We start from the raw sequence: 72,089 nt of genomic DNA, 5'->3' as shown, positions 1-72,089 counted from the left end.
TCAAAACAGAAATTTCACAATAATGCACATATTGGAATAAAAAAATCATCCAATTTCATCAATTGATGTTTACCCTAAACCTTGCAAACCCTCAAACATGATGGAAAACATTTTACAACTCAAAACAGAAAATAATGCACATATAATAGGAACAAAATTCACACCAAATTAATCATACAACAACAATTATAACAACAAATTCACAATCAAGCATTAGAACACCCAATTCTATTAGAGGTCAAGGACTCATTCTTCCACCCCCATGCTTAAACACCCATTAAAGAAGCGATCTCCCTCATTATCTTAGATTTTCAGCAATTGATGATGATTGTACAACTTCTATAAGTCCTCTCTTTAATTTTCTAGCTTGATCTTCGTCTCCTCTTTTTCCCCTTTTCTACGTACATGATGTTTGTCTAAAAACCTAGCTCTTTCCTTACTTTTAGAATATATACTCCCCTAACACTTTGCTTAATTGTGAACTTTGTCCATCTCATTACTAACTTATCTATTTTTATCATTTATTTTTTCCAATTATCACCAATGGCCCAATTCCACTTTTTTACTAATTAAATAATTAATTCAAATAAAATACTATTTATTCTAGCAATTAATTATAAACAACTATACCAAACTCTTACTCTCTATATACCTCAATTATTGTGTTATATAGTAGACAATTGTAGAAGGTGTGGATGATAAGCCATTGTTCTAATATGTGATGACTGATGAGGACATAGTCTTATCATATCTTTATATATTTCCCATGCATCAAAAAGCGATTATCTTTTGACTTGTTTAAACATAGTTATATGACTTCTCATTACTTGCGTCTTGCTTGGTGGGAAATATCTAGCTAAGAATACTCTTTTTAGTTCATTCCAAGTAGTGATTGAGTTTGCAGGTAGAGACAGTAGCCATGCTCTGGCTCTATCTCTCAGGAAAAATAGAAATAGATGTAATCGAAGGGCTTCTGAATTGGCACCATTATTCTTTAACTGCATATTGTATAAACACTGATAAATGAAGATTTGGATCCTCAGTGGGATTTCCAGAGAACTGGTTCTGTTGCACAATATACAGCAGAGACGATTTCAATTCGAAGTTGTTCACCTGTATTGCAGGTGGAATAATGCTTGAGTGTGGTTTATCTTGAGACAGAATGACATAATCTTTAAGAGGTTTTGTATCTGGTTCAGCCATAAAAGTAAATATGGATATAAGTTCACTGTATTCTAAGTTTTAGGTGAATGTAACACTCAACTTCAAGGATCGGTTGTGCTAACTTGTCTTCGACTGAGCGAGTGTTGGGCATACAACTGATGAATAAAAATAAAAATATTGCATTAATCTATTCAACGCAACAATGGAGTTTCGATATTGACTAAATTGGTACCCTGACAACGGCGCCAAAAGAATTGATGTGTTCCTTCTCGTTGATGCTTTCCGCAAGTGCACAAAATGTATCGGGGTAATATAAAAGGTTGTCGAACCCACAGAGAATAATAATCAATCTTATCGCTAATAATTGTTGTTATGTAAATTTAAGGCTAATCGGTTTTAAATGAGAAGGAAAATTAAAGCAGAAGGCAAAGCAAACTGGTTTAAAATATTTAATGGAAGCGAGACCAGAATATGACTCACATATATCAATAGTACTCACAGCTAAGTTGGATTGATTAATTAAATTCGGACAATATTTTTCTTTAATAGGAAGAAACTTAATTTAAATGATCCATTTTCTTTAGCTAAACATGAACCGGGCTTTATTCTAAAATCTATATTTTCGATGTCGCGGTTCAGTGTGTTAAAGTATAAAACGTATGTATTTGAAAATCAAGAACTTCTAATTAATTAAAAAGTCGTTTAAGGTGAAAAACAAGTTTAAAGGCGATATCGGCATGCACATGTAATTTCTTTAAAATAACATATTTAGAATTCAATTGGATATATCTATGCAAGTGATACTAGTAGACAATTATGCATGTAAAACTTGTGATCAAAATAGTAGGAATTGAATTATCAAAACAATGAAGACCAACAATTATAATACTAAATAAAATGCAGAATTAAAATAATAAAGGAATACGTACTGTAAATAGACAACTGCGGAATTGGAAACGGAAAACTTGTAAATCAAATTCTGAAATTAATATGGCGACACGATTACAAAATGAATGATCCAAACAAAGTTTGCAAATCTTCAAATCCTAACTCTAGGGTGCACTTATCACTCAATTCGAGCAAATAAGTGCTTTTTAATAAGTACTTTTTCTTCCTACTTGAATTCTAAAAACTTAGATGTCAAAAACCTAAAAACTAAGATTATATATATATAACGTTGCAACTACTGAAAAGTGAGTCAGACCGTGTGGGAGTAGTGGAGAAAATCCTGTTGAAGTGGAAGGAGTCTAGAAAAAATTATTTCTATTTTTCAGGCCACGAAGCCCATGGCGGACGCCATGGCCTCATGGCAGACACCATGAGTGTAGAATGGTGAACGTGGTTGGTTAGGGGTCATGGCGAATGCCATTAACTTCAGTGCCCATTTTCTTTGTATTTCTCTCAAGGTGGGTGGCGCCCCGTGGCTGCCACGTCATGGTGAGCCCCATGAAGGTCGCCACTAATGCATTTTCTTCATTTCTTCTCCGTTTTTGGCCATTTTCGTCATGTTTTATCATGTATCAACTCATACCTGTAAAGTATTTGAAATAGACACAAACTACCAGCATAACACTACAAAAGGTGACAAAATAAAATAAAATGCTAAGTGAATCGAGTCGGAAAATGTGGTATATTATATGGTTATCAACAATCACTTCTCTCTCATGTGTATATCGTCCCCTTGAATCACATGATACAGATCCAGAATGTATCTCCTAAATTGAGACACATGAAACACGTCATAAAGATTATCGCAATACTGGATGGAATCCCATGCAAACTGACAATTGTCTCAATATACAACTCTAATAACTTTTCCAATGGATGGTTAAGTCAACTCAAAATTAAATAAGCCGATTTAGTCAAACTATCCACAACAACCCAAATAGTATCACAACCTTTCGCTGTCCTCAGCAATCCAGACACAAAGTCTATTGAAATAATGTCCCATTTCCACTCAGGAGTAGACAACGACTGCATTAAACTTAATGACTTTTGATGCTCAACTTTTGACTTTCGACAAATAAAAAATGCACACATTAATTCATTGACGTGCTTATTCATTCCAGACCACCAAAAGATCTTTCATCTTCGTAGCACCGTGATGAATACTGAAACCACTTCAGTATCCTTCCTCAAGAATACTCTTCTTAAGTTCAGGCTCATCAGGAACACAAATCCTATCTCTGAATCTGATCACACCATTCTCATCGATTATGAATTCACCACCTTGGTCTTAGTCGATTAAAGCTAATCGACCAACCAACCTCAAATCAGTCTTTTGACCTTCTTTAATCTCTTCGAGAACTTTTGGTAAGCTTTAACATGCTAAGTTTCACACTTTGCGGCGTTACTTCACTAACCAAACTCAAATCTCTAAATTCTTCTATCAGCTCTAACTCTCTAGCCATCAATGTCGACATATGCAATGTCTTTCTGCACAATGCATCGACCACGACATTGGCTTTACCATAATGGTAGTTCAAATCAAAATTATAGTCCTTCAACAACTCAAGTCGTCTCCTCTGTCTCGTATTCAACTCTTTCTGGTCGAAAAGAAACTTCAGACTCTTGTGATCACTGTACACATCGAATCTCGAACAAAACAAATAATGTCTCTAAATATTCAAAACAAACACAACTGCAGCCAACTCTAAGTCATGTGTAAGATGATTCCTCTTATGCACTTTGAGTTTCCTTGAAGCATAAGCTACAATTTGACAATTGTGCATCGACACACCTCTAAGACCATCAAATAAGCATCACAATACACATCAAAAGACTCAGTCAGACTCAGCAAAATCAAAACAGGAGCCTACGTCAACTTCTTCTTTAGCTCTTGAAAACTTTCTTCCCGACTAACAAAACAGGCACACCCCACGGTGACACACTCGAACGAATAAACTTCTAATCAAGCAAATCCTCTAATTGCTTCTTCAACCCACTCAATTCTGAAGCAGACATTAGATAAGGAGCCATTGACAATGGACTCGTACCTGGTACCAAATCTATAACAAACTCAACTTTGAGCTCTAGCGATAATTAGCTGATATCCTCAGGGAATACATCCGGAAAATCAAATACAACAGGTAGATCAACAATTGTAGCTTTACTATCATCTTGCAAAGATACAAACATTACAAACATCTTAGCTTAGTCTTACAATAGTTCTTCTACTTGTTTAGTAGATAGAAACACCAGTTCTCCATTATCGCTAACTCTGGAAACATCACAGTCTTGTTATAGCAGTTGATATGAACATTAAATCTTCATCTTCAACAAACTCAAGAAATAACACTGACTTATCCAACAATCCATATTGTTGCACCTCGAAAAATTAGAACACGACTTAGCGAAGCGCAATCGCACGCTCGCATGATGCACTAAATAGAGTCGCCACCGAACTTTATTTATTCCTAAAAAGGAAAGGGGAAATATCGATAAAACCCAAGAAAGAACGATAATGATTATGGTCATCGCAACCAAATCAGGGTTCGAGAGTCGATTACGCAAGGGGAAGATACTAACACCCCTCACGTCCGTTGTACTCAACGGGAACCATTAGGTTAATTGTGCGCGTTAGTGTTAGCTTGAAATGTTAGGCTTCTCAAGATATTAGGTAGGAAAGAAAGATAGGATCAAAAGAAAAGAGAATATGTTTTTGGATTTTTGGCAACGAAGGGGACTAAACCTAAGTTTTTTATTAATGGGCCTGACAAGATTTACAAATCCTGCTCCTACGTATCTCAATAGAAAACTCAAGGCTTAAGTAGTTCTGGGTAGAAAATGTTTGTGTTGGTCGATTTTAGCGAAAGCTATATTGTATTAATCGACGAAAAACATTGTTTTACCCAAAACAGATGAGGAGCGGACGTATACCACACATCGAATGGATTTACAAATCAACATCCAGAAAGACGTCACTTATCTGAACTCAACAATTATGGACGAAGCATTGGTTTACATCACCTTAAGACAAGATGTCTTTCGTTTATGAAAATGCTTTTTTGATCAATTGCACGGCAGCGAAAAAAAAGGAGTTTGATTGGTTGGATGTATTTTTGGGCTTGAAAGACGAGTATTTATGACTCACAAGCTCTTACAACTTGGGTCTAATACTCGGGACTACATCTGGACCTTTCACCCAGGTAATCTCTTTCTTTCAATTTTATTGAGAAAAGGTTTGAATATTTACAAGTATTTTAAAGAGAAGACGAATACTTATGGCTTGCAAGCTCTTACAACTTGTGCCTAATATTCGGGATTACGACTGGATATTTCATTCAGATAATCTTTTTCTTCGGATTCACTTATGAAAATGATTTGAATATTGGAGTGTTTTGAAGAGAAGACGAATACTTATGGCTTGCAAGCTCTTACAGCTTGGGCCTAATATTCGGGATTACGATTGGATATTCCATCCAGGGTAATCTTTTTCTTCAGATTAATGAGAAAAAAGATTTGAATATTTGAGTGTTTTGAAGAGAAGACGAATACATAGGGTTTGCAAGCTCTTACAACTTGGGCCTAGTATTCGGGATTACGATTGGATATTCCATCCAGGATAATATTTTTCTTCAGATTTTATTTAAGAAAATAGTCTGAAATTAAATTAAAAATGATTAATGTACAAAGGTTTGAAATTATTGAAAATTAAGTTGATATTGTTTAAAAGTTCATCGTAAAAAGACCCAAAAAATAAGTCAAGTGTAAATAAACAAATAAGTAAAAAGGTATTTACAACACACTTAAAAATTTAAAATGGAAAAAATAAAATCTACAAATATTTTTAAAAAATGGATTAAATAAAAGAGTATAAAAATAATTAATAAAATCAGAAGAAGTTATAAAAAGAGAATCAATAGAATGAAAATTATAAAAAATAAAAACAAGTGAATTTAAAAATTTGCTAACATCAAGGATTGAACCCATGACATAGTGGAAAGCAAAGAATGCATCAACCACCCAGCCATGAATGACTAGCTAGAAGGTAAATGTACTAATTAATATAAGTAACAAAATTCACTGAAAGTTTAAAAAAAAGAAAAAAAAAGTTGGACCGGGCCTAGAGCGCCCACTCACACTCTGTCTCTTCCAAACAACATTCCGACATTCCAAAAGAAAGAAAGAAACAACCGTCCACTCTCTATCTCTTCCTCACGACCTATTTCAATAAATCCAACCACAATCCTTCCTCTCAATCGATTTTGGCCCTCATACAAACTCAATCGTCCGCTCACACGCTCATGCTTCCGGCCACTTCAACGGACACACAATGATCCGGCCTTACCCAACCGTGATTCTGGCCGTCTTACCGATAATGGCCATCTCATCCAAACGCGATTACGATGGCCAACACTCAACCGCGTTCGGACAACCAACACTCAACCACAACATTTATATCGATTGCAATTTTTTTTATTAAAATGCAAAACATAATGGAATAGGTACATAGTGGTTTTAAGCGCACAAGAGGACTACCTTCTATCGGAAAGGAGGAAAGGAAGCGACTTTGTCTTGCTTTAAGGTAAAATAATTTGTCTCTTAAATTTCCTTATTTCACAATCCCTTCCTTGAGCTTCAGTGTGAAGCTTAATGAATTCAGAAATTTTAGATGATGTTTGGGTAAGAAAATTATGCAGTAGTGTCTTAGTTTTTTTTTATGTTGCTGCCTCTCTTGTTCTTGCTTACTGATGATTTTATATGGGGAGAAATATGTTTTATCTGATGTTGCTACTACAGAATGGAAAGTTGCAGAGAAATAAAATTCCTACCACATTTTTTTTTGTTTTTTTGTTATTTTAGTGCAATTACTGATGTATTATGCAAGATGACTATGACCACCTTCTTTAGTGAAAACTATTCCATAAATTTATTGATGCAGCAACATGTTACCTTTTGTTTTGCAAATTTTCTTGGTTGTACTTTTTGGTTACATCAAGTTATCTTACTTTAACTCTTTTTGAATCATGGTTGGTTTTTACATGAGTTTTTAGGTAATATTTGTAACTGAATTTTCTCTTGTTTTGTTTGAACATAACAGGACAGAGCTTGCTGCCACAAAGTCCTATCAGCAATATCGATTTATTTTTTTCTCCTTTTTATTTTTGACACTATTTGATTTGTTTGCACTTTTTAATATAAATATAATGTTACTCTAAAGTAGAAAAAATATATAATTTATTTGCAACTTTTAATGTAAATATAATGTTACTGTAAAGTAGAAAAAAATGTAATTTATTTGCAATTTTTAATATAAATATAATGTTACTGTAAGTAAAAAAATGTAATTTATTTGCAATTTTTAATGTAAATATAAAAAATGTAATTTATGTAAAGTAGGAAAAAAATGTAATTTATTTGCATTTTTAATGTAAATATAAAAAATATAATTTATGTGAAATAGAAAAAAATGTAATTTATTTGTATTTTTGATGTAAATATAAAAAATGTAATTTATGTAAAGTAAAAAAATATAATTTATTTGCATTTTTAATGTAAATATATAAAAAATGTAATTTATGTAAAGTAAAAAAAATATAATTTATTTGCATTTTTAATGTAAATATAATATTAAGATTATGTGATACGATTTATTTTATCCAAATTGGTAGAAGCAAGCACATTATTATCAAGTTGACTCAATTCAAATTATAAGTCAAATGGAATTGTTGTTATTATTAACCAACCTAAAAACTTTTGTTAAAATCTTAAAAGCAAAACCATGGAAAACCAAAAAGAAATTAATTTTTGATAACTCTATGCATTAAAATGGAATAATTTATGAATATGAATGTTTATGAATGAAGATCCTATTTTTTTATGTGAATTGCTAAAAGAAAAAAATATCTAATGAAAATTAAATAAATGTCAATGAAATAAAATTTTAAAAAATGGAATAATTTATGTCAATGAGTGGATGCAAATTGATAAATATAAATGCTTGAAATGTAAATAAATGCCTTTAGACAGGGCAAAATTTAGGGTATGACACATACTCTTACAAAGAACAACGCGACGAACCAAATCTCCACATCAGAAATATCTCAGAAAAGCATAAGCTTTTCCCCCACTTGTTTCAATCCCGCTCCTACAGGAAAGTGGTTAGAAAAACAAAAGAGTATCGACAATTTTTCACACATATGTCGCATACTAGGAAACAAACAACATTATAAAACCTGGCCGAGCGGACTGACCTTCTCTAATACCACTATATAACACCCTAAACTTCGCATACAATTTAATAAGGAATTTAATTAAATAAAATGCAAACATTCAGGGTGTCACGCACAATCAAACATAGTCTACTTCGTAACATGGGTTATAACATAGAAATTTAGAACTTGTCATCGCATGTCCACCTTCACTTAGGGTATCATTGCAACAGAATCATTATTAAATTAAATAAACATAACATTACAACCCATGGCATTTATTATCATAAAATTCAACTTTCATAACTCAACCAAAAGGATTTATATTATTCAACTCACCACAACTTTGAGATCTCAACAAAACATAAATGATAACTTCAATAAAACAAATAAGTGAAAGCAAGCGTTCCAAGCCCGATGTTACATGATCACAACAAGACCCTACTAAAAAAATGACAAACTAAGGGAAGCCACTCCAAGATCTACCTTCCACTTATTTCAACAATGCTACTCCTGAGTATCTGCACCATGCCCATGCAAAGGCAACATTCAAACAGAAGGGGTGAGAATAGATTTTATAATTAATAGTGAAAACAAGCGGGAGTCTATTATCACATAACAACAACATACACATTACTTAATCAACACCAACATATTAAGTATTTTCATCCAATAATACATTTATGACTTCTCAACATGTGTACCGATAATGTCAGAGTAATAAAAAGATTGAATCCATATGTACTGCTTTTCTAACAAGATAAAATGTGTGCAATGTATAACAACTAGTAAAAAGGGGGGGTCAAGTTTTAATGCGAAAAGTAAATAAGAGAATAAATCGAATTATGAAAGCGGTCAAGTTGTATTTTAGAATCCTCTATTTCTCTATTCTTGATGTTTGATGCCCTGTATGAATGATCTATCACTATAACCCCACAACAAATTAACAAAGTCATTATAATCGACCCCTCACGAAATAACTCACTAACCACTACTCAGAGCTTTCTATCCCTAGTCCGCCAGCGTAAGCAGGGGTAGGCGACGCACATAATGTTAGTTCCCTATGCCACTACTTGGGGTCTCCTATTCCTATTCAACTAGCGTAAGTACAATAATTTCCCTAGGTTCAACATATAGACTAATGGTCAATATTCCTTATGTGCCCAAAATCATATTAAAAGAGTATCTCACATAAAAAGGATTAACAAAAATAAGCATTTGAATGACATTATATATCAAAAGGTTCACACAAAGTCAAATCAACATATTACCCAATAATATTGAAATAAGTTCATCAAAACACAACATAATCTAGAGAAGCTTAGCTAATTCATATTACAATACCATAATTGATAAATGAAAATAACATATGAATTCTCTTGTAGTAATTGTTGGTGTAAGCCGTAAAGGCCAATACTTTTGGTACTTGTATCGAATTATTTATTAATAATAAAAGACTTTTTCTTTATTATGTTTGTCTAATAAAGTCCTTAGAATAAATAGTCCGTTTAATGTATCAAGTGCGACTTAATCATGAGATCACATTAAACATAAGGACACTATTCTTAAAGTATCCATAGTCGAACTTTATTATGAAGTGGGATAACATTAAAGCATTAAGACTATTATATATATAGACTGATGATCACATCTCATGGATCATGGATAAGGAGTTATCAAGTCTTAAACATAGGTATGAATATTAAGAGTAATATTTATACTGGATTGACCTGCTATGAGAATACTATATAGAATGTTGTGCAAAGTGTCATAAGTTATTCTCATGGTGATAATGGTGTATACCACCCTTCGACCTGAAACCACTATGGACCCTAGATGTAGAGTCGAGTGCCTTATTGCTGATCAAACATTGTCCGTAACTTGATGACCATAAAGACAGTTGATGGGTACTCCACGAAGCATGCTAAGGGACATGAGTGACCTAGATGGAATTTTCCCATCCTGCGTAACAGGATAAATGTCTATGGGCCCAATATTGAACTGGACAAGGATGACACGGTCTATGTCTTGTGTTCAATATAGATATAAGGGCAAAAGGGTAATTGTATACATAAGTATTATCATAAAAGGATTTGTCAGATCACATGACATTTTCGTGTCTTGGGTAGCAGTGATGTGTTACTAGATACCGCTCACTGTTTATTATGTTAAATACGTGATTTAATATAATTGCCAATGCCGCGAAAACCTATAGGGTCACACACAAAAGGATGGATTGATGAGAGATAGAGTAACTAAGGAATACCGTAATGTACGGTGCCCTTAAGTGAATTATAGAACATCGTAAGGTACGGTGTACTTAAGTAGAATATGAAATATGGTAAGTGTAAGACCCCAATTTTGGCCCTAAGATCCCTCATGGCATCATGCCATATCATATCATTGCCTTAAGGATCATTGTGCACCTTTGCCTCCTTCCCTATGGGTGGGTCATCTTTTGAGAGTGGTTTCTTGATCACCAAGCATGTCTTGCATTTGTATATCATTGCTTTTCATTTGATTACTAACCAAAAGTACAAAAATATTGTCATCTAACCTTGTTACTTGCAGATGAAGCAATTAGGTCAAGCCAGTCACAGGCAAGCATTGAGCTATAGATGGTGGCCATTCTGAAGAATTTGGGCACCATGATCATTTATAAGAATTCATATGAACCATGACATTATTTTGAATCAAGATCTCAAGTGGTAGAGGCTTGGATTTCATCAGAGCATAGCTAGGTCAGCTGAAACCCTAAAAAAGTCAACACAAGTCAACTGTGCATTCAATCATGGATTTGAAGGTGGGAGATGGTTAGAGAGGCCTCATTCATGTCCATACAAGTCTCATATAACATGCCAATCATCAACAATGGAGAATTTGAGGTCAGATGGAAAGTTTCCAAAAATAGTAAGTAACCTGTAATTTCAAACTGCCAAAAATGGAAAGGTCTTCTCCTCAAATTTACATCATCAAGAAAGCTTCAAATGAAATTTTGTCCAACATGAAAGTTGAAGATCTTGCTCTCACCTTTCCAAAAAGTTCAAGAACATCCATTTCTCATGTGTGGTTAAGAAATTGTGGATCAATCATTGCCAATAAATTTTGAACTTCAAGAAGGCATAACTTTTGCACCAAATGGTCAATTGGAGTGGTTCTTTGTGGAGCATTTCTCTCTTGATCCCTACTATCATAATCATGCATTACATTTCATCAATTCTCATCACAAAAATATTGCATTTTTCACTTGAATTTAATTGGAATTTTGGAGGGAAAGTATCAATTTGAAAATGGTGCATTATTTTCACTTCCAACCAATTTCATTTGCATCAAAATGGATTTTGAAACTTGTTTCCATGCAGTCACGAGCACTGTTCCATTGCCTTGCATTGCATAAGGGTGGTTTTTCCATTTTGCATCAACATGCTAATTTCATTAATCCATCTTGCATTTGGCTAATGGTGATTAAAGACTTGATTAGCAGAGGGTATATAATGATAATCATAACAGAAAATGCTAACAACAACTTCATAATTTCAGATCTAAAAATTTCACTTCAATTTTCTCTCAACTTTTTCTTCGATTTTCTTCATAAGCATTGGCTAGTTCTTGGTTTGTTCATCATCTGCAAGCATTGTTGAAGATTGTTGAAGCAAGATCTTGAAGAATACAAGCAAAATCGTGGACTGTTGAACCTTGCATCATCCATGGCAACTGGAATTTCTGGACGAATCAAGCACAACTGAGCTACAATTCATCATCCAATCACCTATCCAAGCATTGTAGAACTTCTGTTTCAGCTTTTCCAAGCCAGAATTGCACGATTCCACTTCTGTTTCTCCATTGAGGTTAGAATTCGAAGCTCATGATTCTTGAAATTGTTGGATGCATCTTGTAGATTGTTGAACATAGGTTACACTGAGCTTTGGATCTCTTGATTTCATTAAGTATTGAAATAGTTATGATGATTTGAATTTTTGCATGTGAAACTTTCCTTGCTCGATTTGCTTGATCCTTGTAGAATTAGGTTGAAATAATTGTTGATTCGTGTTGTGTGATGTAAGACGATTTCAATGATATATGTTTTGTGAATTTCTGTGTTGGTTGGATCTTGATGATGATGAACATGATGAATGCGCATGAAGGTCTAGGGTTTTTGTTTTCCAGATCGTCTTTGATCTTGCCTGGCCGAGTTTGCATGCGTTTTGTTGTTTTTCGCTCATGTAGTGGTCCATGTGTTGGCTTCTGATTGCCCAGCGTTTCAATTAAATGAAACGCGACGTTTAAGCCTGGCGCCCCTTTCAAATTTCTACTCGGTTCGATTCCGAGTTCCAGCATTTTCATTTTGGCTTTTGGCAATTTTATTCCACTCTTGCTTATCATGTTCATATGCCTTATTTCATGTTTTTTTAATTTTTCTCTTCATTCAAAAAATCATAATTCCAAAAATAATCATCCAATTAACATGAGATTTTTTGCACATTGTTCTTCATGATGTCTTCTATTTTATGGATATTTTTCCAGAATTTGTGCTTGGGTGAAATTTGTTTTAGCCTAGGGTTTGTTCATGCATATGCTTTCATGTACCTTGCTTGCTATTTTCTTCATGAAATGATGATGGTTGATCCAATGAAGCTGAATATTTACATGTGTAAACTAGACATACTGATGAACATTTTGGTTTATAGTTTGCATTTTTCTCTTTTCTGGTTGTTGAGATATGATGTGATTAATGTAGGTGTGACAATGTGTGTCACACCTTTGCTTGCTTGACTTGCTGATTTTATTTACCATGCCAATTAAATGCCAAATGATCTGAATTTTTGCATGATGCTTCTTCTGGATATTAGGTTTGATCATGAATTTTTGTAGAATGTTTGGATCCATTTCCAATTTGTTTGAGATTTTCTCTTCTGGCTTGTCATGTTTGAACTTTTGATGAGTATTGAACTTCTATGATTTGTGAAATTCTTATGCTTTATCATATGAACTTGAAATTTTACACATGTTTTTTAGACACATTGAAGTTTGTCTTGGCTTTGGTTTGAATCATTTATCACTTGTCATCTCTGTTTTAGGATTGCCTTAAATTGATGTATCAATTTGTGCTTCCTTTGAGCTTGTTTATGCTTACCATGACTTAGTGAATTTCTTTTCCATGCTTATACTTGTCCAAATTCCATGATTTTTGGTGTGTTGATCATTTGATGTGTTCTATTTAGCCTTGATTTTTCTTGAGATTTATTGAGCCATTTTGGAATTAATATGCTTGTGTTCATTCTGTTGCTTCAATGTGATTCCAACTTGCATGCTTTGCCTTATTTGATTTATAAAATGAAATTGGTTGATGCTATTGATATGAGACCACTTGGATATTGTTCTTGATTGATTAATCTTGATTCTTGTCAATTTTCATGTTCTGTTTTAAATTTTTTCTCCTTCTTTGACCCTAGGCCTTGTCCTAGTGGTTTGCTTCTCATGTTTGAGTTTGTTTTCAGGACAAGAAGCATATGGCCTTGAGGAGTTTGATTCATTTGCTCATTTGGGTTGATATTTGATTGATGTTGATTAACATTAAGTTGTTTTGTAGGTGGATTAGCTCCTTTGAGTTGAGCTTGTGCTTTGCTTGATGCATTGTTTGTGTATAGTTGACTGTCTGTTGTCTGTTGACTTTCTTTTTTTTGAGTTGTATACTGATTGTGTTGGATTGGTTTCAGGTACCTTAGTTGTTATAGTTCCTTTATGAACTTGCTTTTGCTTTGCTTGATAGCTTAAGCATTGAGGTATAATATCTCTTCTTCATGTAGTTTGGAAGACCTGGCTTGTTATGGGGCCAGACACCTGTCTGAAGTCCTCCTTAAGAGGCAATGCTTGTGATTGTTTATCTTTGTCCCCAAGCAGGAAAAGTCCTTTTGATAAGGCAATTGGTAGATAGAAGAGATGTGTAGTCCATCTCCTACTATTCTGTGTGTCTTCCCTTTGCTCACATTACATGTTGTAGCATTGTGGATCTTAACCCAAGATCTATAGAGTCATTAACTTGTGGAGAGAGTTCCAACTTTCTGAACTCCCACACCTTCTATCATCTGAAGCTCTCCCTGACCAGGGATAAGAGCAGTGAGGCACACCCCTCATATCCTTTCATCTGCTTCACCTTAACTCTCAATGTTAAGGTTAAGAGCACACTTACCCCATTCCAGTTGACTTTAAAGTCTAACCCTTGCTTGAGCCTAATTGCTTGGATATAGTGTGTGCTAGATGACTTTGTTTGATTGATTGCTTGGTTCATCTGTACATGTTTGCTCGTTTGCCTTTGTGCATTTATCATCATTAATTGTTCATTATTGCATGATCATCATTTCATATCTTTGTGACACATCTTTGTTTGTCCATTGAGGAATCAACTGTAAGTCCATTCATTGGCCATTGTTCTTATGATTTGGAAGGGATTGAGTGTAAGACCATTTCATTGGCCACTTATGTCCTCTTTGCTTAGTGCTTTTGTTTGTTTGTTGTATGTGAGGATGCAATTATAAGTCCATGTTGTTGGCATTTGTACTCCTATGATCATATATTGGAGATTAGAGTAAGCCCAGATAGATTGGCATCTGACATCCATGTTTTGTTTTACTTTGGGAGATTGGAGTAAGCCCATATATTGGCATCTGGTATCCTTGTCTGTTTGGTTCTTTGGAGATTGGTATAAGTCCAGTTGATTGGCATCCGGTATCCACTCTTTTGTTTTGTTTTGCTTTAGGAGGTTGGAATAAGTCCATTTATTGGCATCTGACATCCCTGTTTGTTTTAGGAGACTGGTGTAAATCCATTGATTGGTATCCGGTATCCACCTTTGTTTGTGAGATTGGTGTAAGTCCAGTAATTGGCATCCGGTATCATTTGTTTTGCTTATTTGTTATTGCTCATTTTCCTATTCCTAAGGACACACTTGAATCATCTTCTATATGATTTCAAGAGGTGAACCTTTCTGAGAAGTTTTACACTCCTTCATCCACACCCTTTGTTTCCAAAACTCCCTGTTCACATTGTTAATTCAAAACTTTGATACATATTGTGCAAACATCTTCATGTCTTTTCAAATTAGAAACCTGGACCCTAAGTCCTTGACTTTTCAAACTCCATTTCATAACACTTCTTTGAATTGAATCTTAATCATACCTTGATCATATTTTGTGAATACTCATAATCAATTAACTTCACCCATTCAATTGTTTTGTGGCTTTGTCCATTGTTAATATGTTTTCACACATTAGCCATAGGTTTCAATTACCATAGTGGTTGATGTAAATCTTACCTTATCCTTAGTGAGTTGATTGTAAGTCTTCCATACTTATTATAGGGTTAACCCCTCACTAGTATGTTGAAGCCGTCCTCGCATGGTGGATTGTTGATTCAGGTTGAGTTTTCTCCCATTGGTAATGAAAAGCCTTAGTGCTCTTGTTTTAAAATGAACCCATTCATATTTTGGAAATCTTTTAGCCGAACTACGGCGTTTTGATCCTTACTTTTTCATGGAAGGTACGTAGGCAACGGGTTCATCCGTTCAAACACAAAAATAATAAAAATTGTATATTCTTTTCTCATCTTCCCAATCATGTTTGCACAATATGTCATAAACAAATAAACTTTTTTATACAACAAGTGTGAAAAGGGCTCCCTAGGAGTACCTAGGACGTTTTGGGTGCCTAACACCTTCCCATTGCGTAATTAACCCCTTACCCAGATTCTCTGATCTTTTTATTAGTTTTCTATGTGTAAAACTTCTTAGGCTTTTGTTCGCTTTTTAGCCATTCCTTAGGATAAATAAAAGTGCGGTGGCGACTCGATTCTTTGTATGCTTTGCTTTTGATTTAGTCAATAAATAATAAAGTGACGAATACACCGCTACAGTAAGGTACCACGCGCTTAAGTGATTTTGGCATATTATAATATATGGGCCACATACACTTGAGTGGGCTTTTTAGCTTGTAGCCCACACAAGTGGTTCTATAAATAAAACCCTTGTATAGAAGCATTAGTGAAGTTGCAATTTCATTTCTCTCTCTCACTCACTCAAAGCCTTCATTCGTAGCAGCTAGCACTGAGATTGAAGGAATCCGTTCGTGTGGACTGAGTAGAGGCGTTGTCATCGTTTAATGTTTGTGATCTCTCTGTAGATCTACATCAAAGGTTACAATCTCCACAAGAGGTAACGATTCTATCACTAATCATGCCCATTCGTAAGGATCATTAAAGGAGAAATTTTAAATTCCGCTGCGTTTTGGATCGCTCTTCTCCTTCAGTGGTATTAGAGTCACTTACGAAACCATGCATCTGATAGCTGTTTATTTTCTGTATTAATACGATTAAAAGACAGAATGAATCAAAGAATAAACGAGTAATTAAATTTGGCATCATGTGTGTACGATTTGGATGATTGATGTTGACTATGCTTCGGAATCCGACATTAGTATGGTGAAGCAGCGATACATCGATTGTCCATAGGTTATGCAATTGAGATCGATCAAGTTATATATATGATATAAGTAATCCTGACGCAAAATACGGTATATATGATATACTGTTTCTGTTTCGTTCATTCAAACACTTAATGGTTGTTTTTTTTAGCGATCAATGGTCGTTTGCTTCTTGTCCGACATTAGCATGGTGAAGCAATGACGTGTTGATCAATCATACTGAATCAATAAACGAGATGTGTTTGACGTTATGAAATTGGTGCATTAGGGTTAATGACGGCACAAGGGTTGTGTTGTCAAAGAGTTATGCGATTAGAGTTGTGACTACGCAAGAGTTGTGCCTTAAAGTATCAAGTGTTGATGCGAAAAACAACGTCGATTTCAAATGAATTGTTCATTAAAAGTATCAATAACATAGTGTGATTGGTCGCCGGCTAACTCTGCGTAGTGTGATTGGTCGCCGAAATTTAATTTGGTTTTAATTAATTAAAAGAATTAAAATTAATAATAATATTGTGTTTATTATTATTGTCTTGTGGGGATCGGTTATGGCCTTAGTTTTCCGTTATTTTGTTTTGGGTTTTTAAAATACAACCTGCGTGTCGTGCCTCTCTTTTAATCTCTTAATGTAACTTATTTTATCATCTCACTCCCTCGTATGTAAAACGAGTTTCTTTTATGTAATGTAATGTTATGAAGAAAGAGAAGAATTCAATATCAAAGGAGGACAACCTTGAAGATCTTGCTTGGAGAAGCTTAGATCGTTATTAGGTTAGCTTAGGTTCTCTCATTGGCATGGGAGAACAATTGCGCTAGGGGTCATAACTGTTTCATTATGTATGTTGATGCATGTGAATGTATGTTGATGCATATGAGAGACGATTTATATGATAAATAAGCCGGTGAGATCAGAATAATTGCAGATTCCCGCAAATTAAATATTAAGTTTATGCTTTCCAAGTTTTAACACTCATCAAGACTAGTATCGGATAATGTAGGTTTCGCCTACGCGAGGTGCATGTTCTATATTAGTAAGGTGCGATGGGATAATTGTAATATCCAATTGCTAAAACAATGGGTCAAACTTAACTAAATAAATTATAATAAGATTATATATGTTTAAAAGCAAGAGTTGGAAATGATCCATGTGATGGATTGGAATAAGGAGTTATTCACCCAACTAAAATATTCGAGAGTTGTATTAGATACAATTGGAAGGAGTTCCTACCTAAATAACCTAGTTTTGTGAAATCCGCCTACGCAGACTTAAAACAAAGTGAAATATGGATCTCGACCCACTAGAAAATCTTCCAACGGGATTTTCCGAATTAAATGGTGAGGGTCATTTGTTTTGAGTAAAATAGTGGGAGAATATTTAATTAAAGGCCTAATTAAATATGTTATTGATACTTATATTTTCATGTAGATTACCATGACAACAAACACCTCTAACAACATTTTGTGATCAATCCTTGACAAGGAAAAATTGTCTGGGACAATTTTCTGGATTGGCACCGAAATCTGAGAATTGTCCGCAAACATGATAGAAAGCTGTATGTCTTGGAGAAACCTGTTCCCGAAGAGGAACCTCCTAGTTCTGCACTTAAGGCAAAAAGAGATGCTTATAAGAAGCATGTCGATGATGCCAATGAAACTGCTTGTCTCATGCTAGCTACCATGAACTCAGAGTTGCAAAAGCAACATGAGAACATGGCAGCGTTCGATATGATCGAACACCTGAAGATGCTCAATCAAGAGCAAGCAAGGCATGAAAGGTTTGAAGTTTCAAAAGCCCTTTTTCAAGGCAAGTTAGCTGAGGGAGCCCCTGTAGGTCCCCATGTACTCAAGATGATTGGGTATGTGGAGAACCTTAAGAGGTTGGGTTTTCCCCTCGGAAAGGAACTTGCGACTGATTTGATCTTGCAATCGTTGCCAGATAGATTCAGACAATTTGTCTTAAATTTCAATATGAATGATATGGACAAATCTCTTCCTGAACTGCTAGCCATGTTAAGAACTGCTGAGCAGAATCTGAAGTCAAAAGGGAAATTCATTCTGATGATCGAAAATGGAAAGAGACAGAACAAAAGACCCATCAAGCAGGGTGATAAAGGGAAAGGCAAGGAAGTTGCCAAACCCAAACCCACTGTTGTTGCTTTGAAGCCTAGTGGAGGCATAGCAAAGGAAGGCACCTGCTTCCATTGCGGTAAGACCAGACACTGGAAGAGAAACTGCCCAAAGTACCTGGAAGATAAGAAGAATGGAGTAGAGACTTCAACTTCAGGTATTTTTGTTATTGAAATTAATTTATCTACTTCTGCATCATGGGTATTAGATACTGGATACGGTTCTCACATTTGTACCAATGTGCAGGGGCTAAAAAGGAGTAGAGATTTGGCAAAAGGTGAAGTTGACCTACGAGTTGGCGATGGAGCAAAGGTTGCTGCTTTAGCCGTAGGAACTTATGTATTGACTTTACCTAGTGGTTTAATAATTCAGTTAGAGAACTATTATTATGTACCTGCAATTAGCAGGAATATTATTTCCGTTTCTTGTTTGGACAAGTTTGGTTTTTCATTTATAATAAAGAATAGTTGTTGCTCAATTTATTTGAATGATATATTCTATGCTACTGCACAAATGAACAATGTACTATATGTCCTTGATCTTGAAATGCCTATTTATGACATTAATACTAAAATGATGAAACCTAATGAGTTAAATCCAACTTACCTTTGGCATTGTCGATTAGGCCACATAAATGAGAAACGCATTTCCAAACTCCATAAAGATGGACTCTTGGACTCTTTTGATTATGAATCATATGAGACATGCAAATATTGTTTAATTGGAAAGATGATAAAGTCTCCATTCACAGGAAAAGGTGAAAGAGCTAATGATCTTTTGGCCCTCATACATACTGATGTATGCGGACCACTGAACATACCGGCCATAGGAGGTTTTCAGTACTTCATCACATTTACTGATGATTTCAGTAGATATGGTTATTGTATTTAATGAAACACAAATCAGAGTCCTTTGAAAAGTTCAAGGAATTCAAGAATGAAGTACAAAACCAACTAGGTAAGAATATTAAAACTCTTTGATCAGATCGAGGTGGTGAGTATTTAAGCCTAGAGTTTGATGACCATCTTAAAGAGTGTGGGATCCTATCCCAACTTACTCCTCCTGGAACACCCCAATGGAATGGTGTATCTGAGAGAAGAAATTGAACCCTGTTAGACATGGTCCGATCCATGATGAGTCACGCCGATCTTCCAAACTCCTTTTGGGGACATGCTCTATTTACAACAGCTTACACACTTAACCGTGTTCCATCCAAAAAGGTTGAGAAGACACCATATGAGATATGGAGTGGTAAGAAACCACATATGTCTTACATGAAGATTTGGGGTTGCGTGAAACGACAAATTTCAACTAAGCTTGAGCCCAAATTTGACAAATGCTTATTTGTGGGGTATCCTAAAGAAACAAGAGGGTATTACTTCTACAATCCTTCTGAGGGCAAAGTGTTTGTCGCTCGAACTGGAGTTTTCCTGGAAAAGGATTTTACTTTTACAATCATGGATCAAGATGAGCCTGTGACCTACCAAGAGGCTATAACTGGTCCCGAGTCTGAGAAGTGGCTAGAAGCCATGAAATCTGAAATGGATTCCATGTACACAAACCAAGTTTGGACCTTGGTAGAGCCTCCTGTAGGAGTTAACCTTATAGGATGCAAGTGGGTCTTCAAAAAGAAGACTGACATGGATGGTAAGGTACATACCTATAAGACAAGACTGGTTGCAAAAGGATATAAACAAATTCATGGGGTTGACTATGATGAAACCTTTTCACCAGTTGCAATGCTTAAATCTGTTCGGATTTAACTTGCTATCGCTGCATATCATGATTATGAAATATGGCAGATGGATGTCAAAACTGCTTTCCTTAATGGGAATCTTCTTGAGGATGTGTACATGACACAGCCTGAAGGATTTGACATACCAGAAGAAGCCCAAAAGATATGTAAGTTAGAAAGATCAATCTATGGATTGAAGCAAGCTTCCAGAAGCTGGAATCTTCGTTTTGATGAAAAATTAAAACAATTTGGATTCATCAAGAACGAAGATGAGCCTTGTGTCTACAAGAAGGTTAGTGGGAGCATGATCGTTTTCCTGGTATTATATGTAGATGACATATTACTCATTGGAAACGATGTCCCTACCCTACAACAAGTAAAGTCTTGGTTGAGGAAATGCTTTTCTATGAAGGACCTAGGTGAAGCAGCCTATATATTAGGAATCAGAATCTATAGAGATAGATCATAAAAACTGCTTGGCCTAAGTCAGAGTACATACATAATCAAAGTGCTGAGACGCTTTAATATGCATGATTCCAAGAAAGGATTCATACCTATGCAACATGGCATATGTCTATCAAAAACACAATCCCCTTCAACTAAGGAAGAAAGGGATCGCATGAATAAGATTCCATATGCATCTGCAATAGGATTTATCATGTATGCCATGTTATATACTCGACCAGATGTCTCGTATGCTCTAAGTGCAACGAGTAAGTACCAATCTGATCCTGGTGATGCTCATTGGGTAGTTGTCAAGAATATCCTTAAGTATTTGAGAAGGACTAAGGACTCATTCTTGATATATGGAGGTCAGGAAGAGCTGGCTGTAATTGGATACAGCGATGCTAGTTTCCAGACAGATAAGGATGACTTTAGATCGCAATCTGGTTATGTGTTTTGCTTAAACGGTGGCGTTGTGAGCTGGAAAAGTTCAAAGCAAGACACAGTTGCTGATTCTACAATCGAGGCCGAGTATATTGTTGCCTCAAGTGCAGCAAAGGAAGCTGTTTGGATCAAAAAGTTCATTAGTGAACTTGGCATAGTTCCTAGCATTGTGGATCCCATTGGTCTCTATTGTGATAACAATGGTGCCATCGCACAAGCTAAGGAGCCTAGATCTCACCAACGATCCAAACACATACTTAGGCGTTATCACCTCACTCGAGAGATAATAGATAGATGAGATGTGAAAATATGCAGAGTACCTACACTTGACAATATTGTTGACCCACTGACAAAGCCTCTTGCGCAGTAGAAGCATGATGGCCATACTAGATCTATGGGCATTAGGGGTATGCCTGATTGGCTCTAGTGCTAGTGGGAGATTGTTGGTGTAAGCCCTAGAGGCCAATACTTTTGGTACTTGTATCGAATTATTTATTAATAATAAAAGGATTTTTCTTTATTATGTTTGTCTAATAAAGTCCCTAGAATAGATAGTCCGTTTAATGTATCAAGTGTGACTTAATCATGAGATCACATTAAACATAAGGACACTATTCTTAAAGTATCCATAGTTGAGCTTTATTGTGAAGTGGGATAACATTAAAGCATTAAGACTATTATGTATATAGACTAATGATCACATCTCATGGATCATGGATAAGGAGTTATCAAGTCTTAAACATAGGTATGAATATTAAGAGTAATATTTATACTGGATTGACCCACTATGAGAATACTATATAGAATGTTATGCAAAGTGTCATAAGTTATTCTCATGGTGATAATGGTGTATACGACCCTTCGACCTGAAACCACTATGGACCCTAGATGTAGAGTCGAGTGCCTTATTGCTGATCAAACATTGTCCGTAACTGGATGACCATAAAGACAGTTGATGGATACTCCACGAAGCATGCTAAGGGACATGAGTGACCTAGATGGAATTTGCCCATCCTGCGTAACAAGATAAATGTCTATGGGCCCAATATTGAACTGGACAAGGATGACACGGTCCATGCCTTGTGTTCAATATAGACATAAGGTCAAAAGGGTAATTGTACACATAAGTATTATCACAAAAGGATTTGTCAGATCACATGACACTTTCGTGTCTTGGGTAGCAATGATGTGTTGCTAGATACCGCTCACTGTTTATTATGTTAAATACGTGATTTAATATAATTGTCAATGCCGTGAAAACCTACAGGGTCACACACAAAAGGACGGATTGATGAGAGATAGAGTAACTAAGGAATACCGTAATATACGGTGCCCTTAAGTGAATTGTAGAACATCGTAAGGTACGATGTACTTAAGTAGAATACGAAATATGGTAAGGTACCACGCGCTTAAGTGATTTTGGCATATTATAATATATGGGCCACATACACTTGAGTGGGCTTTTTAGCTTGCAACCCACATAAGTGGTTCTATAAATAGAACCCTTGTGTAGAAGCATTAGTGCAGTTGCAATTTCGTTTCTCTCTCTCTCTCTCTCTCTCTCTCTCACTCAAAGCCTTCATTCGTAGCAGCTAGCACTGAGATTGAAGGAATCCGTTCGTGTGGACTGAGTAGAGGCGTTGTCATCGTTCAACGTTCGTGATCGCTCCGTAGATCTGCATCAAAGGTTACAATCGCCACAAGAGGTAACGATTCTATCACTGATCATGCCCATTCGTAAGGATCATTAAAGGAGAAATTTTAAATTCCGTTGCATTTTGGATCGCTCTTCTTCCTCAGTAATGACCTCAAATGTCTTTAAATGCCCTAAAAATCTCCTTTAATGCTCTCCAAATCGTGTTTTGATCTCTAATTTTCGTAACACTTATCAAAGTGCAAAAATTCTCCTTAAAAATAGCTCATAATGGAACAGACGCGCCAGAAAAAGCCCAAAAAAAGGACCATCACACGCGTGATGACCTGTATCGTGCGTGTGATGCATCTTTTATGGACCTTATCGCACGCGTGATGCTATATGATAGTGCATGTGACTTTTCCCAAAGCTACACTCTTTGTGCTCCCTTTTCACCCAAATTTTAACTAAGTCCGCAATCTTGACACTTAGCTATTTTTTCTCATTCTTTGGTCTTTCTTCTTCATTTTGGCTCATCTTTCACTTGCTTTGATCCGATTCTTCGACTATATTCATGCAATGACAGACTGTCATCACAACCCTAAACTTGAATCGTTGATTGTCCTCAAGTAACTCGCGTGTAACTGCATATTTCAATAGTAAACAAGTCACACAATAATAATTGAACATCACCAAATTAAATATTTCTTTTACCTGACCATTGTTCTAGCTTCCAACTTTTATCCAACAAATTTAGAAAATATTCTCAACATTGACGATCACTCAACTTGTCTCTCAGATCAATTTGACTCACTCAATCGATAGGGTTATCTCTCAATCAACATGCAAAATTAATTATGCTTAGCTTGATCATGTTCGAATATAGTTCATCATAGAAATCACAACACACACATTAAAGATCTTTTCAGGTTGTAATTTGGCTTATGTTTGGGTAAGATATTTTTAGGAAAGTAGGTTTAAACCTTTGGAGTTAGGTGTCGAGTTCTCCTTCTATCATCATACCCCTTGTTCCTTTTTTACGACACTAGAGATCTTTGACCCTTCTTCTATTTTCATTCTTTTTCTTTTCTCATTTTTTTGAAGAAGTGCTTTTTCCACTTATCTTTTCTCATAAATTTTGAAATTTTGGCCAATATTCTTTAGTACTCTAACCATAAACTTAAAACTTTTCTGACTTCCAAGAGTAACCTCAAACTTAATCTTTTTCATACACTTTAGGAACTATACTTCTAGCTAACTCCAAAGAGAGGATGAGAATAAAAGATCTTTCAAGTCATATGGCTAATAATTTTAGGCTACGTCACTGAAAAAAGGCTAAAGCTCAAAGTGGTTAGTAATGGATATACCTATTACTATATGGTGGTTTAAAAAAGGCTCAAAGTTATAAATAAAAAGCTGCCTCAGTGTGTGCCAGTCAAACCAGATGAACTTAATCGGAAATAGATCAAACCAGATAAAATAGTAATGCATGGATACACTCATAAAGATAGAAAAGTGAAAATGGAATTTATTTGGCTCAAACCTTACTAGATGAGGTATCTGTAGGTTGAGTACAATTCTGTTGATTCTTTTCTCATCCTTCTCCTTCAAGTTTCTAGTTGATATTATGATGATCAAGTTTCTTTTGGATCATCTGTTCAATGCTAAAGTGTTAAACTTACAAATCTAGAAAAAAAACACAGCTACAAACTCGTTTATCAAAGAAAGCATAGATCGTCATGGAAGGGTCAAGCTCTAGTAACTAATTCCTCTTTTGGACGACCTTAAATAAAATTATAGTAAGTTATGCAAAACAAAAACTGGTTATAATCGACGTGTTGCCTCCTATCCAACGCTTCTTTTTCGTCATCAGTTTGACCTTCCGATTTTTGTGTTAGGGCGGCATATATGACACGAAAAACACATCATCTTTCTTCTTCCTTTTGTTTGATAGGAATTCCACCACTTTCACGAATTGCGGGTTTTTCTTCCATATTCTTTTCAACTTTATAGTATCAAACAAGGTATAAATCTCATCAAATACTTCATCTCTTTCTCCTATTTTATCAGCCTTGATGTTAGGTTTATGATTATTCTTTTGTTGAAGATTTTGTTGTTGGACATCTATGTCTAAATGAATGATTGAGTTTGGAGTTTCATCCAAAACTATATAATTTTCATATTGCATTCTTGTTCTTTTCCCACATATATTTTGTTGGTGTAATCCCTAGAGGCCAATACTTTTGGTACTTGTATCGAATTATTCATTAATAATAAAAAGCTTTTTCTTTATTATGTTTATTTAATAAAGTCCCTAGAATAGTTAGTCCGTTTAATGTATCAAGTGTGACTTAATCATGAGATCCTATTAAACATAAGGACACTATTCTTAAAGCATCTGTAGTCGAGCTTTGTTGTAAAGTGGGATAACATTAAAGCATTAAGACTATTATGTATATAGACTGATGATCACATCTCATGGATCATGGATAAAGAGTTATCAAGTCTTAAACATAAGTATGAATATTAAGAGTAATATTTATACTGGATTGACCTGCTATGAGAATACTATATAAAATGTTATGCAAAGTGTCATAATTTATTCTCATGGTGATAGTGGTGTATACCACCCTTCAACCTGAAACCACTATGGACCCTAGATGTAGAGTCGAGTGCCTTATTGCTGATCAAACATTGTCCGTAACTGGATGACCATAAAGACAGTTGATGGATACTCCACAATGCATGCTGAGGGACATGAGTGACCTAGATGGAATTTGCCCATCCTGCGTAACAGGATAAATGTCTAAGGGCCCAATATTGAACTGGACAAGGATGACACGGACTATGCCTTGTGTTCAATATAGACATAAGGGAAAAAAGCTAATTGTACACATAAGTATTATCACAAAAGGATTTGTCATATCACATGACATTTTCGTGTCTTGGGTAGCAGTGATGTGTTGCTAGATACTGCTCACTGTTTATCATGTTAAATACGTGATTTGATATAATTACCAATGTCACGAGAACCTACATGGTCACACACAAAAGGACGGATTGATGAGAGATAGAGTAAATAAGGAACACCATAAGGTACGATACACTTAAGTGAATTGTAGAACATCGTAAGGTACGGTGCACTTAGGTAGAATATGAAATATGGTAAGATACCACACGCTTAAGTGATATTGGTATATCATAAGATATGGGGCACATACACTTAAGTGGGATTTTTAGATTGCAGCCCACACAAGTGGTTCTATAAATAGAACCCTTGTGCAGAAGCATTGGTTTAACTTAAAATTCTGTTTCTCTCTCTCTCTCTCTCTCTCTCTCTCTCTCTCTCTCTCTTTCTCTCTCTCACTCAAAGCCTTCATTCATAGCAGTTAACACTGAGACTGAAGGATTCTGTTCGTGTGGACTGAGTAGAGGCATTGTCATCATTCAATGTTTGTGATCACTCCTTTGATCTGCATCAAGGGTTTCAATCTCCACAAGAGGTAATGATTTTATCACTGATCATGCCCATTTGTAAGGATCACTAAAGGAGAAAATTTTAATTTCCGCTATGTTTTGGATTGCTATTCTCCTACAGTGGTATCAGAGCCACTTACGAAACCATGCATCTGATAGCTATTTATTTTCTGTATTTTCTGTATTAATACGATTAAAAGATAGAATGAATCAAAGAATAAACGAGTAATTAAATTTGGCATCATGTGTGTATGATTTGGATGATTGATGTTAACTATGCTTCGGAATCCGATGTTAGTATGGTGAAACAACGATACATCGATCGTCCATAGATTACGCAATTGAGATCGATCAAGTTATATATATGATATAAGTAATCTTGATGCAAAATATAGTATATATGATATACTGCTTCTGTTTTGTTCATTCAAACACTTAATGGTTGTCTTCCTTTGAGTGATCAATGTTCATTTGCTTCTTGATCCGACATTAGTATCGTGAAGCAATGACATGTTGATCAATCATACTGAATTAACAATCGAGGTATGTTTGATGGTATGAAATTGGGGAATTAGGGTTCATGACGATACAAGGGTTGTGCTGTCAAAGAGTTATGCAATTAGGGTTGTGACTACGTAAGAGTTGTGCTTTAAAGTATCAAGTGTTGATGCGGAAATTAACGTCGATTTCAAATGAATTGTGCTTTAAAGTATGAAACCGTCCGCTGACCGGGCAACGGAACCCCGACTAACTCTGCATAGTGTGATCAGTCGCCGAAATTTAATTTGGTTTATTTAATTAACATAATTTAAGTTAATAATAATAATAATAATGTGTTTATTATTATTGTCTTGTGGTGATCGGTTATGGCCTTAGTTTTCCTTTATTTTGTTTTGGGTTTTTAAAATACGACCTGCGTGTCGTGCCTCTCTTTTAATCTCTTAATGTAACTTCTTTTCTCATCTCACTCCCTCGTATGTAAAACGAGTTTCTTTTATGTAATGTAGTGTTATGAAGAAAGAGAAGAATACAATATCAAAGGAGGACAACCTTGAAGATCTTGCTTGGAGAAGCTTAGATCGTTATTAGGTTATCTTAGGTTCTCTCGTTGGCTTAGGAGAACAATTGCGCTAGGGGCCATAACTGTTTCATTTTGTATGTATGTTGATGCATATGAATATGTGTTGATGCATGTGAGAGACGATTTATATGATAAAAAAGCCGGTGAGATCAGAATAATTACAAATTCCCTCAAATTAAATATTAAGTTTATGCTTTCCAAGTTTTAGCACTCATCAAGACTAGTATCGAATAATGTAGGTTTCGCCTACACGAGGTGAATGTTCTATATTAGTAAGGTGTGATGGGATAATTGTAATATCCAATTTCTAAAACAATGGGTCAAACTTAACTAAACAAATTATAATAAGATTATATACGTTTAGAAGCAAGAGTTGGAAATGATCCATGTGATGGATTGAAATAAGGAGTTATTCACCCAACTAAAATATTCGAGAGTTGTATTAGATACAATTGGAAGGAGTTCCTACCTAAATAACCTAGTTTTGTGTAATCCGCCTACGTGGACTTAAAACAAAGTGAAATATGGATCTCGACCCACTAGAAAATCTTCCAACGAGATTTTCCGAATCAAATGGTGAGGGTCATTTGTTTTGAGTAAAATAGTGGGAGCATATTTAATTAAAGGCCATATTAAATATGTTATTGATACTTATATTTTCATTATTTTCATGTAGATTACCATGACAGCAAACACCTCTAACAACATTTTACGATCAATCCTTGATAAAGAAAAATTGTCTGGGATAAAGTTTATGGATTGACACCGAAATCTGAGGATTATCCTCAAACATGATAGAAAGTTGTATGTCTTGGAGAAACCTGTTCCTGAAGAGGAACCTCCTAGTTTTGCACCTAAGGCATAGAGATATGCTTATAAGAAGCATGTCGATGATGCCAATGAAACTGCTTGCCTCATGCTAGCTACCATGAACTCATACTTGTAAAAGCAACATGAGAACATGGCAGCGTTCGATATGATCGAACATCAGAAGATGCTCTATCAAGAGCAGGCAAGGCATGAAAGGTTTAAATTTTAAAAATCCTTTTTTCAAGGCAAGTTAGCTGAGGGAGCCCCTGTAGGTCCCCATGTGCTCAAGATGATTGGGTATGTGAAGAACCTTGAGAGGTTGGGTTTTCCTCTCGGAAAAGAACTTATGACTGATTTGATCTTGCAATCGTTGTCAGATAGATTCAGTCAATTTGTCCTTAATTTCAATATGAATGATATGGACATATCTCTTCTTGAGCTGCTAGCCATGTTAAGAACTGCTAAGTAGAATCTGAAGTCAAAAGGGAAGTCCATTATGATGATCGGAAATGGAAAAGGACAGAACAAAAGACCCACCAAGCAGGGTGATAAAGGGAAAGGCAAGGAAGTTGCCAAACCCAAACCCACTGCTCCTGCTTTGAAGCCTAATGGAGGCATAGAAAAGGAAGGCACCTACTTCTATTACGGTAAGGTCGGACACTAGAAGAGAAACTGCTCAAAGTACCTGGAAGATAAGAAGAATGGAGTAGAGACTTCAACTTCAGGTATTTTTGTTATTGAAATTAATTTATCTACTTCTGCATCATGGGTATTAGATACTGGATGCGGTTCTCACATTTGTACCAATGTGCAGGGGCTAAAAAGGAGTAGAGATTTGGCAAAAGGTGAAGTTGACCTACGAGTTGGCAATGGAGCAAAGGTTACTGCTTTAGCCGTAGGAACTTATGTATTGACTTTACCTAGTGGTTTAATAATTCAGTTAGAGAACTATTATTATGTACCTGCAATTAGCAGGAATATTATTTTTATTTCTTGTTTAGACAATTTTGGTTTTTCATTTATAATAAAGAACAATTGTTGCTCCATTTATTTGAATGATATATTCTATGCTACTGCGCAAATGAACAATTGACTATATGTCCTTGATCTTGAAATGCCTATTTATAACATTAATACTAAAAGGATGAAATTTAATGAGTTAAATCCAACTTATCTTTTACATTGTCGATTAGGCCACATAAATCAGAAACGCATTTCCAAACTCCATAAAGACGGACTCTTGGACTCTTTTGATTATGAATCATATGAGACATGCAGATCTTGTTTAATTGGAAAGATGACAAAGTGTCTATTCATAGAAAAAGGTGAAAGAGCTAATGATTTTTTGACTATCATACATACTGATGTATGTGAACCGTTAAACATACCAATCAGAGGAGGTTTTCAGTACTTCATCACATTTACTGGTGATTTTAGTAGATATGGTTATATGTATTTAATGAAACACAAATCAGAGTCCTTTGAAAAGTTCAAGGAATTCAAGAATGAAGTACAAAACCAAATAGGTAAGAATATTAAAACTATTCGATCAGATCGAGGTGGTGAGTATTTAAGCCTAGAGTTTGATGACCATCTGAAAGAGTGTGGGATCCTATCCCAACTTACTCCTCCTGGAACACCCCAATGGAATGGTGTATCTGAGAGAAGAAATCGAACCCTGTTAGACATGGTCCGATCCATGATGAGTCACGCCGATCTTCCAAACTCCTTTTGGCGACATGCAATATTGACAGCAGCTTACACATTTAACTGCGTTCCATCCAAAAAGGTTGAGAAGACATCATATGAGATATGGAGTGATAAGAAACCACATATGTCTTACATGAAGATTTAGGGTTGCAAAGTTTATGTTAAACGAAAAATTTCAACTAAGTTTGATCCAAAATCTGACAAATGCTTATTTGTGGGATATCTTAAAGAAACAAGAGGGTATTACTTCTACAATCCTTCTGAGGGAAAAGTGTTTGTCACTCGAACTGGAGTTTTCCTAGAAAGGGATTTTATTTCCAAAGGAATTAGTGGGAGGAAAGTAAAGCTTAAAGAAATTCAAGAATCACAAAGCATTGATAGACCTATGGAGGAATTAAAGCAGGAAACACAAGTAGTTGTGGAAGAGCAACCTGCTCAAGTAGAACAAGACCAACATAGGTTAAGCAGGATACGTCACGTACTTGAGAGATATGGATATCTCATAACTGATCAAGGTGATGTGTTACTCATGGATCAAGATGACCCTGTGACCTACCAAGAGGCCATAATTGGTCTCGAGTCTGAGAAGTATCTAGAAGCCATGAAATATGAAATGGATTCCATGTACACAAACGAGGTTTGGACCTTGGTAGAGCCTCCTGTAGGAGTTAACTCTATAGGATGCAAGTGGGTCTTCAAAAAGAAGACTGTCATGGATGGTAAGGTACATACCTATAAGGCAAGGCTGGTTGCAAAAGGATATAAACAAACTCATGGGGTTGACTATGATGAAACATTTTCACCAGTTGTTATGCTTAAATCTGTTCGGATTTTACTTGATATCGCTGCATATCATGATTATGAAATATGGCATATGAATGTAAAAACTGCTTTCCTTAATGGGAATCTTCTTGAGGATGTGTACATGACACAACCTGAAGGATTTGACATACCAGAAAAAGCCCAAAAGATATGTAAGTTACAAATATCAATTTATGGATTGAAGCAAGCTTCCAGAAGATGGAATCTTCTTTTTGATGAAACAGTAAAACAATATGGATTCATCAAGAATGAAGATAAGCCTTGTGTATACAAGAAGGTTAGTGGGAGCATGATCATCTTCCTGGTATTATATGAAGATGCCTGATTGGCTCTAGTGCTGGTGGGAGATTGTTGGTGTAAGCCCTAGAGGCTAATACTTTTGGTACTTGTATCGAATTATTTATTAATAATAAAAGGCTTTTTCTTTATTATATTTGTTTTATAAAGTACCTAGAGTTTAATGTATCAAGTGTGACTTAATCATGAGATCCCATTAAACATAATGATACTATTCTTAAACTATTCGTAGTCGAGCTTTGTTGTAAAGTGGGATAACATTAAAGCATTAAGACTATTATGTATATAGACTGGTGATCACATCTCATGGATCATGGATAAGGAGTTATCAAGTCTTAAACATAGGTATGAATATTAAGAGTAATATTTATACTGGATTGACCCGCTATGAGAATACTATATAGAATGTTATGCAAAATGTCATAAGTTATTCTCATGGTGATAGTGGTGTATACCACCATTCGACCTGAAACCACTATGGATCCTAGATGTAGAGTCGAGTGCCTTATTATTGATCAAACATTGTCCGTAACTGGATGACCATAAAGACAGTTGATGGGTACTCCACGAAGCATGCTGAGGGATATGAGTGACCTAGATGGAATTTGCCCATCCCGCGTAACATGATAAATGTCTAAGGGCCCAATATTGAACTGGACAAGGATGACACGGTCTATGCCTTGTGCTCAATATAGACATAAGGGCAAAAGGATAATTGTACACATAAGTATTATCACAAAAGGATTGTCATATCACATGACATTTTTCGTGTCTCGGGTAGCAGTGATGTGTTGCTAGATACCACTCACTATTTATTATGTTAAATACGTGATTTAATATAATTATCAATGTCGCGAGAACCTATAGGGTCACACACAAAAGGATAGATTGATGAGAGATAGAGTAAATAAGGAATACCATAAGATACGATGCACTTAAGTGAATTGTAGAACATCGTAAGGTACGACGCACTTAAGTAGAATACAAAATATGGCAAGGTACCACACGCTTAAGTGATTTTGGTATATCATAAGATATGGGCCACATACACTTAAGTGGGCTTTTTAACTTGCAGCCCACACAAGTGGTTCTATAAATAAAATCCTTGTGTAGAAGCATTGGATTTCGTCTCTCTCTCTCTCTCTCTCTCTCTCTCTCTCATTCAAAGCCTTCATTCGTAGCAGCTAGCACTAAGACTGAAGGATTTTGTTCATGTGGCTTGAGTATAGGTGTTGTCATCATTCAACGTTCGTGATCACTCCTTCGATTTGCATCAAGGGTTTCAATCTCCATAAGAGGTAAAGATTCTATCACTGATCATGCCCATTCGTAAGGATCACTAAAGGAGAAAATTTTAATTTCCGTTGCATTTTGGATCGCTATTCTCCTACATATTTTTTACCTCCACTTCTTCTATTCTTGCTTCTATTTCTTCATCAGATGGTGTGCAATTTTCTTCTTCTTTCTCTTTTTCAACTCCTCCTTCATCGACGATCTCACATTACAGTTTGAATTCTCTTTCAATTTCCTTATCTTTGGGACTATCTAATTTTTTCCCATCGAACTCCCCACTAGAGCTCAATTTTAATGCTAATTTGCTAGATACTAGACCAAGTTGTATAGCTAAGTTCTCGAAGAATGCTTATATGTCCCTTTGCAAGGTTTCTTTTTGTCTGTTGATTTTCTAGAAATTGATTTGAGTAATCTTTATGAACTTATTCAAGGTTTCTTTAACTTCTCTTTCATCTAATACCCCACATTTTTATTTGACTTCTCTTTCAAATTCCGTATATCTAGAACTATCCAAAATATTTTCATAGAAATCTTCACTAGATTTCAGTTTTAATGCTAACTGTATGGATATTTGACCAAGTTACATCTCTAATTTATCGAAGGTTGTTTCCATGTTACTTCACACGATTTCTTGATGCCTATTGATTTTCTCGAAATTGAGTTGAGTCATCTTTATAAACCGAGTCAAGGTTTCTTCAAGCTGAGATGATGAATCCTCTTCCCATGAATGATCAGTGTAAGGCTCTGGCTCTGAATAATTTCTTGCATTTTGTTGAATTAAAGTTTTTGCTGCAAGTTCCTTTAAATAAGCTTCAAACTTTGCCAAGGTAGCATATATGTCCTCTTGCATTACTGTCTTGACCTCACATACAAAACAAAAAGAAGAATACCTTAGTAGCATTGCCCTAGATAAAAAATTAAACAAAAATAAACTAAAAAAAGAAAAAATAGGAAAGAGAACTTAAGAAGAAACAAAAATAACTAATTACAAAAATAATATTTACAATTGAAACCAAAATAAAAAACAAAATTAAACATTGCACAAACGTCGCCTTGTTAAAATTATCAACAGTCCCCAGTAACGACACCAAAAACTTGATGATACACAAAATGTTAATTGCCTATGCCACTACTTAGGGTGTCCTATTCCTATTCAACTAACATATGTACAATAATTTCCCTAGATCCAACACATAGACTAATGATCAGTATTCCCTATGTGGCCAAAATTAGATTAAAAGAGTATCTCACATAAAAAGAATTAAGAACAATAAGCAATTGAATGGCATTATAGATCAAAAGGTTCATACAAAGTAAAATCAACATATTACCCAACAATATTGAAAAAAGTTCATCAAAACACAACCTAACCTAGATGAGCTTAGCTACTCATAACTCAGATTACAATACCACAATTGATAGATGAAAATAACATATAAATTTCCTTGGAGTAATGGCCTCCAATGGTTTTAAATGCCCTAAAAATCTCCTTTGATGCTCTACAAATCGTGCTTTGCTCTCTAATTTTCAACCCTTATCAAAGTGCAAAAATTCTCTTAAAAAGAGTTCAAAATGGATCAGACGCGCCAAAAAAAAGACTAGAAAAATGGACCATCACGCGCGTGATGACTTGCATCGCGCGTGATGTAACTTTTAAAGCCTTTTTCACGCGCGCGATGCTGCACGATGGTGTATGTAATTTTTTCTGCAGCTGCATTCTTTTTGCTCCGCTTTTCACCCAAATTTTCACTAAGTCCACAATCCTCACACTTAGCTATTTTTTTTCATTCTTTGGTCTTTCTTCTTCATTTTGGCTCATCTTTCACTTGTTTTGATATGATTCTTAAACTAAATTCATGCAATGACTGACTATCATCACATATCAACAGCAATCAATACAAATGCAACATTTATACAATATACTCAACACCGACTCAACATGCATGTGGTATCAAATATGAACACTCATGTTCATTTCTCTCCCCGATTCCCACCATAGGATTAGGTCCCTCTTGGAACCAGAGCACACCAAAATCGTTACCATCACCATAGGTAACGCTTCACCGATTCCCACCAGAACCAGCTACTCGCACTTGATCACTACCATATAATCAAGGCTCACCAAAAATAACCGAAGTTGGGAGAAAATTAATGCATGGACTCTCAGCATGCAACAAAAACACATACACATTGTCCCTTCTTTTAACCATGTATGCCACCAGCAACATAATCCACATAAACATAGCATATGCATAATTAAATATGCAACATCTTTAACATTTACCATAATTATTCATGCTCAACAATTCATTATTGATCCTTGCATTATCACCAAAATAATCACCAAATACAACAACAAATAACAATAAACAGTAGCAACTCAACAATTGTAACTTCATAAGCATTTATTCATGTTACTTCGGCAACATAACGACACATCATCGTATAAACATAATGATTCTCTAACGATCACATAATTCGATACATAAATCCATACAGTAGGCACATCACATCCCTTCAACTATGTCACCAAGCACTGCAATGATTCAGCTCTGGGCGTTATCTTTCTACGACTTCAAATGGCGCGTCATTTAGACCTACGAATCAAAAGTTATGGCATAAATCGCAGGACAATTATACATGTAATTTTCGTCAATTATTCAAGTAATTCCCTCATATTCAACCTATGAAAACATTACCATTTGATAGTATTTTGTGTTATCTTTCCAATGCTTTGAACCACGTTTCAATCCGAGTCACGAAACTCAAGTTATGACGAAAACATTTGGAAACAAAAAATCAGGATTTCTGGAAAACACAGCAGCTGTAACCGGTTAACCAAAACCCGTAACCAGTTACAGTTACGAAAATTTGAAAATAATTTATCAGCTCAACTGTAATCGGTTACACCAATACGTTTTTTTTGCAATAAGCTATTAGATTGAAAATCAGTATAAACAATGCTCAAAATGAATTACAACCTGAATGAGGTTTGAGATATTCTTCCGGATTTCTCCACCAATTATAAAACTACAAAATCCTTCTACTCTTTAATCCTAGAACAATCTAATTCAAAGACAAAAATTTAATATTATAACAAGTTTCTTCCATGTTTGCTCCCACATTGTTGAAGTTACACTCCCATGAAAAAAAAACACAATTTTCACTGTAGTAGGCCTTCCGGACCTCCGATTTCAATTAAGTGAAAACCCCCAATTTCAAAATTCGATATACTACACTTATTCAATGATTAAAATAGAAATTTCACAATAATTCATATATTGGAATCAACAAAATTATTCAATCTCATAAATTCATGTTTACCCCAAACCTTCCAAAGCCTCAAACACTATGGAAAACATTTAACATCTCAAAACAGAAAATAGTGCACATATAATAGCAAAAAAATTCACACAAAATTCATCATACAATAACAAATTCAGAATCAAGCATTATAACACCCAATCCTATTGGAGGTTAAGGACTCCTCCTTCTACCCATCATGCTTAAACACCCATTAAAGAAGCAATCTCCCCCCTTACCTTAGATTTTCAACAATCAACGATGATTATGCAACTTCTATGAGTTCTCTCTCTTCAATTTCCTAGCTTTCTCTTCCTCTCCTCTTTTGCCCCTTTTCTACGTATATGATGTTTCTCTAAAAACCTAACTCTTCCCCAACTTTTAGAATGTATACTCCCCCAACACTTTGCTTAATTATGAACTTTGCCCATCTCATTACCAACTTCTCTATTTTTACCACTTACTTTCTCCAATTCTCACCAATCATCCAATTCCATTATTTTTACTAATTAAATAATTAATTCAAATAAAATACTAATTATTCTAACAAACAATTAAAATTCTAATTAATTATAAACAACTATACCAAACTCTTACTCTCTTTATACCTCTATTCCAAGGATACTTACCCCGTCCAATCACACAACAAATAATTAAAGCCCCCGCTAATTAAATAAAGTTCCAAATAATTCAATTAAATTAATTAATCGAATTTTGGGTGTTACAAGTCTTCCCCACTTAGAAAATTTTTCGTCCTAAAAAATTACCTGAAGAAAATAGAGTCAGATACGACTTCCTCATTTGACTCTCAAGGTCCCAAGTTATGCTTCCATCAGCTGGTCCTCCCCACACCACCTTCACCAAGGAAATCTCCTTACCATACATCTATTTCACTTCTCGATCCTCTATCCGCATGTGAGATGTCTCAACAATCAGTTCTCTCTCATTTGTATATCGTCCCCTTGGATCATATGAGAAGGATCTGGAATGTATCTCCTCAATTGAGACACATGAAACACATCATGATATTAGCACACGACGATGGAAATCCAATTTGATAGACCACCTATCCAATCCTCTACAAGATCTAGTACGGACCAACAAAATGTGGCGTGAGCTTTCAAGACTTCAAAGCCCGACCGACACCGGTTACTGGAGCAACTCTCAAAAACAAATGGTCTCCCTCTTGAAACTTAAGTGTTTTCCTCCTCTTATCATGGTAACTCATCTAGAGACTCTATGAAGTTTTCATCTTCTCTTGGATCATCTTGATCTTCTCAGAAGTTTGTTGCATAATCTCATATCCAATCACCGCACCCTCACCAGATTCATACCAACACAAAGGTGTCCTACACCTCCTACCACACAAAAGCCTCAAGTGGTTCCATTCCAATACTCGAATGGAAACGGTTGTTGTAGGTAAACTAAATAAATGGTAGAAATATATCCCAAGCACCTTCTTGTTCTATCACACAAGTTCTCAATAGGTCTTCTAAGGATTGAATAGTCTCCTATGTATGGCCATCTATCTGCAGATGATAAGCAGAACTCAAATGCAACTTCGTACCTAAAGCCTTTTTCAAACTCTCACAAAATCTCGACGTAAACCTCAGATCTCTTCAGACACAATACCAGATAGAATCCCATGCATACTGAAAATTTTCTCAATATACAACTATGCTAAATTCTCCAACAGATGGTTAAGTCGACTCCGAATGAAATGAGCCGATTTAGTCAACCTATCCACAACAACCCAAATAGTATCACAACCCTTCACTATCCTCGGCAATCCAAACACAAAGTCCATTGAAATGTTATCTCATTTCCTCTTAAAATAGACAATGATTGCATTAAACCCCGACTTCTGACGCTTAACTTTTAACTTCTGGCAAGTCAAATATGCATACACGAATTCGACGACTTCCTTCTTCATTCCAGGCCACCACAAGATCTTTCTCAAGTCTTGATACATCTTCGTAGCACTGTGATGAATACTTAGACCACTTCGGTGTCCTTCCTCAAGAATACTCTTCTTAAGTTCAAGCACATCAGGAACACAAATCGTATATCTGAATCTGATCACACCATTCTCATCGATTATGAATTCACCATCTTGGTCTTGGTTGATTAAAGTTAATCAATCAACCAACCTCAAATTAGTCTTTTGACCTTCTTTAACCTCTTCGAGAACACTGTTGTAAGATTCAACATACCCAATTTCACACTCTGTGGCGTGACTTCAGAAACCAAACTGAAATATCGAAATTCTTATATCAGCTCTAACTCTCTAGACATCAATGTCAACATATGCAATGTATTTTTGCTTAATGCATCGACCACAACATTGGCTTTACCAAGATGATATTTAAAACTAAAATCACAGTCCTTCAACAATATAAGCCATCTCCTCTGTCTCATATTCAACTCTTTCTGATCAAAAAGATACTTTAGAATCTTGTGATCACTGTACACCTCAAATCTCTAACCAAACAAATAATGTCTCTAAATCTTCTACACAAACACAATTATATCCAACTCTAAGTCATGTGTCAGATAATTCCTCTCATGCACTTTGAGTTGCCTTGAAGCATATGCTACAACTTGACGATTATGCATAAATACACCTCAAAGACCATAAAAGAAGCATCACAATACACAACAAAAGACTCAGTCGGACTCGAAAAAATCAGAACATGAGCCGACATCAATTTTTTCTTCAGATCATGAAAATTTTCGTTCTGACTAACAACACAGGCACACCCCATGGAGAAAGACTCAGAAGAATAAACTTATTCTCAAGAAAATCCTCTAATTGCTTCTTCAACTCACTTAACTCTAAAGCATATATTTGATAAGGAGCCATAAACACCGGAATCATACCTGGTACCAAATCTATAGCAAACTCAAGCCCGCGCTCTGACGACATTTTGTAACACCTCAAAATTTGCCCTCCTCTCTTGGGACTAGCATTAACATATTACATATCATTTTAGGTCATTAGGCATTGCATATTGCATATCATGTGGTTACATTGTGCAAGCCATACTCCCAAGTCTTGGTCAGAAGATGAGGAAGTCAAAGTGCAAGCCTAGGGTTTATTGACTGATCATTGGCCATCTGAGGATGTGGAAGTTGAAATTAGGGTTTTGTGATTCTCAAGAAGATTGGTCTTCATCTTGATTACAATGATTCATCATCATCATCATGGTTTGTCATTATCAAATGTTGAAGCTGATTCCTTGAGATTAGGGTTTTGACCACTGGTCAACCCTAATCAGTTGCATTAGGCCAATCAGGGCATGATCAGGAGATGGGGTTTATGATGGAGATGAGGATCATTTTATGATTATATGAAGCTTATTAAGGCTAGGGTTTCATCCTTGAGCCATTGCAGTTGAGGATTGGAGCTCAGATTGATCTATGCATTGCCCGATTCATCTATCAGTTGAAAAGTCAACTGTAGTCAACTGTACATGATTTGATGGATTTGGAGGAGGAAATGAGTTGGATACACTTCATTCATGTTGGAACAAGTGTTATTTGACATCTCAAAGCTTAAGAATGGAGAAAATCAAGTCAGGACAAAAATTGCCAAAAATAGAAAGTGACTTGTAATAGAAGTTTCCAAAAATGGAAAGTTTTTGACCTCAAGACCACGTGTCCAAGGAAGCTTCAAATGAAAAATTGTTCAACATGAAAGTTGTATATCTTGTTCTCAACTTTTCAAAAAGTCCAAGAACTTGAAAATCCCATGTATGGTTGTCAAGTTATGGCTCAGTGAATTTCAAAATGACCCATAATCAGGAGGCCATAACTTCCACATGGAGTGTCCAAATTGAATGTTCTTTATATGCACAAACTCAATTTGACATGTACTTTCATGGTGCATAATTGGATTTTCTCAAAAAAGGTCAATGCAAAAAGTCAAATTTCAACTGGACAGTTAAATGAACCAGGGGCAAAATTGTCCAACTTGTGAAATAATTGGAATTTTTGAGTGGGGATTTTTGCAACACTTCACAAATGGCATTTGAAAGTTGTTGGAATCATCATAAAATGCTAAGGCTTCATGGTTTGGAAATTGGCTTTTGAAATGGACTTGAAAATGAACACATAAGCCATCACATAGTGAAAATGAGAAATACACCTCCAATGAGCATGCAACAAGTGGCAATAGCTCATGACAGGTGTTTAGAAGGTGTATGAGGTGGCAGTGAGCTGTCATGAGCTGGCACATGAAATGACCATTTTGCCCCTAGCTTGAAATTAACATTTATGCTAAACATGTCCATTTTGATTAATTAGTGTGATTAAGGCTTGGATTAATCATGAATATATAAGCTTAATCATCACTAAATCATAACAGAAAATCACAATTCCCAAAATCACATCAAATTCTTCAAATTCTCTCAAATTCTTCAAGAACACATCAAAGGCAAATTCACCAAATCTCTCTCAATTCTTGATCAAATTCGAAGATTCTTTTTGTGTTGATCTCCATTCATCATCATCTTCAACTGTTTTTGGAAAGTGGATTGAAAAGAGCTTCAAATCGCAACTGTTCATGTGAGCTCCATCAATGGTGAATCAAGATTTCGTGCATTAGAAGCTGATTCACTCGAACCTGATCATATCATTCAACTTCTTGGAGCATATGCTGTATCTGTTTCGCATCCAAACGCGCAAAGAACATCCAATTCGATACTGCCTTCAAATCAAGGTCAGAATTCGAATATCACCATTGCCTTCATGTTTATGTGCATATTGTAGCTTGTTTCATGTGGATTTCAATGATGCTTCTGGTTTGTGAAATAGATTAGTGTAGAGAAAGTTATGTTGATTCGAAGCTTGATATGTGAAACTTTAAACGATCGATCCGGTTAGTACAGTAGGAATTAGGAAAAGATATTTACATATTTGGAATCCTGGCGTTTAAACCTTTCCAACAGTTATTAGTTTGTTAATTTTGGTGAAGAAATGATTGGAATCATGTTGGAAGGTGATGAACGGTATTGCCGCGCGAAGAAGGAGATAACTTTCTGGAAAATTTTCCAGTTTGATTCGATAAGCTGCAGGGTGATTTTTGAACGCTGTTTCCCGCGGGAGGGGAACCAATTGTACAGCGCCAGCACATTAAGTTGTGCTGTGCGTTCTGGCCTGTTTCATTTTTATTACCATAATGCCATTGAACACTTAATTAATTAATAACAATTCCAAATAATTTTAAAAAAAATCACAAACACCTTAAAAAATTCATAAAAAATGTTTAAATAATCCAAAAAATGTGTGGATTTTTTTGTTGACTTCCTAATTCCCTGTAGAATTTTGTTGACCTATTTTTGGAAGTTGTGCTTGGTGAAAAAATTGGTTTGACTTAGGGTTGTTTGACATGTATGTATTTTTGACACATTCTACCATTTTCATTGTGAAATCCTCATGCTCTAAAAGAAATTCTTGAAAATTTTTGTGATGATTGTGGACTGGCTAATGGTGATTTACATGTAAATTTTGTGAATTTTGGATTCCTGGTGTTTGAGTTAGGAATTTTTGAATCTAGGTGTGACAATTTGTGTCACACCTAGCTAGGTCATCTTTCTGGATTTATTTTCATGACCTATGCTTGATGGATTGATGTGAAATTTTGCATGGATGTTCATTAACATGTTAAGATGCTATGTGTATTTTTCTGGATTTTTCCATTGCATTTTCAAATTGATTGGTATTTTTCATCTCTGTTAGCCAATTATGCAAGTTCATGTGATACATGTTTGTAAATTTGGTGTGAAATGCTCATATGGTATTGAATGAACATGAAATTTGGCATGCTGGTTATAGACACATGATAGGACATGATGCTTTTGGTCCCATTCATTTCTTTATTGTTTTCATGGACTTATGAATTTTTGAAGTGAATGCATGTGTTGATGTTGTGATTTGGCTCATGTAATTGTGTCTGTTTTTATTGATTTTCATTGACATAGTTCCTTTTGTCCAATTGAGCTAAAAATTGACATGCTATACCTTGAATATGCCCTGTTTAGGTGTAAATTATTTGAGGATTTTTGGAATTGTTTTGATATGGAATTGAATGCAATAGTTCTGATTGGATGTTTGATGTTACATTTGGCCTAAGTTAGATTGTTTTGTGCATGAAATGGATATGGTGAATGGTATGAGCATGGGACTAATGGTGTTGGCTTTTGTTTGACATTAATTTGACTTTGGTTATAGATCCCTTGCTGTTTAGACATTTTTGTCACCTTTGGACCCTAGGCTTGGCCTAGTGGTCTAGTTTCTAACATTTGATTGATTTTTCAGGATGAAAAGGTGCAATGTGTATGGAGAATGATCCAAGTCAATTCAATTGATGTTGTTTGATGTTTGTACACTAACATAACTTTGTTTTGTAGGTTGTGAAGCTTGAGCTTGAGCTTGTAGCTTGCATTTGTGTGCATTAACCTGTGTTGCTTGATCTGTATAGTCTGACTGATTAACATTTGCTGTTTATTGTTGTCTGTCTGAGTACTGATGATACTTGATTGTTTTCAGGTACATTTAGTTGCTTACAGTTCTTTAAGAACTTGCTTGCTGCTGCTTGGTTTTTAAACCACTTGAGGTAGGACTTCTATTCTTCATGTAGTCTGGAGACCCGGTCTGTTATTTGGCCGGGCAAACTGTCTGAAGCCCTCCTTAAGAGGCAATGATTGTGGTTGTTTACATTTGTGCCAAGCAGGTGAAAGACCTCTATGAGGCAATTGGTGGAAGGTAGGGATATGCAATCTATCCCCCACTATTCTGTGAGTCGTCCTTCTGCTCACACGGCTGTGTGTTGATGCATTGGGGCACAAACCCAAGATCCTGTGCAGTGCACATTGTGTCAGAGTCTTTGAGTATAGAAGGGTTCCCCCATTCTGGACCCATGCTCTTTTGTCAGAAGCTCTCCCTGTTCAGGGATAAGAGCTGTGAGGTCTCATCCTCACTTCACCTTTCATCTGCTTCACCTTAGCCCCTCAATGGCAAGGTTAAGAGCAAACCCAGCCTGTACAGATGACTTGCTGAGGCAGTCAAACCTATTGATTGAGCCCACTTGTTTGGTTATAGTGTGTGCTATGTGGATATCTGATTGATATGCTTGTTTGAGATGCTTGTTCTCATTTGATGTATGCTTATATGCCTGTATGCTTGTGTGCTTGCTTCTTTCCTGGTTAGGATAGGCTTGCTTATGCAAGTAGGATAGAAACCTTAACTTAGGGGCGACTTTGCATGACAACATCTAGGCTCGAGTCGTAGTCTCCCTAGTGTTGTGTCTCCCTCTGTTGTCTGGTTAGGCTAGAGTTTCTCCCCTGTTAAGGGGAACTACATCGCCCTGATCCTTGTTCCAGACGAGGTATGTAGGCAGGTGGTTGTGCGAGACCACTCCGGGCAACCTTTTTCTTTTTTGCGTGCGTTTACTTGTTATCTGACTGTGTGTTTTGGTTCGGATGCCGACGTAAGTCCAATGATTGGCTGTCGGGCTCCACGTTTGCCCTTTTGAGTATGTTTTGGTTCGGATGCTGACGTAATTCCATCGAGTGGTTGTCAGGCTCCATGTTTGCCATCTGTTTGTGTGTTTTGTGTTGTTTGGCGTGCGTAAGCCGAACTACAGTGGCTCTGATTCTTGTTCCAGACAAGATATGTAGGCATAGGATGCGACGTCCTATCGAGCTCCCTTCTCCTAACCCCACCTGCGTTCCCTGTGTGTGTGTGTGATGTTTTAGCAACCTATTCTTTATTCTAGGACGTGGATCCCGTCGAGTACGACGGACGTGAGGGGTGCTAATACCTTCCCCTTGCGTAACCGACTCCCTTACCCTTTCTCTTTGGTCGCGAGACCATTTCCTTTCCAGGTTTCTCTGAGCGTTTCCTTTCCCTATTTTGGGATAAATAACGCGCAGTGGCGGCTCTGTGTTGTGTTTTTATTTGAGTCTCGCCGGTTGTTTTTTCGCAGGATGCGACACATTTCACTTATATCTTCAGGGAATACATCTTAAAAATCGCACACAATAGGTATATCAACAATTGAAGCTTTACTATCAACTTGAAAAGATGCAAACATTGCAAACATCTGGGCCTCATCTTTCAATAGTTCATCTACTTGTTTTATAGATAGAAACATTAGTTCTCCACTATCACCAACTCTGGAAACATCACAATCTTGTTGTAGCAATTGATATGAACATCAAATCTCCATCTTCAACAAACTCAAGAAACAATACTGACTTATCCACCAACCTGCACTCTAGCAAACAGTGGCACGACGAACCAAATCTCCACACCTGAAACATCTCAGAGAAGCAGAAGCTTATCCCTCACTTGTTTCAATCCCTTTCCTACTAACAATTGATTAGAAAAACAAAAGAGTACCGACAACATTTCACATACATGTCGCATACTAGGAAACAAACAACATTACAAAAACCTGACCGGAAGAACCGGCATGCTCTGATACCACTATGTAACACCCTTAAAATTGCATACAATTTAATAAGGAATTTAATTAAACAAAATGCAACCATTCAGGGTGTTACACATAATAAAATATAGCTTGCTCTATAACACGGGGTTATACCATGACGATTTAGAACATGTCATTGCACGCCACCTTCACTTAGGGTTTCATCGTAGCTGGATCATTATTAAATTAAATAAATACAACATTACAACCTATGAAATTTACTCTCATAAACTTCACCTTTCATAACACAGCTAAAATGAATTGTATTATTCAACTCATCATAACTTTCAGATCTCAACAAAACATAAATGGTAACTTCATCAAAACAAACAAGTGAAAGGAAACGTTCTCAACCCGATGTTACATGATCAGAGCAAGACCCTACTAAAAAAATGACAAACTAATGGAAATCACTCCAAGAGCTACCTTCCACTTACTTCAACAATTCTACTCCTTAGTATCTAGATGATGCTCATGTAAAGACAACATTCAAACAGAAGATGTGAGAATACACTTCAATAATTAACGGTGAAAACAAGTGGGAGTCGATTATCACATAAAAACAACATACAAATATTAGAAACTCAACAGTTGTAACTTCATATGTATTTATTCATGTTACTTCACTAACACAACGACACATCATCGTATAAACATAACGATTCGCTAACCGATCACACAAGTCAACAAAAATATCCCTATGGTAAGCAGATGACTACCCCTAAACTATCTCACTAAGTACTACAATGATGCAACTCTGAGCATTAGCTTTCTAACGTCTCAAACGACACGATATTTGGACTTACAGATCAAAAGTTATGACATAAATCGGAGGACACTTACGCATGTAATTTTAGTCAATTATTCATGTTCTGCCCTCACATCCATCCTCTGAAAAACATTACAATTTGATAGTATTTCTCATTATTTTTCAAATGTTTTGAAATGTGTCTCATTCTGAGTCACGAAACTCAAGTTACGACGAAAATATTTGGAAACAAAAAATCAGCATTTATGGAAAACACAACAGTCATAACCGATTAACCAAAACCTGTGACCTGTTACAGTTACAAAAATTTGAAAAAAAAAAGACTCATCAGTTCAGTTGTAACCGGTTACACCAACGTATTAACCAGGTACCACTGTACAGGAACAAAAAAAATGCAAATTTCATTGTTAGAGGCTTTCTGGACCTCCGATTTCGATTATGTGAAAACCTCCGATCTCAGAATTCGACATATTGCACTTATTCAGTGATTAAAACAACAATTTCACGATAATTCACATATTGACTGTCATACGGTGAACTGACTTTGGTGTGTTTTTGCTTTGGAAAGCAAATGTCACGGATAGCAAGAGTCGCCACCGACTTTTCTTTTATCCAATAAGGAAAGGCGAAAAAGAACAGGAAAGACCTTGATTAGATTTTGGGTTCGGGAGGTACATTATACAAAGGAAGGTGTTAGCACCCTTTGTATCCATGGTTATCCATGGGCTCTTAATTGTTGGATCACTTATGTTGTTTTTTTCTTGTCTGAAAAAAGTGTTTGTGAACTGCTTAGAAAATGTTTTGAAAAGAGAGTTTAGCTTTGTAATGATTCTTGTATGAATGTATACAAAGTATTTATCTCGTTTAATTTTGAAAGCTGTTTAGAAAAATATAACTTGGCAATGATTCTAGTATGAATGTATACCAAGTGGTGATTTTCTAGTAGATGTTTTGCAAAAGGTGATGTATGAAAAATGTTTTAGGTTGTGAGTCAGCATTTAAGAGTTATACCTACCCAAGGTCTTTATGGGCATTTCCTATCCTTATGAGGGTAAAACTGTCTTTACTATTGAGAAGTAAGTAGTTTTATCCTTTGGATGTAAAAGGGACATCGTAGGGTCATCGGTTGGTCATTGAAGGCAACATTTGTAAGGATACCTTAGCATTCGAAGGGACGATCATCATTTAACCGTAGGCTACAACGACGGGTCCTCGAGGGACAAAAATCATATATTCGCAGGCAACATCCGAGGGACTATGATTTATCTTATAGGGACATGATGATTTAACCGAAGGGTCTTTGCTAAGTGTATCCCCACATTCGCGGGACATGACCGTAATACCGTAAGGCAACAAAGAGAGGTCCAAGATCACATATTCAAAGGCAATATTTTATAATCAATTAGGTAATTAGGATGAATCTCCACATTAAAATTAATTAGGTAATTAGGATGAATCTCCACATTAAAATCAATTAAGTAATTAGGATGAATCTCCACAAGGGTATCCCCCAAATAAAGTGGAATACTTAGCAAGCTACCTTTTCCGGGAGTATGTGAATCCTTACAAAATTCAGCAAACAGGTCAGAATACCAAATCAGGGTGAAATCGAGAATTGCACCAAACAAAAGGAATCACAACAGTACTGGTGTCAGGTAAACAATGCATGGTGATAATAAAACATGTCAGATGAGCAAAGATCAGAACAGAAAAGTCAGCGACTGTCATGTTCGCTGCTGCCTCGCCTAGCGAAGGTCTAGCGAACGCTCGCTACATGTTCGCTTAGCGATGTGCTAGCGAACGGCTGCGGGTTTTGAATTTTAGAGCAGTACGATTTCAGCAAGCTCCAAACCCTATGGCATTCACTACAGCGATTACATGGTTAAACATTCAGGATCTCTATGCATACTTAAATTCACACGCAAAACCTCAAATATATTTATGAATTTAATTATAATATCACATGAAAATTGGGAGCATAAAGCGGTAATAGTAATGCAAACCTGTTTGCAATTGAATTGCAACCTTGAATTGGCAAGTCACTCTTAGGGTTGGCGCCGGATTGAGTTGGACGGAGGTAACCTTTGTGCAGATGAGTTTCCTTCAGGGTTTCCTTTAGGGTTGCTCTGAATTCTCTGGGTTAGCCTCCAGGGTTTGCTGTTCCTTCTCTCTGTCTCCGTCCGTCCGTCTGTTCCCCTCTTCTGACTGAGGTCCTGGTATTTATAGTGATTTTTTGTGACCTAATGGGCTCAGAATGAAGCCCAAAAATTCTGGTATTCGCAGGCTTTGCTAGGCGAGTGGTGTAGCGAAGGGTTCGCTAGGCGAAGGATTTGCTCGCCTAGCGAGCATGCCAGTTTAAGTCCTTTTCTGGATTGGGCCACCTGTGTGCTGGGTCTTTGTTCCTTTAAGATCAATGTCTTGAAAAATGTGTTGAAAGAGTAACGGGCAAATTTTGGGGTATGACATTGACATTCACAAAATCATTCAATCTCATCAATTCATGTTTACCCTGAACCTTCCAAATCCTCAGACATGATGGAAAACATTTAACATCTCAAAACATTAAATAGTGCACATATAATAACAACAAAATTTATCGTACAACAACAATTATAACAACAAATTCATAATCAAGCATTAGAACACCCAATCCTATTGTAGGTCAAAGACTCCTCCTTCTACCCTTCATGCTTAAACGCTCATTAAAGAAGCAATCAACCCCTTACCTTAGATTTTTAGCAATTAATGATGATTATGCAACTTCAATGAGTTCTCTCTTCAATTTTCTAGTTTGCTCTTCCTCTCCTCTTTTGTCCCTTTTCTACATTGTCTGGTGTTTCTCTAAAAACTTAGCTCTCTTCCTACTTTTATAATATATACTCCCCGAACACTTTGCTAATTATGAACTTTGTCCATCTCATTACTAACTTCTCAATTTTTACCACTTATTTTCTCAAATTCTCACCAATGAAAAAATTCTATTCCTAATTAAATAATTAATTCAAATAAAATACTATTTTTTATAACAACTAATTAAAATTCTAATTAATTATAAATAATTATACAAACTCTTACTTTTCTATACTTCTATTAGATACTTACCCCATAATAACATAACAAATAATTAAAACATCAATTAATTAAATAAAATTTTAAATAATTTTATTATATTAATTAATCAAATTTAAGATGTTATATACCCCACTCATATTACTAAACAAGTGCATCATATTAAAAGAATACACATCAAAACGTTTGTTTTACTATAAATAAAGAAGAAAATCAAAATTATTTAAAATTAAAATAGAAAAACGATTTCATGTATATGAGAATCAAAACAGAGTTTTTTTAATACGTAATATATATGGTTAGTTTTAAATTTGTTTTATGAGTAAAAAATGTTATTAAAGTTTATATTTTAAATTAGTTAAAAAATATTTTAAGAATCTGTAATAGTTAATATTGGTTTATTACTATATTTGACATATAGAAACTAATTCATATCCCTTAACCCAATTAACAATATATTAAATATTTCAATTTTATTAATATTTTGTTTTTATTTATTTAATTTTCTAAGCTAATTAATAGTAATTTCTTATTTACACCACAATACAAACCCATCACCACATTAGTTTAAAACTAAAATAAAATGTCATTATTTTTCTTGATTATTATTATTATTTATACCACATGTTTTTTTGAAGATATTTGTTTTTATTTGAACTCACGAGTTAATTTTTTAAATAATAAATTCAAATAGTATTATTGTTAAAAAAAAGGAGAGAATTGAGATAAGAAATAATAATGAATAAAGAAACTAATAATAACTTTTTCAATAAGAATTATATTCTCTTATTTATATAATAGGATATGCTCGTTTAAGAATGAACTCTTTTTTTAACCAAACGAACGAGATCCTTAAAAATTAAAAATAAATAAATTATTTACAACAGAATTTTTTTTACCGTTTAAATAAAAGATAGTAATATAGATCTTAACCCTAAAAATAAAGAGGATTTATATAGTAGTAATGCCAAACAATCGTCTGTTTTTGGTTTATTAATAAATGTTATTTGAACAATCATTTGTTAATTATTAGTTGATGTTTTAAAAAAAATCTTTTTGACAAATATTCAAAATTATATATATAATAGAAAACATATAGAAAAATGAAATATTGTTTAGATTTTCCTTATGATGCTTGAATTATTTTTCCATTAAAAAAATCTAAAAAATTTAAGGTAGTCAAAAGTTAAGAATATTTCAAAAATCATAGTAAAAAAACTCAATGGTCAAAACTTCATGTCATGTATAGTGCAAAGGATAAAAGAGGAGATAATAATTATATCATATCATTTCTAATTTTAATGCTTAATGAAAAAATCAAAATATGATAAATTAATCTTAAAAATTTATTATTCTCTATCTTTCTAATTAAATATTCTATATTTCAGCTGAGTTATAATAAAAAAGTAATTTTTATTTTATATTAAGGATAATAATTAGTTGATTCAACAAATATTATATTATCTATCAAAGAAAAAAAACAACTATACCCACTGATAACCTATAAGCTCCCAAAAACAAAAGACAACGTCATTAATATATCATCAAATTTGACGAAAAAGTGTCTTCTATGTTACACGAGTTGTTGAAATTTCAACATGTTACTCCTCCTATAAAAGCCGCACACATTCACCACAACCTAACTCACAAAACAAAATCATTTTCAATGGCAAAACCAATACTATTTTCTCTATCTTTTTTTCTTCTTTCTGTTTTCTATACATCCTTAGCAGCACCACCTGCATCAGAATCTTTCTACACGGATTTCCTTAACTGCCTCAAACAAAACAACACAGATCCATCTATCTCCGACATTGTTTTCCCACAATCAAACCCTTCCTTTTCCACTGTCCTTCAGAACTACATCCGTAACGCACGTTTCAACACTTCCTCAACTTCCAAACCATTAATCATTGTTACTCCAAAACAACCCTCACATGTTCAATCCACTGTTATCTGCGCCAAAAAAACCAACATTCAAGTCAAAATCAGAAGCGGTGGACATGATTATGAGGGTATTTCTTACATCTCAAATCAACCACCCTTTATTATTCTTGACATGTTCAATCTAAAAACAATCAATGTTGATATCAAAAACGAGGTTGCCTATGTTCAAGCAGGTGCTACACTTGGTGAACTTTACTACGGTATTTACCAAAAGAGTAAGGTTCATGGCTTTCCTGCTGGTGTTGGTCCAACGGTTGGTGTTGGTGGTCACATCAGTGGTGGAGGGTATGGTACAATGTTGAGAAAGTATGGTTTATCTGTTGATAATATCATTGATGCTGAAATTGTTGATGTGAAGGGAAGGCTTTTGAATAGGAAATCAATGGGGGAAGATCTTTTTTGGGCTATAGGAGGTGGTGGTGGTGCTAGTTTTGGTGTTGTTTTATCTTATACGGTTAAATTAGTATCGGTTCCTGAAACTGTTACTGTTTTCCGTATTGAGAAAACTTTAGATCAAAATGCTACTGATCTCGTTGTTCAATGGCAACAAGTTGCTCCAACTATTGATAATAGGCTTTTCATGAGGCTTCTTTTGCAGCCTATCACTTCCAAGACTGTGAAAGGAACAAAAACTATTAGAGCTTCTGTTGTTGCTTTGTTCCTCGGAGGTGCCGAGGAATTGGTGGGAATTCTAGGTAAAGAATTTCCACTTCTAGGATTGAAAAAAGAAGATTGCCTTGAAATGAGTTGGATTAATTCTGTTATTTGGTACAATAGCGCTGAAGAATTCAAAAGCGGCGCGAAACCGGAGAGTCTTTTGGATAGGAATCTTAACTCGGCGAGTTTTGGGAAGAGAAAATCTGACTATGTTCAGAAAGCTATTCCAAAAGATGCATTGGAATTGATATGGAAAAAGATGATTGAGTTGGGAAAAGTTGGATTTGTTTTCAACCCTTATGGTGGAAAAATGGCTGAGATTCCGGCCGACGCGACGCCTTTTCCTCACCGTGCCGGGAATTTGTTCAAAGTTCAATTTTCAGTGAATTGGAAGGATCCAGAACCTAGTGCTACATCGGAGTATTTGAATCAAGCTAAGAGCCTATATAGTTTCATGGAACCTTATGTGTCAAAGAATCCTAGAAGTGCTTTTTTAAATTATAGAGACCTTGATATTGGGATTAACAGTTTTGGTAAGAATAGCTATGAAGAAGGTAAAGTTTATGGTGCTAAGTTTTTTAATAATAATTTTGATAGGTTGGTTAAGATTAAGACTGCGGTTGATCCTGATAATTTCTTCAGGAATGAGCAGAGTATTCCTGTTCTTGCAGCAAAAGCTTAGATTTCAGAATCAATCAGTTGTAAAGCCTATTGGGCTTATTTGATGCTATTAAATACTATCCGTTCTCAGTATAAATGATTGGATTTGAAAATAACAAATAAATAAGTGCTTTTAATTGTTTTTGTTGTTGTTCTGATCTCACATTTGGATGAGATCATGATATGAATTGGTCTCTTTAAATTTGATTCTGCTAATGTCAGAGTATTAAAAAAAATTAAATGTCATATGGGATGGACCCTGGAAACAAATTCGGAAAATAGCTCCTCAAAAAATCACTTATGAGACTGGTGGTAGTCTCTTCTACTTCACAAATTCCTAAAACTAATAGAGTTCACTCACTCATGATAACAGTAAACGCATGCACAATAAGTAGAGCAGAAAATACAAAGGTTCTTACAAATTTTTCTATAAAAATTTCTATGCACAAAACAGGCCAAACATTCTTATTTATGCTAATGCTAAATCAAGTGCATGAATCCCTCAATAACCACTAATAAGTGGGCTTAAAACATATAGTAATAAGAAAAACTGACCAATTGAAAAAAACCAAGAGGTCTGGAAGCATTACGGCTATAATGTCTATTACTGCAAAAGGGTGAATTGGATCATCAACATCTTCATCTCCAACCTTCCAAAATCCACGTTTTGTCATTAAGGTGAGGTTCCTAGTTAGTTTTAACGTTTTTCATGATAAGGCTTGTTGATATTTGTTGAAGCTTTTAATGATGTGTGATGATGTCTAAAACTTGGTTTGAGAAAGTCAAATTGCTATCTCGTTGAATGCATGTTGGTGTGAATTGAATACATGTTAATATGATAATTTCATGAAAATCCCTGTTCTATAAGCTGAGTTTCTACACACCTCATTTATTTGCATCTTGTGAGTTCATGGTTTCATAAGAAACTCAAAATGCAAACGTTTATAATATATGGATAATTGCATATATGTTGAGCAAATCCTTTTGCATGTACTAATTTTGTGGTGTATTGGTCTCTTTAGAATGTTTGCATGTGTTAGGAATTAATTGATGGTGTTTTAATGTATTAGAAAAACTAGGATATGCTTGAATATTTGGAAAATTTCGGAGGTGTAATGGATTATATGTTTGAAAAATTGCCTAATTCATGAGCCAAAGATTTTACATAACTGATTATACTAAAAATATGACCGATTACATTTATGTAATTTTCAATATTTTTATGTGCTGAGAGGGTGTAATTGATTACACCTAAAGTGTAACTGGTTGCACCCCCTACAACTTGGATATTTTGCACTTGTATGTTACGTCTTCTGTCTTCTGTGGAGTAAATTTATTAGTCTACACTTGTATGTGCCTGTAGTGTTACTTGAGTGTTAAGACTGATCATGGAAATTCATTAACATGTTTGTTCATGATCAATGATGGTTGAGTAAATATAGAAGTGAGAAACCTTTATTGGTTAATAACAAATGTGTGAAATCTAATTGAATTAGATAATTAGATACAAATCCTAATAGGTTTGAATGATTGTGCATGTCTGTAATTAGGTAAATTAATCGTAAATACCTAGTTGGTAAACGATTGTGTATGTGTGCACCTACCTAAAGGATATTAACCAATAAGTGAGCAATCTTTCCCTTAAAGGATATTAACTAGGGAAAAGTGTTGCATAACCTTTGCTGTGTATTTGTACCCCACCTAAAAGATATAATCAAGTAAGTGAGAATGCATACCATTGCATTAAATCTGATGAGGATTGTCGGAATACCTATATTATTCAAAACTGCAGTATGATTAGATATGTAAGTCCCCAAGATGGGCATTTCCAAGACTCGGGGTAGGTCGCTCCATGAAACCTTGCCCGAATGGATAAGGCTTAGTAATTCGCTCTGTTCGAAGAGAGGAACATTTGCCTAACGTATCCATTGACCTATAGTTAGAAGTCGACGTTGTGTGGAAGTAATAAGAACTTCATTCTCTTATAAGCTTGTTTATTGCTTGTATTACAATAGTTGTATCAAGAGTTTTGTTCTCTTATCTGTTGGTTATTAAGACTATGGTTGTAGGTGATTGTGTGATCACATTTTGTGAAGACTTAAGAGTTTTAAACCTCTTAGTTGGTTCACCTAATATGAATGTAAATGATGAGATAAAAGACGGATATAATAAATCATATCATTTCTCATTTTAATGTTTAATTAAAAAATCAAAATATAATAAATTAATCTAAAAATTTATTATTCTCTATCTTTCTAATTAAAAATTATATTCTAGATTTCAGCTGAGTTATAATCTAGTAGAATATGATAAAATATTATTTTAGATTAATATATAAATTAGCTTAATTATATAGATTATTCAATAAATTAAAAAAAAAATTATTTATATTAAGGATAATAATCAGTTGATTCAACCAATATTATCCATCAAAGAAAAAACAACTATACCTACCGATAACCTATAAGCTCCCAAAAACAACCATACCCACGGATAACCTATAAGCTCGCAAAAACAAAAGACAAATTTGACGGAAAAGTGTCGTATATGTTACACGAGTGGTAGAAATTTCAACAGGTTACTCTTCCTATAAAAACCGCACTCATTCACCACAACCTAACTCACGAAACAAAACATTTCCAATGGCAAAACCATTACTATTTTCTCTATCTTTTTTTCTTCTATCTGTTTTCTGTACATCCTTACCAGTAGTACCGCCTGCATCAGAATCTATGTACACGAATTTCCTTAACTGCTTCAAACAAAACAACCAGATCCATCTATCCCCGACATTGTTTTGCCACAATCAAACCCTTCATTTCCCACTGTCCTTCAAAACTACATCCGTAACGCACGTTTCAACACTTCCTCAACTTCCAAACCATTAATCATTGTTACTCCAAAACAACCCTCACATGTTCAATCCACTGTTATCTGCGCCAAACAAAACAACATTCAAATCAAAATCAGAAGCGGTGGACATGATTACGAGGGTCTTTCTTACATCTCAAATCAACCAGCCTTTATCCTCCTTGACATGTTCAATTTAAGAACAATCAATGTTAATATACAAAAAGAGGTTGCCTATGTTCAAACTGGTGCTACACTTGGTGAACTTAGGTAGAATAAATGATGAACGGAAATATTCTATTAAGAGAATGACGGTTATAAAACATGATAAAAGTTACAATGATTGTCATCCTATTTATAAGCTAAAATTAGGGTTACTAGAATAGGATAAAATACTAAAATACCCTCTAACAAACTTAGGGGCTAAGAAAATAGTACAACTAATAAATATGAACTACTTCTAATATCATCCCTTAATTCATATTCCATCAAAACTTGTAACACCAATTTCATCCCTTAATTTGAGAAATTGATCAGTCTTGATAGCTTTCGTCAGAACATCTGCCAACTGTTTCTAAGTGCTGCAGTGTACAACTTCTAACACTCCCCTCTGAACTTGATGTCTCAGAAAATGATATTTGGTCTCAATGTGCTTGCTTCTCCCATGCAACACTGGGTTTCTGGCAAGATTGATTGCAGACTTGTTGTCAATCATCAGCTTCAGAAGTTTGTTTACTTTAATCTTCAGATCCTGCAATAGATTCAGAATCCACACAACTTGGCATGCAGTAACAGCACCTGCAATGTATTCAGCTTCACAAGTTGACAACGCCACAACAGGTTGCTTCTTGGACATACTTCCACACCAATCAGCTTCAGTAAGTACCCAGACATACTTCTTCTGTCAACTCTGTCTCCACACCAATCAGAATCGGAATAACTCAGAAGTTCTGACTCATCCTTTCTTTCAGAAGGAAATAATACTCCATACTTCAGAGTTCCCTTGATATACCTCAGAATCCTGACAGAAGCTTGGTAATGGGACCACTTAGGTTTACTCATGAACCTACTAACCATCCCAACTGAATAGCAAATATCAGGTCTGGTATTGCACAAATACCTCAGAGAACCAACCAACTGTTTGAAGGTTGTAGCGTCCACGTCCTTTCCATCAGAGTCAGAATCCAGTTTCTGATTTGTATCAGAAGGTGTGACAGCAATCTTACAATTCTTCAGAATAAATCTCTTCAGAAGTTCTAATTCATACTTGAGCTGATGCAAAATAATACCTTTCTCAGAGTATCTGAACTCCATCCCTAGAAAGTATGTCATTTTGCCTAGATCAGTCATTTTGAATTCATTCATCAGAACTTTCTTGAACTTGGCTATCTCCTATTCAGAACTTCCAGTCATCAGTATATCATCAACATATAAACATACCAGAGTCATATTTCCTTCAGAAGTATGCTGAACATAGACACCGTACTCCATCTCACATTTCTGAAAGCCTTGCTTCTTGAAAAATAAATCAATCTTCTGATTCCAAGCTCTGGGTGCTTGTTTCAATCCATATAGAGTTTTGTATAATCTGTACATCATCCCTTCCTGATTCTTTTTCACAAATCCAGGAGGTTGTGACACGTAAACTTCTTCTTCTAATGGACCGTTCAGAAATGCAGATTTTACATCTAAATGCATTAGAGGCTAATTCCTGTTAGCAGCTATTGCAATCACCATTCTGATTGTTTCATGTCTTGCTACAGGTGCAAACACTTTAGAGTAATCCAGCCCAGGTTTCTGTAGAAATCCTCTGGCTACCAACCTTGCTTTATGTTTGCCAATTGAACCATCTGCCTTTAACTTCTGCTTGAAAACCCATCTGACGCTGATGGCTTTCTTGTCTTTTGGAAGTTCTGTCAGCTTCCAAGTCTTGTTTCTCTCTATAGCATCAAGTTCTTCTTTCATGGCCTTCAGCCAGAGCTTCTGCTTAAGAGCCTCTTCTGTACTTATGGGTTCAGAGTCTACTAACATGGCACACTGAATAACTTCTCCTTCAGAGTCTACTTCAGTGTCTTGCAGCATGTCAAATTCTGCATATCTTCTAGGGATGTTTCTGATTCTTTGTGGTCTCTGAACTTGTTCAGAGTCTCGAGCTTCAGAATTTCTAGCTTCAGATGGTTGACTTCCTCCAGAGCTTTGACCATCTTCAGAGGCTGGCATATTTCCAGAGTCTGAATTGCCACTAAAATCTGGATTACCATCAGAGTCTGGGTCATCAGAGTCTGGATCATCAGAGTCACCTTCATCTTCTGAGTCTTCTCCAGAGTCAGAATCACTATCAGAATCAGAATCAACGTCAGAGTTTACTCCAACTTCAGAAATTCTTAACTCTGACCTTTCTTCAGAAGTTCTAACATCAGAATCAGATTGAGACTTATCTCAGTTCCAAAATTCTGATTCCTTCACAATCACATCTCTGCTGAATTCAATTTTGTTGGTTTCTGGACAATAGAGCTTGTATGCACCTGTACTGTGGTACCCTATCAGAATCATCACTTTGCTTCTATCATCCAGCTTCTGTCTTCTGGCTTCTGGAACATGTTTATAGCAAACAGAACCAAACACCTTCAGATGACTAACACTTTGCTTATCTCCAGTCCACTTCTGTATTGTAACTATTTCCTTCAACTTCTTCGTAGGACATCGGTTTGAGTACATACGTTGCAGTGGCAACAGCTTTTCCCCAGAGCTTCTGAGGAAGTTTCTTCTCCTTTAGCATGCTTCTCACCATATCAAACAAAGTGCGGTTTCTTCTTTCAGCAAGACCATTGTGTTGAGGGGTATAAGGAGCAGTAACCTCATGCTCAATTCCATTCTCCTCACAGAACTTCTGGAACTCTTTGGAGTTATACTCACCTCCACCGTCAGTTCTAAGAATCTTCAACTTCTGACCACTCTGATTCTCAACCTTCATTCTGAACTTCTTGAATTCATCAAACACCTCGCGTTTAAACTTAATAAGGGATACCCATGTCATTCTTGTGAATTCATCAACAAATAACACAAAGTATTTATTCCCTCCAATCGATGCTACTGGAAATGGACCACACACATCACAATGTACAACTCCCAAGGCATGTTTTGCTCTTGGAGCAGTTTCTGACGCAAATGGCAATCGTGGTTGTTTTCCTTCCATGCAAACTTTGCATGACTTTTCAGGCTTCTTAATTGCAGGAATTCCATGTACCAACTTCTTTGAATTCAGATGTTTTAAGCTTCTGAAATTCAAATGACCAAATCTTCTGTGCCACAACTCACTCTCCTTCTCTGCACTTGTTGCACTAAGACATTCTGAGTCTGCAGTTCTGACATTCACCTTGAATGTTCTATTCCTTCCCTGTTCTGACTCCATAATCAACTTCTGATTGCAGTCATACAACTTCAGAAGATTGTCCTTCATGGTAACTGAAAAACCTTTCTCAATTAATTGTCCCACACTCATCAGATTGCTTCTGATGCCAGGTACATACCACACGTTCTGAATCAATGTTGTTTTCCCATTGTTCAGACTCACTCTGACATTTCCCATACCTTCTGCATTAAGATATTTATCATCAGCACATCTGATCTTTGTCCTCTTTTCAGAGTCAAAGTCAACCAGTCATTTCTTGTTTCCAGTAAGATGATTTGAACAGCCAGTGTCCATATACCACCAGTCTATCAGATCCATATCATCAGATTCAGAGGCCATCAATAGCACAGATTCGTCATCAGAACTTCTGGCTATATTTGCTTCTTCTGATTTTCTCTCCTTGTTTGACCAACAGTCTCTAGCAAAGTGACCAAACTTCTTACAAAAGTAACATTGGATCTTCTTCTTGTCATACTTCTCTTTTCCCTTCTGAGCATTCTTTTGTCTATAAGAGGTTGAGCTTTCTGACTTCTGACCACCATCAGATCTTCTCCTGGCTTCTGACTGCTTCTGATACCTCCTATCAGAAGTTGCTTTCAGAGCCTGCTGCTATACTTCCCTTTCAGAAGTTCTCTCAGTCAAACGCAACTCTTGCGCTTCTAGACTGCTCTGCAGCTCTTCAATTCTCATGGTACTCAGATCTTTGGAATGTTCTATTGCTACCACAATGTAATCAAATTGAGAGGTAAGAGATCTTAATACCTTCTCCATGATTGTTTCTTCAGAAAGAGTTTCTCCACACGCTTTCATCTCATTAGTGATCAGAATCACTCTGGAGATGTATTCAGAAACTTTCTCATTATTCTTCATGTTGAGATTCTCATATTGCTTTCTCAAGGACTGAAGTTTCACCTTCTTCACTGATGCGTCACCACCATAACATCTAACCAGTGTGTCCCACGCAGCCTTTACTGTCGTTGAATCTGCAATCTTCTCAAACACATTTATATCAACACATTGATGAATGAAGAACAATGTTATCTGATCCTTCTTCCTTACTTCCTTCTGCGCGTTTTTCTGTTCATCCGTCGCATCTGCTGCTACCGGAACATAACCATCAGTGACAAGATCTAGAACATCTTGAGCACCGAACAGTACACGCATTTGGATCATCCAACGATTCTAGTTTTTACCGTCAAATACTGGAAGTTTGGTGTTCATGTTGCCGTTTCCGTTCATCTTTCTACCTTGCACAGTACACTCAGATTTCTCACAGTGTTTCCCAACCCACAGAATTAAAATTCTGATCAGATTTTGTTCAAGATTCAACACGAATCTAAGAATCAAAATCAAACACACAAGACCTCACGTTCACTCGTGTTTCCCGTGTTTCCCTAATGAATCCGAACCGGAGCTCTAGATACCAATTGTTGGTGCAAAGGTAGAATAAATGATGAACGGAAATATTCTATTAAGAGAATGACGACTACAAAACATGATAAAAGTTACAATGATTGTCACCCTATTTATAAGCTAAAACTAGGGTTACTAGAATAGGATAAAATACTAAAATACCCTCTAACAAACTTAGGGGCTAAGAAAATAGTATAACTAATAAATATGAATTACTTCTAATAGTGGACATGATTACGAGGGTCTTTCTTACATCTCAAATCAACCGGCCTTTATCCTTCTTGACATGTTCAATTTAAGAACAATCAATGTTGATATACAAAAAGAGGTTGCCTATGTTCAAACTGGTGCTACACTTGGTGAACTTTATTACGCTATTTCCCAAAAGAGTAAAGTTCATGCCTTTCCTGCTGGTGTTTGTCCAACTGTTGGTGTTGGTGGTCACATCGGTTGTGGAGGGTATGGTACATTGATAAGAAAATATGGTTTATCTATTGATAATATCGTTGATGCTGAAATTGTTGATGCTAAGGGTAGGCTTTTGAATAGGAAATCAATGGGAGAAGATCTGTTTTGGGCTATAGGAGGCGGTAGTGCTAGTTTTGGTGTTGTTTTATCTTATACTGTTAAATTAGTATCGGTTCCTGAAACTGTTACTTGTTACTGTTTTCCGTATTGAGAAAACTTTGGAAGAAAATGCTACTGATTTTGTTGTTCAATGGCAACAAGTTGCTCCAACTATTGATATTAGGCTTTTCATGAGGCTTCTTTTGCAGCCTATAGCATCCACGACTGTCAAAGGAACAACAACTATTAAAGCTTCTGTTGTTGCTGTGTTCCTCGGAAGCGCAGCTGAATTGTTGGGAATTGTAGGTAAAGAATTTCCACTTTTAGGATTGAAAAAAGAAGATTGCCTTGAAATGAGTTGGATTAATTCTGTTATTTGGTACAATGACGCCGAAGCATTGAAAGCCGGCGCAAAACCGGAGAGTGTTTTGGATAGGCACCTTAATTGGGTGCGTTCCGGGAAGAGAAAATCTGATTATGTTCAGAAACCTATATCAAAAGATGCATTGGAATTGATATGGAAGAAGATGATTGAGTTGGGAAATGTCGGATTTGTTTTCAACCCTTATGGTGGAAAAATGGCTGAGGTTCTACCCGAAGCGACGCCTATTCCTTACCGTGCCGGGAATTTGTTCAAACTTCAATTGTCAGCGAGTTGGAAGGATCCAGCACCTAATGCTACATTGGAGTATTTGAACCAAGCTAACCACCTATATAGTTTTATGGAGCCTTATGTGGCAAAGAATCCTAGAAGTGCTTATTTATGTTATAGAGATGTTGATATTGGGACTAATAGTTTTGGTAAGGCTAGTTATGAAGAAGGTAAAGTTTATGGTGTTAAGTTTTTCAATAATAATTTTGATAGGTTAGTTAAGATTAAGACTGCGGTTGATCCTGATAATTTCTTCAGGAATGAGCAGAGTATTATTAATTACTATTCTGCTCTCACCGTAAATGATTGGATTTGTTAATAAGAAATAAATAAGTTCTTTTTGATTGTTTTTGTTGTTGTTCTGGTGGTACTCTTTCCACTTCACAAATAATAACAGTAAACGCATGCACAATATAATTGCATATATGTTAAATTAGTAAGTCAAGAGTATCTATAAATGGAAGGATGTCATTCATTAGTAAAATCATAGTATTAAGATCAAGGACAAAAGTGTCTTTTGGCAAGAGTTCTATAAAAATCTTACGAGGACCACTTTTCTTCATTTTCTCAAGTTCCTTCTCTTTTTAAACAAACGGAAATTGAGAGAAAATTGGGGAAGTAGAGATATAGGAGGTCGAGTGGCTTGAGGAGGAGGAAGGAGAAGTCAAATTCAACTTCTTCTCTCATTGCATGTGTGTGTTTAGAAGAGATTCTTGAAGTAAAGTTGTAAAAAGGTGAATTGGATCTGTAGCGGTAAATTCATGATCATTAAGTTATAGATAAGCTAGATGTCAACATAACAAGAGTCGCCATCGCGTTTTTATTATTTCCAAGAGAAAATGAAAAAGTACGAACAAAACACAAAAAATAAGAAATTTTTAAATCAAAACTAATAAAATGTCAGAGATTACAGATAAGGGGGTTGGTTACACAGAGGGAAGGTGTTAGCATTCAAAGTGTCCTAGGTACTCATAGGGAGCCATTTCTTGTGTGCATATGTGTCTTTGTACAAAATGATGTTTGCAAACAAATAGAATGGGGGGATGAGAAAGGAATTAGTTAATTATATTTTTGTGTTTGACAAGACCTTCAAACTTGTGCCTACGTACCAACATAAAAATAAGGGATCAAAACCTCGTAGTTCATGGTAACAACTTCAAAGTGGATGCATTGCTTTTAACAAAAATTTAAGTTTGAAAGTCACAAGGGCCTAAAAAATGGTTTGAATGAGTGTTAGTTCTTTTTGGCTTTTGAAAATTTAAGTCAAGTATGGTTAAGTTCATTTACAAAGTTTGATTTAAGGAAATGAGTTTAAAAATGCAATGGCATAAGGCCAAAGTTTCTAATTTGCAAAGATGGTCTAAGTTTAGAAACCAACAAACACAAGCAAAGAAGAATTTTAAAAGGAGGGAGAGATTTTGAAATTAAAGAAATGGGGAGGAGATGAAGAGACTAATCCTAAGCACAAAATTTAAAAGTTGAGAGTTGAAAAGATCTGATCAATGAGCTGCAATCCAATAGACAAGAATGTCATATAGAAACCCAAATTTCCCTTGGACTTTAGAATCACACAACAATCAATATACAAACAGCAAGTTGAAGAGCAAGACATCAAATAAAGATAGCCACATCCAAGCTTGACAACTCCATGATCTTCTTCAAGTTTTGCCCATGTAGCAGATGACTTCAAAGGATGGCATAAGTCACAGGTTCAAAATAACAACTTTATAATGATCATGTTGCTGCCTAAATTCTAAGTCCAATTGTCTCAGATCAAACCAACAATCCACACAATATATTTTTTAGGGTTTTTATTCTTATTATGTACATTAATGGTCAAAGACCACACAAACAATCACAATATACACAATCACAATACATCACACAATATGGTTCAAATGGACAAAGTAAAAATGACATTAAAGTAAACAACTTGAATGGTATGAATAATGGCAAATGAATAAATCTTTAAAAATTAAAATGCATAAAAATTAAATGACTTGAAATTAAATGTTAGTTGTTAATGAGTTAGAAGTTAGTATTGCTTTTGCTTTTGTTTAAGTCATTCTTTGGAGAGCACTCAATCCACTTATCGCAAGCATGGATCCTTGAACCAAGACATCTTCCAAAGGAAAGAAAAATGGTCAAGTTTCCACACAATACCATGAAAGAGGAGAGACTTACAATCTCACCAACTAGAATGCTATGCCTTTTTGTGTCAAAATTTAGCGTTATGTTAAGCAATCATAATTGGACTTATGTAGAAGTCACAACTATTTGAGGTCGGACAATAGAATTTTGGTGTTAATGCATGTTAGAGACATAATATGATGAACTATGCTCATGAAACATACCACACACAAAAAAGAATATGCAAAAATGGGGGATCTAATCTCATCCATACTTATGTTGATTTTGCAATCAACTAGCCTTAGGATATAAAGACATTATAGGTCCATGACATGAATGCATAAAGAATGAGAATGAGATGAAGAGGGATGGTGGAGTGGATCAAACACAAATTGGACAAAGGAGGACTTTTACCAAGTTAAGATTATTCATTCATTTTGGGAGATGGAATGTATATTCCATAAATCCCCTAAATCCAATGATCTTAACCTAACAAAGTGAAATCAACATTGACCAAGACCCAACAACACAAGTCAAACTCACAGAGTCAATTAAAATGACTCTACACAATTTATTTGACATTTAATCAATTAAAAATAATAAAAATAATGCATTAAATTAAATATGATTGGTCAATTTCCTAAAACCTCATCAAAACACCAAAGAAATGGTCATGTGATTTATCATAGGTTAAACAAGGTCAAATGACCTTGGAGAAAAAATTTCAGAATTTTTGGAAACCTAAAAGTACTTTTAAACAATTAAATCACAAAATCAATTAAATCATGAAAAATATTAATAATGATCCAAAAAAAAGTTTAATTCAGAAAATAGAAGATGATTTTATTTAAAAATTTTTGGTGAAACTCTCATATTTTTTGGATCAATATTAAATTTAATATGAATTAATTGAAAATAAGAGGAATAAAATAAAAATTCAGATAATAAAAAAAATGTGGACCACTGGATCTCCCTCATTAATTGAGGTGGTAGATCAAGTGGTGAGAAACGCGCGTTCCATGGTACACGCTAGTCAGCGCTCCACACGTAGGGTAATCACAAACAACGTCCCTGATTAAAACATTTTGAATCAATCCAATGGCTCATAACACATCCAGCGCATCGCCGGAGCCAAGTGCCGGTCATTTTCTCCGATGATCCTGGTCGGAATGGTTCTTTCACTGCCATGACATAAATGAAAAAAAGGACATGATCTTAAAAAAATGGCGTAGATCACGAATATTACCCCAATTTAACCTAACTCCAAGTATATTAAGAGATACATGAAGTTGAATTTTGAGATGTATGAACTGAGTTGTTTCGATTTGACCTCAAAGCAACTCAATCTTCTTGCCTACATTGGTAGAACTTCAGACAATTAAAGATCCAAGAGAATTGATGAGAATTGAGAGAGAATCGAAGATAAGAAAAATCTGGAAAAATACCTTCAATGTTGTGCAGAAATGGATCTCTCTTGCTTCAAATCGTACTTGATCTTGCTTATGGAGCTTGCAGAAGGAGATTGGTAATGGTGCAAAGCTTTGGATCCTGAAGTTTTTGAATCTCCAAAAGGTGAGATTCAAACTCAAATTTCAATTTAAATTTATCAGGTTTTCCTTTGAATGGTGAGGGTTTCAATGGTTGGAGGAAAAGCTGGCGCGCAAGGTCCTTGAAATTGAAGCATTGGACCTCTATTTATAGCAAATGATAAGTGTTATTTGCACACTTGAAATTGCTTCCAAATTTGGAAATGTGAATGACACGCGTGCATAGGCAAGTACAAGCCCATGAAACATCTTAATTAGATCTAAAATCAAATTAAATGAAGTCTGAATGAAGATTGCAATGCAAGGCAAATATGTTTGGATATTTGAAGCATGATTCTTGCCAACTGATACAACCTTGTTCAAGCCATGCGCAGACCCCTCAAACTTTGTCTAAATAAATGAATGTGGACTTTTTGGAAAGGTTAGATCAAGAGGAATAACTCTTATGTTGAATACTTTTCCATTTGGAACTTGTATGATGGTGAATTTTGAGGTGGAAGTTTGAAATTTTCAACATGTCAAAATATTTTCTAAGTGTCAAGCCATATGTTCAATTATTCCACCTTGGCTAACTTTTTATGTGAGCTCCAAATGAGAAACGTGTCCTTATCAAAGTTATAGATATTTGAAAAACCTTCAAAATGGTCATAAAATTGACATCATTTGGATTTGGGATGAATGAATTATGCAGTTTCGAAGTTGAGGAAAATCACTTGTGCAATGGTATTGGTCCAAAATGACCTATAATGTTTCCTCATATCACATGCTCATAAAAGTTGATTTAGCTCTTACTCAAAACATAAAAGTTTAAGTAGACACCTTGAATTTGATTGTGAAACTTGGAAATATTTCATCTCATAAAAATTGAGCAAGTTATGGCATTGGGAAGTTGACTTTCAAATTAGGGTTTAAACAAAATGACCTATAATGTTTCAACATAAAAAATGACTTTCCAAGAAAAATTAGCTCTAGACCTCAACATTAAAGTTGTTTGTAATGTCATTTAGAGTAACCTTGATCTTGGAATTATTTTCATATGATGAAAAGTGTAGCAGATAGGGTCTAGGGAGACCCAGTTTTGATCATATGATGAATTTATCTAGGGAGACCTAGTTAGTTTTGACCTTTTTCTTGATACAGCTTGTTGATGTTTGTTGATGCTTAATGATGTGTGATGATGTCTGGAACTTGGTTTGAGTAAGTGAAATTGTAATCTTGTTGATTGCATGTTGGTGTGATAATTTCATGAAATTCCTTGTTCTATAAGCTGCGTTTCTAAACACCTCATTTGCATCTTGTGAATTCATGGTTTCATAAGAAACTCAAAATGAAACGTTTGTAATATCTGGATAATTGCATATATGTTGAGTAAATCCTTTTGCATATGTACTAATTTTATGGTGTATTGGTGTCTTTAGCATGTTAGCATGTGTTAGGAATTAATTGATGGTGTTTTGATGTATTAGAAAAACTGGGTTATGCTTGAATTTTTGGAAAATTTTGTAGGTGTAAACGGTCACATGCTTGAAAAATTTCATATTTTATGAGTAAGAGATTTTGCACAACTGATTACATTAAAAATGTAACCGATTACATGCCTGAAATTTTCAACATTTTTATGTGCTGAGAGGCATTAACTGATTACACCTAAAGTGCAACCGGTTACACCCCTGCAACTTAGATATTTTGCACTTGTATGTTATGCTTTGTGTGGAGTAAACCTATTAGTCTTCACTTGTACGTGCTTGTAGTGTTACTTGAGTGTTAAGACGGATGATGGAGATTCATTAACATGTTTGTTCATGATCAATGGTGGTTAAGTAAATATAGAAGTGAGAAACCCTCATTGGTTAATAACAAATGTGTGAAATATAATTGAATCAGATAATTAGATATAAACCCTAGTAGGTTTGAATGATTGTGCATGTCTATAATCGGGTTAATTAATCGTGAATACCTAGTTGGTAAACGATTGTGTATGTGTGCACTTGCCTAAAGGATATTAACTAGTAAGTGAATGATTTTTCCCTTAAAGGATATTAACTAGGAAAAAGTGTTGGATAACCTTTGTTGTGTATTTGTACCTGTAACACCTCAAAATTTGCCCTCCTCTCTTGGGACTGGCTTAACATATTGCATATCATTTTAGATCATTAGGCATTGCATATTGCATACCATGTGGTTACATTGTGCAAATCATCCTCCTAAGTCTTGATCAGAAGATGAAGTGGTTATGATGCAAGCTAGGGTTTCATTGGACTGGATCACTAACTGTCTGAGGGTGGTCCCAATTAGGGTTTCATGATTCTCAAGGAGATTGGTCTTGATCTTGTTTGAAATGATACATCATCATTCTCATGGTCTTGATATCATCCAAGAGATTCAGAAGATTGATCAGCTACCTTGAGATTAGGGTTTTGACCACTGGTCAACCCTAATCAGTTGCATTGGGCCAATCAGGGCATGGCAAGGAGATGAGGTCTACAATGGATATGGGGATCATTTCATGATTATATTGAGCTTATGGAGGCTAGGGTTTCACCATTGAGCCATTTCATCAGAGGATTGGGGCTCAGCTTGATCAGTGCATTGCCAAATTCATCTATCAGTTGAAAAAGTCAACTGTGGTCAACTGTGCTTGATTTTATGGATTTGGAGGTGGGAGAGAGTTGGATACACTTCATTCATGATTGAAATAAGTTTCATTTGACATGTCAAAGCTCAAGAATGAAGAAAATAAAGTCAGGACAAAAATTGCCAAAAATAGAAAATGACTTGTAATGGAAGTTTCCAAAAATGGAAAGTTTTTCACCACAAAATTACGTGTCAAAAAAAGCTTCAAATGAAAATTTGTCCAACATGAAAGTTGTAGATCTTGATCTCACCTTTCCAAAAAGTCCAAGAACTTGAAATTCCCATGTATGGTTAACAAGTTATGGTCCATTCATTTTCCAAAAATGCCTATAATCAAAGTGGCATAACTTTCACATGGAATGTCCAATTTGAGTGATCTTTTTATGAGCAAACCCCATTTCACATGTACTTTCATGGTGTGTGATCCAAATTCATCAAAAATGGTCAATGCAAAAAGTCAATTTTTAAGTGGACTATGTTGAATTTTTGGTGTGAGATAGTGAATTTGAGCAATACTTGGAATTTGGACATGAAACCAATGCCAACACACTCCAAATGCAAAATATGACTTGTTCCAACTGTCATGAGCTGTCATGGTGCAATATTTGGCAAGGTCATTTTTGGACTTTCATTAAAAAGGGCATTAACACTAATCAAGCCAATTTTTGTTAATTGTGATTAAGAGATGATTAAGGAGTGAGTATATATCATTAATCCTAACAGAATTGGTTAACACAATCACAATTCTCAAGATTTGTAACCAACTTTCTCTCCATTTTCACAAGAACTCTTCAATCTTCATCAAGCATTTTTCAACTTCTCTCCACGAATTCTCAATCAATTGGCGTGATTCTTCTTGATTCATCTTCCACAAACCTTGAGGAAGAACTGTTTTGCTAAGCCATTGCCAAAAACATCCAGAATCTCAACTGTCCAAAGCAAGGTCATTAATGGAGTTTTGAAATTTTTTGCATCTGGAGCGTGCTGGAGTTGAGTCAATCGTTTCAACCAATTGCTGCAGCTTGGAACTGCTTCTGTTTTGGTGATTGGAGCCTTGAAGCTCGTGAATCCTCATCTGCCATTTCTTCAAGGTGCATTTTCGAAATTCTCAATTGCTGCAACTGTTATGTGTTTCTTGTAGATCGTTTAACATAGATCATCGTGCTTTGCTTGGTTTTTGAATTGGTTAACTGTGGAGAGAATAATCGCGTTTGGAAGTTTTGTGTTCATAACTTTTTTTGATCGATCCCGTTTGTATGTTAGGAATTAGGTTAAAATAGTTAGGTATTCATCATGTACATGTTCATACGGTTCTAATGATATATCGTTTGCCAATTTTGGTGGAGTTTTGATGTTATTGATTTTCTACAATTTCTGGAAAATTTTCTTGTGTTCTTGAACAAGAACACCTTCAAACACGCGCTCAGATCTTCATTTCATGGCCTTGGTTCAAAATTCGTGTTTACCGCCTGTAGGAACCAATCAGCGCGCGCCATTGCTTCTTTTTGAAACTACGTCGTTTTGCTCAATGTCATTAGTATTACAAAATCGCCACTGCTACATTTAATTATTTATTATTTCATTTTTCTTTTTCTTGTCTTATTTCATTTTGATGCATGAACTTGTAAAATTCATAACTCACTCATTTTTTATTCAATTTTGGTGAGATTTTTTCCATGATACTCCTGATGATGTGTAGAATTTAATCATGATTTTTGTGGAATTTTTGCACGTGTAGAAAATTAATTGGCTTAGGGATTGATTTAATGTGTCCATTTTGTACATGTTTTGCCAAATCTCTCATGAAATGATGATGCCTTCACATAAATGGATGAAAATTTTTGTGTTTGTTTTGGACATGTTGATGGTGATTTTCATGTAGAGTTTGTGATTTTTGGATACTTGGTTGATTAGATATGAATTTTTGATTAGAGGTGTGACAATTTGTGTCACACCAAGCTAGGTCAACTTCATGATTTTATTTAAAATGCTTAGGGATGTTGATTTGAGCTGAAATTTTGTGTGGATGATCATTGATATGTCAAGATTACATGTGAATTTTGCTGGATTTATTGGTTGCATTTTCTAATTGATTGAATATTTTCTTCCCTGTGTGCTCATTTGGTAACATTGTGTGACACATGTTGGTAATTCATTTGTGAAAGTCTTATGGTGTATTGGATGAAGATGAAATTTGACATGGGGATTGTAGACATATTATAGGACATTGTGGTTTTGATCCCATTCATTTCTTAATTGTTGTCACTGTTTTATGATTTTTGGAAGTTAATGCTTGTTTGGATGCCTTGTTTTGGCTTGTATAAATGTGTCTGGACTTCTTGATTTTCATTGACCTACTTCCTTTTGTCCAATTGTTCTGAAAATTGACATGCTATGCCTTGAATGTGTCTTGTTTAGGTGTGAATTTTTGTGGAATTAATTGAATTGTTTTGGTATGCTTTTGATTGAGATAGTTCTGTTTAGTCATTTGGAGTTGCAAATTGCATGTTTGATGTTAAATTGTGCATAAAATGATAATGGTGAATGGTATGAGCATGGGACCAATTGCATTTGTTTCTAAATTGGTTGAATGTGGTTTTGGATAAATTTCACTTGCTGTTTTGATTTTTTTCATCCCCTTTGGACCCTAGGCTTGGCCTAGTGGTCTAGTTTCTCACATTTGGTTTGGATTTTCAGGATTAAAAGTGCAAAAGGCTTAAGGATAAAAATTCAAGTTGTAAATTGAGATTGTTTGATGTTGTAAACTAACATTGAGTTTGTGTTGTAGGGTTTGATGCTTGAGTTTGAGCTCATGGCTTGCACTTATGTGCATTAACTTGTGTTGTCTGTATAGATTGACTTTTGCTGTTTACTGTTGATTTGTCTGAGTACTGATGATACTTGATTGATTTTAGGTACATTTAGTCGCTTACAGTTCTTTAAGAACTTGCTTGCTGCTGCTTGGTTTTATAAACCAGTTGAGGTACACTCTCTTGTCTCCATGTAGTCTGGAAGACCTGGCCTGTTACTTGGCCAGGCAACTGTCTGAAGTCCTCCTTAAGAGGCGATGTTTGTGATTGTTTACTTTTGTGCCAAGCAGGTAAAGACCTCTATGAGGCAATTGGCGGAACCCAAGGGATATGCAATCTATCCCCCGCTATTCTGTTGAGTCATCCCTCTGCTCACACCACTGTGTTGATGCATTTGGACACAAACCCAAGATCTTGTACTTTGTACAGTTGTGTCAGAGTCCTTGAGCGTAGAAGGGTCCCTCCATTCTGGACCCACGCTCCTTTGTCTGAAGCTCTCCCTGGCCAGGGATAAGAGCTGTGAAGTCTAATCTTCACTCACCTTTCATCTGCTTCACCCTGACTCTCAATGTCAGGGTTAAGAGCGAATACTACCTTGTACAGATGACTTGCCTCGGCAGTCCACCCTTGTTTAAGCCTCACTTGACTGGATATAGTGTGTGCTATGTGAAGTGTTTGTTTTATTTTGATTGATGCTTGCATGCTTGCTTTCTTCCTGGATAGGATTAGCTTGCTGTTGTGCAAGTAGGTAGAAACCACAACATAGGGCCATGATGCATGATAACACTAGGCTCGAGTACAGCTCCCTGGTAGTGTGTCTCCCCTTGGTTTCTGGTTAGAATTTCTTTCCCTTTCAGGGGAACTACATCGCCCTGATCCTCGTTCCAGACGAGGTATGTAGGCAGGAGACTGTGCGAGGTCTCTCCGGGCACTTTTTTTCTTTTTGTGTGTGTTTGCTTGTTAATCTTCTTGTGTGTCAGGATATGGATGTAAGCCCAGCGATTGGCTGTCCATATCCTGATTGTGTGTTTGGTTCGGATGCTGATGTAAGTCCAGTGATTGGCATTCAGGCTCCATGTTTGCCTGTGTTTGTGTTTGCTTGTTTGGCGTGCGTGAGCCGAACTACGGCAGCTCTGATTCTCGTTCCAGACGAGATACGTAGGCATAGGATGCGATGTCTTATCGAGCTCTCTTCCTGTGCAGGTGGTTCCTCTGTTTGGGGGTGGGTGTTCTGAGTGGGGCTAAAACCCAGGCCCGAGTATACACCTAGGATTAGTGTGGTCTCACGTTCCTCATTTGCTTTATCAGCATATTGTTGCAACGTGACATGCCACAAGCCGGACGAGGCTCATTTGATAGTGCTTTCCTCTGTGGGGTACTCCACTTTGGTTGAGTTACTTCTTTTGAGCTGTTGACTCTGGTGACCGTTCATTTCCCGGATCTTTGGTTTAAACGATCTTAAGGGAGCTACAATGGCACACCCGAAAGGGCAAACCCATTGAGTATCTTCGCCCGATTGTCGAGACTATTATCCGCCTTAGGGTGACCTGATTAGAATTTACCTGTAAGGGGAGGGTGATTCTTACAGAGGCATGTTCAGATGGTGACTTTGATGGTGACTATTGGTTCCGGTGATCAGAGTCGTATTTTTAAGTCGGACTTATGGCCGTTTATTTCAGAGACGCCGGAGGGCTGTCCGAGTTATTTATCAGTGGGGATCCGTTTATTTCAGGATTCCCCGGGCCGATTCAGAGGTTGTGGTTATCTGTTCAGAGATTGTCAGATGATGATGATGATGTATCTGTCTTCCGTTTATTTCGGAACCCTTGAGGCGGATTTGTGGTTACATTCTCCTTCAGATGGTTGTGATCAGTTCAGGGGTCCGGGCTGTGGTTCAGAGCAACAGATGATCAGATGGCTTGGAGGATGGCAACGCATTGCATTCATTCATCAACATCATTACATTTTGCATTTACCTGCATCTAACACATGTTTACCCATATGCAGGGACATTTTTGATCGAGATCTTGGTTGAGAGATTTCTGCTCAGAGATGAGGACCGGTTTGAAGCATGATGTTGCCTACAGTTTCTTCAACCCCGAGATTGATGAGTTGAGAGATATGATTGCATTAATTACACCCGACCATGTGGGGATGTTCAGAGAGTCATACGGTAGTATCCTGAAGATGGTTTTCAGACTCACTGACAGTGACAGGAGCGCCATTCATACTCTTCTCCAGTTTTATGACCCGGGGCTGAGATGCTTTGTATTTCCGGACTATTTGTTGGGGCCTCTGATGGAGGATTATGCTAGCATTCTGGGTATGCAGATCCACGATCAGATTCCTTTCTATGCTATTAGGAGAGAGCCTGACGTCCTTGGGATTTCCCGTGCTCTTTATTTGAGTCCGGAAATGGCTAAGGATGGTTTGAAGGAAAAGGGGAAGTTACCGGGTTTTCATTTGAGTTTCTTGGAGGCTAATGCCAAGGAACATGCTGCTGCGGGTAA

At 35.7% G+C, this 72,089-nt stretch overlaps 1 protein-coding gene and 1 pseudogene across 1 annotated transcript; both read left to right on the top strand.

Moving 5' to 3' along the window:
- Positions 1 to 49,893: 49,893 nt before the first annotated feature.
- Positions 49,894 to 51,701, top strand: LOC127074992 (berberine bridge enzyme-like 21). The gene has a single exon (XM_051016432.1). It carries the CDS (start codon positions 49,967 to 49,969, stop codon positions 51,584 to 51,586), a length of 1,620 nt encoding a protein of 539 aa, XP_050872389.1. The 5' UTR covers positions 49,894 to 49,966; the 3' UTR covers positions 51,587 to 51,701.
- A 2,465-nt stretch (positions 51,702 to 54,166) lies between these two features.
- Positions 54,167 to 60,777, top strand: LOC127111002 (berberine bridge enzyme-like 21; annotated as a pseudogene).
- The last annotated feature ends 11,312 nt before the right edge of the window (positions 60,778 to 72,089 follow it).

The sequence above is a fragment of the Lathyrus oleraceus genome, chromosome 1, assembly GCF_024323335.1.
Source record: "Lathyrus oleraceus cultivar Zhongwan6 chromosome 1, CAAS_Psat_ZW6_1.0, whole genome shotgun sequence".
NCBI lineage: Eukaryota > Viridiplantae > Streptophyta > Magnoliopsida > Fabales > Fabaceae > Lathyrus > Lathyrus oleraceus.
This window is presented reverse-complemented; position numbering and strand designations above follow the sequence as displayed.

Coding starts and splice junctions, on each gene's coding strand:
- LOC127074992 (XM_051016432.1), top strand. CDS start 49,967: ATGGCAAAACCAATACTATTTTCTCTATCTTTTTTTCTTCTTTCTGTT.